This window comes from Corvus hawaiiensis, chromosome 6 (genome assembly GCF_020740725.1).
Source record: "Corvus hawaiiensis isolate bCorHaw1 chromosome 6, bCorHaw1.pri.cur, whole genome shotgun sequence".
Classification (NCBI taxonomy): Eukaryota; Metazoa; Chordata; class Aves; order Passeriformes; family Corvidae; genus Corvus; species Corvus hawaiiensis.
The window spans coordinates 45,069,010-45,141,098 of record NC_063218.1 but is presented as its reverse complement, the minus strand read 5'-3'; the positions used below and the strand labels follow the sequence as shown (position 1 = coordinate 45,141,098).

Here is a 72,089-nt window from a genome sequence, read left to right as displayed (position 1 = left end):
ACACTACATTGTTCCAGACTGATTCAGCTGTTTCATTTTGCTCAAAGTCTTGCTCAATTAAGTATTAGCTTTACTTCTAATGCAAAATCATCACTTTTTTAGAAGTGAGTCTGTAACTTTCCATTATTAGGGCTGAGCCATTGAAATTCTTTTTCCCTGATTGCTTGCAAAAACAAGACCAAAAATTTAGTAGCTTTCCAAGACCATCTCCTACTAATTGTGGGAGACGCTTGATGCACTGTTTGACAGTCCAGGTAAGATTTAAGCTGACCTTTAGACCACATAACTTTTTCTCCATTGATTGCAGCAGAAATGAAACACTGAAAATGATGAGCAGATTGGGTAAATGAGACAGTAACGTACCCTTGTGTCATGGTTTAAGCCCAGCTGGAAATTAAGCACCACCCAGCCACTCACTCAGTCCCCCTGCCCCCCACCCCCGGGTGGAATGGAGAGGAGAATCAAAAGTATGGCTTGTAGGTTGAGATAGAAATGGTTTTATAACTGAAGACAAAGTAACAAATAATAATAACAATAATAATGATAATGATGATGATGATGATGATAAAAAAATGAGTGATGCCCAATACAATTGCTCACCACCCATTTTCTGGTGGCAGACCCTGTTCCTGAACCCAAATCACCCTTCCTCCCCCGCCTTTCATTCCAGGTCACTCCCCCCGTTTACGTACTGGACATGACACTCGGTGGTGTGGAACATCCCTTTGCCCAGTTCAAGTCACCCTTCCTGGCTATGCTGCCTCCCAGTTTCTTTTCCTTTGTGTCCCTCCTCACTGGCAGAGCATGAGACACAAAACAAACAAACAAACAAACAAAGTCCTTGACTTCAGATAAACAGAACTTAGCAAAACCCAAACCATCAGTGTATTATCGACATTATTCTCATTTTTAATCCAAAATACAGCACTGTACCAGCTAATGGTAAGAAATTAACTCCATCCCAGCTGAAACCAGGACACCTTGCTGCAAAGAAGGTAATGATGTCTTGAGCTACATCAGGGAAAGTACTGCCAGCAGATCAAGTGAGGCAATCCTTCCCCTCGGCTCAGCACTGGTGAGGCCACAACTGCAGTGCTGTGTCCATAAACAAGTCCTGGCTTCATGGAAAACTACTCCCTTGTCTCAGTATTTAATACAGTGACAAATAAAGCTGAACAAATTTTTAAGCTGATACATGTTCACCCAGCCCAACAGATACAATTAAAGATGGACAGAAAATCAGCATTGATATATCAAGACCAAGGAGCAACACATTATGCATTCACTTGACAGCAAGTGATGTGAAAATAAATAAGGTAGCTTAAATTAATCTGAAGAAGAAATATAGAAATTCTAAAATCGAGCATATAAGTAGAGATTATTTTAATTTGTACTGTTTTAAATTTCAAATAGAAAGATCCTAATACTCTTTTGAGATCTGCTGTTAGAATGACTAAAGAAACATTATCTCCTGTTTAATTGGTAATATGGTCTTTCAAATTACTTCCGTTTACCATACTGAAAGCAAATATGATGCACTTTCTGCACTTGGTTAAACTCATATTTTTAACAGTGTTCTGGGAAAATGAATGTATCAGTATCACCCACAAGCATTATTTATATTAAACAAGAGTTTAGTAACTATGAGAGCTGCTTTGAAGCAGTACTGCTGCTGCTCCTGCCCTTTTGGGCAGCTGCAGTATCTTTTGACTAAAACTGAATGAAGCTTTGATTCTTCAATTTATGATTTTTGGAGCATTGATTCTTCAATTCAAGAGCCCAAATGGATGTATATATTAAAAGGGAGTTTTTCTGGGTGGCAGCCACTTCATTTGTGAGATAGAAACGTGTGTGATGGAATTGGTGCAAATATCAGATTTCCCTATAAAACCTGTTATTTTTGGCTTAAGCAAATTTTTGTGGGCTTATTTGCTGTTGTTCCTGAAATGAATATAAGAAAGGTTATCAAGGGCTTCAGTGGAAAACATACTTTCTTGGAATTTTTGAATCATTACTGACTCATGTTATTTAGAAAACTACCAGCTAAATGCAAGGACACCTTGCTGTGGAAAGACCAGGTTTGTTCCTGAGACTTTTCAAAATGATGTTTGCATTCTCGGTCACTGAAAGAATTTAATTTTGCCTAATGAAGTCTGGTAGAAATGTATGAAGATTGTCAAATTATCATTTGCATTAGTATTTATGTAGATAACATTTATAAACCCCGATCTTCTCTGACCCTGTACAAATAATTTTCTTTATTACCACAGAGGTAAATATGCACAAACCAGGAAAATTCCTGCGAGCACGTCAGTGCATCTTCAGATTTTCTCAGCAAAGTAGTCTATCTATTTAGGCTTATTTTTAAATTGGACAGCTTTGCATGTCTCCAAAGCAGTGTGGTTTAAACATGCCAATTGTTGGTCCTGGCAAAGAAGAATATTTTCAGTATTCTGTGTTACCCACTTCTTTGCTGGACTCTGTTATTATTGTCGTTCCCTTTGCGGCTGATCATGTATGAAATCTACTCCCAATGTGTGAAATTTTTTCTCACATGCTGTGAAATTATTGTCACTATGTGCACTCCCTCTCAAGCCAGTGGGGCCACATATATCAGCATAGAGCACAAAATCATTTATTTGCTCCTCTTTGAAAGTGCTGTGAAGGATTTTTGCAATACTGACCTATCCAGTTATTTCTAATTGCAGTAGAATATAAATTGCCTTCTCCAGACAACATAGTAAGAAATAGCTGATGGATAAATATTTTAACTACATCTCTACAAATGAGAAAATCCATTTTGGAGGAATGGTTTTGTTTGCATTGCAGAGATGAATATTGCCTGCCCTTTGAAGGAGAAACTATTAGGCTCAACATTAACATTTCTGAACTGATTATCACTGCTTTACTTTCCTGTTTAATCTAATAATTTCTTCCATTAAGATCTGAATATTCAGAAATGGGAACATAAATGTAAACACATATTCTTATAAACATACCATCAATTCAATTTGTAGGTCAGAATTGCAAACTTCTTTAAAATACAGAGTTCTAAGCTGAGAGATCCCTTAGAGGGATTATATCCACTTTGCTTAAAGACCTCAGGGAAATAGATATTTTATGCTCAGGTTTTTTGTTTTAAGCCAGAAGAATTGGGGAAATAATAAAATAAAAAGAAAGAATGTTGTAAGCAATGGAAAAGGAAATTCTTTAATTATGGTTCTGATCTCATGGGTGGTGGAACAGCTGCAGTCATTGCTGCTTTGGGAATACACATTTTAGTCTGCTAAGTGAGGGGAGAAATAATCTCATCACCATCAGTAACTCCCTCTCTGACCATGTATTCTGTGAAAATACAGTAAATGGGTATGCCCTGAAGTGCAGTGAGAAAATACAGTGAGGAAAAACATTGTCTTTCTAAAAAGGTATTTTGAACATGGTGATAAAAGACAGATCCAGTTTCATACTATTCAATAATATTTACAAGTGTCCCAAATCATAAAGATACACTTTTATGCATATCTCCAAAGAAAAGTGAGGGCATGCAAGAAGATTCTTTGTTTTAATTTTTACTTAATCAAGAAGATAAAAGGGCAACAGACTGGGCAGAATGTGTCTCTGAACCAACATGTTAACTCAGCTGCTTTTTTTTTCTCTTTTGACATAATTCTCCTTAATCCAATGAGTAAATCAGAATAAAAAAAGAATCGTGCCTTTGTTGAATGAGTGGAAGCTCAGGCAGGAAGTACAGTACCTTCTTGTACAAGGTGATATTATGAAAGGTAGCAAAGAGCTGTGTTTCAGAGATTCTTTAGCAGGTAAACAATTGTCTTTCTCTCTGGGAATTTTTTGTCTTGAGCACTTTTATTAGAACAACATGTGCAGTTATCAAGAGTTTCTCAGCACCAGTTAAAAACAAATGAAGCTGCCTGGAGAATGAAATAGGCACTTGATGAGCCAGGATCATGAGCCATTGATGACTGTACAGTAACACAGGAACTTGCACTCAAGAGGGAATGTGACAGAACATGTCTCTGTATCCAGTACCTGCAATACTGGGCTATCAGTCATTGCAGATATCTTGAGGATTACCCCATGCTGAAGTGAGGTTGCTTGCTGTGGAAACACCAGAGAATATGGGTAGCTCACTGCTGAACACATCTTCTATTTAAAATTTAAAAGAATTTTTCAAAGAGAACTTACATTGACTCAACCTTTAACCTAACATCCTGCCAGAGAAAAAATGGTTTAACAAGAGTTCTGTAAAACCTAACTAAAAACTGAAAAATTATGACGCACTGACTTCTTAAATTTAGGCAAGAATGTTGGGTACTTTTTGTGATGGAAGTGATGAGATTACTCTTACTTGTCACGGGGCAAGGGTGGGGAACGGGGCCTTTTAGGGAGTAGGAAGGGGAAATTCAAATATTAAAATATTGAGATGTCAGAAGTTACTTCACTGAGTTGTTAAGAAGAGTCACTGGACAAGAATGCAGATTTTAGACCTTGCACAAAAGGAAAAAAACCCACCCCAAACATGTGCTGCTGTTGTAGTTAGGATGGCTACAATGGCATTACAGATTCTAGTGAGACAGAGACAGGACCCTGAGACATGGGGACATTCTCCGTGCTTCCCACTGCACTAAACACTCAGTTTCTGACAGCAAAAACATGCAGTAATGTGGTGTTATCAAGGAAAACTTATTTTACTGTATTTTGAGTCAATGGCAGAAATAAAGAATCATTAGAATTACTTGAACTATACAGATTGGACCAAGCCACACCTAACTTCTACCAGGAGTTTAGAAAGCAAGGGGGTCTACTCTGAACCTTGTGACTCAATGAGAAGGTCTCCCTTATCCTTTTGCATCTTTTGTCCTTGTGTAAATCATTCTAAATCAATGCTAAATCAATCTTCCTTTGTGTGTTTCATCCCTGTAGTAAGCAATAGATGGAACCTTGTCATCAGGCTTTGTTAAGTCACATTTTTATAAATTTCTATTAAAACCTTTTTTGCTAATACCTTTGATAGTGGTTCTTTAAGCTACCTTAACCCACTGTTTCGTGACAAATTGGCATAGTTGGCAGGATCCTAAATGGGGATTCACAACAGATACAGAGAAATGTTCCCTTGATTTGGGTTAATGCTGGATTCTACTAAAGTCCTTCAGGATTTTCATGCATTTTTGTTCTTTCTGCTTTTCTTGTAGTTTTGCTTTTTAAATATGTGATGGGTGATTCATAATGTTTCTGGTTTTACACAAACACACAAACACATACATTAGAAAAAAATATATATACATATACAAGTATACTTGGATGACTACATGCTACTGTAGAGGCTTCAGCCTTTATTTGCATCTCAGAATGAAAATAGATATGAAAAAAACCTGGTATCACAACTGTATTTCCCCTCCCCCCCCCTTTTTTTTTTGAAGGATAATTAATGTGATTGACATTTGCAACCAAATCAGAAATTATGTTTCTGCTATAGTTTCTCTCCTATTAAAAGAAACCTCCCCACAAAAGTGAAACACCATTAATAGTTGCATAGGAATTCAAACAGCATAGCAACTGTGCTACGAGCACAGAGAAATACAGAGCAATATTTAAACCAACCAATCCTTGAATGCCAGCCTGGCCCTTTTTGTAATCTACTTGCATAGCTGAGACTCTTGTCTCCCTTAAGAGGATGCTGAGGATTTCTTCAGGTTTAAAGTAAATTGAAACTAAAAACTACCCAAATAAGCAAACAAACAAAAACCTAACTAAAGAAAAACCCTGACAAAAAACCCCAGCCTGGTGTAACACACTGTTCTGCAGCTTCTCATCTGATGTGCAATTTATTGACTGTAATTGAGAGAGTACATTGCAAAACACCTGGCATGTTATTTATGACTTTTCTTTACTCTCCATGTCCCCACATGCAGAAGAAAGAAATGATTGGACTAAGGTGGAAGTTGAGAAAAAATTGTTTGCTCCTTTGGAAACTCGAGTTTATTTATAAACCCCACACATGGCTTCTGATTCAAATTCAAAAACTTCTAAAAGTAATTAAGCAAATGTGTTTTATGCTGAATTAAAAAATGAAATTAATAAGTGAAGTTTTGTTTATCCAGAATTAGGGTGAGTAGGAAGTGGTTACATGCAAATGATTACTGATTGAGACAGCAGTCTAAACTGCTGGGTAGATGTGAGTTCTCTGTCCATATTGTGGCTTTTGTCTCCTTTCTAGAGCTTGAGATTTTCTGACTTACAGCTGAATTCTCTCCAGGCTCCCCTTTTCTCTGCTCTGCACATCTTCTCTGGTTTGCACCTCTTTCCACCTCCTAGCACTCATCAGAGATGCAAATTCGCTCGTGTCTTCGATTTAACAGAGAAGCAAACTGAGATTTATAGAAACTCTTGAGATTTTGGAACTTCTTTTCCCCTCTAAAATCTGTCAAGTTTTAGGAAATTCATAGGGAGAAAAGTCAACATAGTATTTGGCCTAGTGAAGCAGATTGGTTTACTAAACCTGATACAATTTTAAGTGTTCAGCCTTAGGCATGGGTTTCAATTCCTAAACAAAGCTAAACTTTACAACTGAAATGGGGAAAACAAGCTCCTTGATTTTAATACTTCCAGCATGGAACAGACCAAACTTCTAAGACTTTAATTTGTATCTTATTCTCCTTTTAATGTGAAGTTTGAGGTAATTGAGAGATACATCTGAGTGCCTTTTGGGTTGGTTGTAATTTTTTTGAAGATGGGCCAAACATCTGAATTCAGACTGCTTTCCACACTTGAAGACTGGCTGACAGGTAGTACCCAGATCTCAAAATGCTGAAAGGGTTCAAAGTGTCAAAAATGGTGTTTTTCATAGAAAAAAACCTATTTTTACACTGACATGGAAAAGGAATCTTTACTAAACCAAAAATTACTTTTCTACCTCTAAGAGGACAAATCTGTTTTGAAGATTTCACATTCAGGAGCCAAAGCCTAAAGATAGATAGTATCAAATTCTGGCTCATTTTGGGACTATTTAGAAATAGGGAAGGCACAGGTTGGGACAAAAAATCTGGCGAATTTGAGTCTCCGCCTATAGGAAAGAAGGGCTGAGATTATTACTGTTTTGTAAGCCTGTAGTCTATCTCAAGGAAAAGGAGCCACCATCATGTGAGCTTCTGTAACTCCCCCTTTTTCCCCCTGTTTTCTAGAACTTGTCTTGTGACTCTCAGATTTATAAAGATGCTTCAGTGTTGCATGGCTGAAACTGTTCACATGAATGAGCATTGTAAAGAGTCATCTGAAGGACATTATATAAGAACATTTTGCTTCAGATCTCTGTGTCTCTAGACTTGATATTTTCAGTGACAACATATCTCCTGACAGATCTCTTATATTTTTCCATACTCTACTACCGTATTTATAAGAGATCATTATATATTTCATGTTTCTGAGCTGCAGCTCAGAAGTGATTCACTGACCTCATTAGAATAATGCTAATCAGAAAAGAAAGTGTTCAGCCCAGTCTTTATTCCCTTGTTTCAAATCCTGTGTCCCTCTCATCTATAATTTCTTTCCCTTTGTACCGCTCCACTCTCAAGAATTTCTGAAACAAGTCAGAGCTGCACAGTTATTAATTCCAATATTCCTTTAGCACTGCCTACCATTCTAAAAAGCAAATATTATTTTCAAAGTAATAGCTCAGCATGCACTGAAGAACGTGTAATAGCACAGCAATGAGAGTGTACTTGACCTAGGAGATCACTATACGTCTCTTTATGGGAACTCTTTTGTACAAATGTTTTTCTTTAAAATGCCTGTGTCTTGAACTCTCCATTCAGTCATGCAGCAACCCACATGTTTTCTCTTGTGGCAGAAGCAATTACTGAATCTGTGAGGGAGTAGAAATTATTCTAAGATATTCTAAGAGCCTGTGAGGCTCTAACGGCACTGCAGAGCCCAGAGCCCTCTTTCTATGACAGTGGCACTGAGTGGAGTAAAGTGTAAATAAGCTAGTGTTTCCGTTGGAGTAAAAAAGTAAGAGACTATTAAAATGAATCTCATAAAATCATACTCAGACTATTCCTAATTTTTCAGCCAGTAATCTACCTACTGATAATACCCCGTCCATCAGGGATGTTAAATGGAAAGCTGAGGAATGTAAAAGTAGGATGTCTGCAAGATGGTTAATAACACAAATAGAGAACAGATGGGTTAAAATACAAATGTTCTTTCCCATAAATTAATTAACCTGTGTTTCAAGAAACAGAGAAAACTACTAGCTGAGTTTTAGTCTGAAAGGTGTGTGACTGAAAGCACCCCTTATCTGCAGCAAAGTCTCTGAGGAGTGGCAAATCCTACCATGGTGTGATTAATTCCTATTACTGGTTTCAGTGACTGTTCAGATGTTCCAAGTACAGCACTTGAGATGTGGGATCCTAAGTGAATCACAGAGTCATAGTTAAAAAGGTCTAGTAATTTCATCTATTCTTCTGCAAGGGTGAGCATGTTCTCAAAAGCTATTCCACTATGTAGCTGGTCTCACAATAGGACCTTCCTAATGTTCCGATTCATTTCTTTCCTGTCTGAATTTTACTGCATACTCCAGTTAAGCCTCAGGAGAAAGTTTTCCTAGTCTTGCTTGGCCAGACTTCCTGCTTGGCAAAGAATTTATTTGGCAAGACCAAAATCTGTTACTGAATAGGTTTTAAAATCTGTTGGCTTTAGGCTTTAAATCTGTTACTGATTTTGTCTTCAGAAAAAATCAGTACCACCAAAATCTGAAATCCTGCAGATCTTTGCCAAAGAAAAAGAGTAGGGAGGTGGGGAAAGCGCAGACAGCTCCTTTGATCTACTCTTTCTTATCTGACAGGGCACGAGCACTCTTATAGGCGACTTGTGACTAAATCCTGCAATGAGATGTGTCCTTTAGGTAAGCTCACCTCAAGGGACGAGGGACATGACTTCAGTTTACAGCAGAAGTGGGTGAAGAACTGTGCCCAGCTGGTACTTCCACAATCTGTAATTACCAGGTATGTAAAGACACGAGTTCCTGAAAGCCATAGATCACTACCAGAGTGTAGCTGGTCCTAGCTAGTTAGGCTTATCTGCAAGGCTAATTAGCTCATAAGCAATGCCAAACAAGCGAGGCTACAATGTTTTCAGCTCTGAGGCAGGCTCAGCTGACAGCAGGCTGGAGCTGCCTTTGCTATGCAGATGTGCAAATACATGCTAAGCTGCCTACTCCCTGAAGGAAGGAGGACCTCGATTCTTACACAAGAGTTTTAAATAAAGCCATCAGCCATAGGTTCACCTTCTTTCTCTGGCCTAGTACTTCTTTGTCTAAGCAACACAGAGCAACTTCAACGCAACTGCTTGAGAGACACCCAGGGGACCAATGTCCCCTTGCAGCTGTGGTTAGAATGTTTATAGCAGGTAAAGGCAGCCTCAGCCTCCTCGGGCATTCAGTAAGGGCTTCCGGTTGCTTGTGACTAGCAGTGTATGCTGCATTTTTACATATTTATTTCTCAGGTTTCTATGAGTGCTCCAGTTAGTTCTCTAAAGCTAGAAAAAGTTCGAAGTATTCTGGACTTGCTAAGTTCAGCAAGGACTAGGCCATGTGAACTGTGTTTCAGATACATCTGTCTGTAGAGAACTGTGTGATTAAGAAGAGAGGAAAAACTAGCTAGACTGGGATTGAAGACCCGAATTTGAATATGGGAGGGGAAGTTAAAAAGGAATCCTAAAATAGTTGAGATAAGCTTTAGTATCCTTATATCTGTATTTGAACTAGACTCTTGAACATTCATAGCCTATCTCACATCTGTGCCCCTTGAGATATGCCTTGTATAATTCATCTCTTAGGGAGTAATCTATTTGTAAGAGATCATGTTGATGTTGATGCAGGTCTATCCTTCCTGGGCTAGCTAATATCAAACAGTGACTCTCCTCCTGTATATGGGAAAGAGTCTTTGCAGGAATGCACTTAACACATTCCATTTTGTCTCAAGACTCTCAAAAAACTGCTAGTATGATTCTCTTTCTGTGGTAGTCTAGCAGTTCCTGCTTGCTAGGTAGTGGTGTGTGGAGTTTATTATACCACCAGATCTATCAGACTAACACAACAGTTTTTTATTCCTTCTGTTATCTCTGCCTCTTTACCCATTCCCCTAGGGAAAATTTTCATTGAATTACTGCAACAATTATGGAAGGGTTGGTTATAGAGGACAAACTGAGGGGAGTATGAACCTCATCTAAATCTTTATGAGTATAAACTTCTTTAACTTAATGTATCTTGCAAAAGACAGGAAGAGGGACCTTTTACTGATGAGACTTCAGATACAATGGACAGCAGAGAAACTACAGATTCTCTTGCTAGTTCTCATATCTATTTGTAAATCACTGAATCTGCTCTCATATCGTGTATCTTTGAAATCTCAGATGACTCAGACATAGATAATTTCTTGTAAATTCAGTGCAAGTTGGCTGAAACTTTAAGATCTGAAGGAGCCTTAATAGCTTTCCAGATCTGACTTGTTCAATAAGCTGTTCAGGCATGACCTGCTTAATTCTTCCAACACTTCAGTAAACTATCTAGACAATATAAGTAATGCTTTAGAGGTGAATAACTCATACTGTATTTATTGGCAGTTGTATTTCTGCGAACGAAATGTTTGTGAACACATGGCAAATATTTTAGACATGCACTATTCTGAAGAATCTGATGAATTCATGGACAAATGTTTTCTTTATCAATGAAGCACAAATTATTGAAAAAGGAGTATTCAAGAACCAAAAGATGATATGGAGTTGCTTAGCAATGGTGATCATGTCATACTGTGTAATTTGATGATTATTGTTTTTATATATCACCAGCATAGTGCAAATTTTGTAATGTACAATTGCATAAAACATTGAATTTCTTTTCTGTATAGAATTTCTGTCTGGCTAATATCTCTTGCTGATAGATCCTGTCAAACATCCCTCAAAAGGTAACCCAAAAGGACTGCAACTGAATGCAAGCACATTTTCTAAATCATATTGAAAGTAATAGTTTTTCTTAAATTTAGTTAGCTATTGTCACTCAATATTACTAAAGAAAAGACAAAGCAAATAAGCCAAATTTTGGCCAGTAAGAAAGGCACATTTTCAAACACAGCTGTGTTGTTCTAGGTAATTTCTCTCTAATGAAAGAAATTTAATCCATAATTGAACTTTTACCAACTATGTAATAATATCCCAAATGAGTGTTTATTTTTAGTTTCTAAAATGTTGGCTTTCATTGCTACTTAAGCCAAGCTGTTAAGTAGGCAATGGATGTGCAGTCTAGTGTGACAATTCCCAGTTCCAAGAAAAACTCATTGTCTTGTAATAGCACTCAGCTCCTCCCTTACCTATTTCTATAGCAGAAATTCAGGCACAAGGAGATGTGCAAAACCAGAGTTTCTGTCTCACTAATTTTGTGAATTCTATTTTCTGTGCCTCTGTCCCGGCCTCACACAAAACTCCTGCCTTCAGTCACCCAGAATTACCTTCTTTTGCTTGTTTACACTACAGAGAAGGGAACTTGCCTCAGAAGTGGTAGGTTTTTCTACTTGACAATTCCAACATACATTATATAGAGCTCAGAAATAAGGCTCCAAGGGGAAGAACTGGGAGGGTTTTCCTGCTTTATGCATTCTCCATCCATGGAGGGGCACTTAGTGCCACCAGGATGTGAAACATCTCCTCAGGCTCCCTGTTTTCCAGTTGAGCTGAGGGAGACAGCAGTTCTAGCTTTGTCTGGGTATACCCAGATGGAAAGGATCAAACCTCAGGAAACAAGCTGCTGCTGTTGCACCAATTTGTTGATTCCTGGCTATGTTTAACCTGCAGAACGTACAGGGTTTGGGGGGAATGCTGTTTGCTGCAGATGTCTGCACATCCAGCAAGGCAAAAGGATTGCCCATTTGAGGAAGAAGATGCTACTGCTGTAGCAATGCATTCCTTAAAAACATGTAAGAGTGGTGGTCTGCTCTGTGTGTATTTTACCCACTGAATTCAGCATTTCAAAACCTAGCACTGCTGTGCCTGTCAGCCTCCTCACCCTGTTCGTTCCATGATGTGTGCACACCTGCACCTTCCCTCCTAGAGCCATGCTGGAAACAGCTGGAACCCTTGCCTCTGAAAACAAACATGCTTATTATGGTCTAAAATTAGGATGCTTTTCCTTCCCTTCCACCTTTCAAAGGGATCATAATACTGACTAACAGGGAGACTACTGAAATTTAGTAAGTTTCTGTTTATATACAGACAGGGTCTGGTTTTAGTGCTCTTTGTAACTGAAAAAGATAGGTTTAGCTGCTCATTCCCACACTGCTATGTTTAAGACACAGTCTAAATGTGGGTATGTTGGAAGTGGCTATGGCAAGACTGGCACCAACGAATCTGGTGTGAACAGAAATTGTTCCAGCTAAAATTCGGGGTTTACTTTTGTTAGATAGGAAAATATTTTATCAGTCGCTATATATCTGATGTAACCCCTGTATCCTCTTAGATTTTATAGATAGAAAGATAGATATATACATATACAGGGGAAACACATAATGCAGTAAGCAGAATTATCATAATACACATACTGGGACTGAACTAAACACTGTTTGCAGCTGCCTTGATTCAAAATTCCTCCAAATAAGTGGAAAACCTCCCTTGACTTTGAATGGCTCTGGTCAGGTCTGTATTAGGCACAAGGGCCTCTAAGTATTTATCTATATGTAACAGTTAACAGTTTGGTTATGCAAATATGAAGTGTTTCCAGAGTTTCCTGAATGTCTGCCTTTTGTAAATCTCACCTGCTCTTCTGGGGCTTTAAATATTTGATTTAATAATTCCAATATGCTGCATGGAAGAGAGAACGTGTGAGAAAGAATGGGGGCTAAGAAAAAGGAGAGATTAGTGGAGATGACAGGGAGAAGTCAAGGTAAAAGTCATGAAGCAAAATCAAAAGGAAGAAAATGGAAAGACAGCGGGGAGAAAAGAGTACATCCAGGAAATGACTTAGTATGAGCTTGGTTCACCTATTGTATACTGCCAACAAAAGAAATGAAAGTGGGAATACAGAATGCTGAGCACAAAGAGAGCAGCTCATGCTCACCATGCTGTATACCCACTTTCTTTTGCTCGGATGTATCAGCTCCAGGGACTTCTTTCATGGTCTGTGTGCTGGGAAGGCCAGCCAGGGGAAGGAGGGGCAGAGACAGACAGAAATCACCTACAGAGAAGGTTCTCCCCTCAGGTTCCCCTGTATTCCCCACCCCCGGCCCTGCACAGCTGCTGGTGACTCAGTCGGTCACTAATGCATTCTGTGTCTCGGCTGCGGGCTGGGACAGCTGGTGGCCCTGCTGACGGGCAGGTTTCCAGCTCCATCTCCAACAACAACTTAGTTACTGAGGGGGGATAGTGGTGTTAGAGCTGTCCGTGGGGACTGGGAGCATGATTTGCTGCCTGGGCACTGCTGGCACATGAGGGTCAGCCAAGGACTACGTGCACTGCGGTGGTGCTGGGAACAAGAAAAACGCTGGGGCCACATGGTGTGACATAGAATTCCTTAAAGCCAGCTTGAGCCATTCCGGCTGTGAAGGTTTCTGCCTGTGTTGGATTAGTGAGTTGTTTAGGGATCTGGGGCAAACCAGTAAAACAGGCTGATGAATCCACACGTAGGTGCCAATCTGGGTTGCTGCCTTTTTCAGGAGTAAACAACTAGGAGCCATTGTTCATCTCCCTAACTCTCTGCAGGACACAGGCTGTAAATTACATCTAGGAACAAAAGCTTGATGGGAGTAGAACCGGGCGCTCAACTTCCCAAGGGAGTGCTTTGCCCTCCAGCCAAAAGAGCAGCTTTTCTTGCTTAAACCAGCACAGGCTCTTCTTGTGCCTTCCCATCAGCACTCTGAGCCCAAGAAAAGTGTGCAGTTCAAGATGCCACACTGGAGCGTTTACAACCGTTGCCATTACACAACCTGTTTTCGGGATTGATAATGAAAATTAAATCTACTCTGAAATTGAATCCAGTCTGAAATGCAGGAAACTAGATTGCAGTCTAGGGACATGGAGGAAATCTTATTAAAAATAGCATATTTTATTGATGTTACAGATAAGTGGGTATGAAATCCTCCCTGCTCCCCCAAATCTGATTTTCAGCCAGTCTCACAGATCACCCGTAGTCAACGCAAAATATACACAGCCATGACCAGAATTACCTAATGTCATTTGTGCTTTTTATATTCGCTAAGACCAGTTGCTGTTCAACTCCCTATAACAAGCTTGAAGTAGTCACCAAATTATGCTCAGAAAATGATTTTTTTTAATTTTTAAAAAATAGTATTCTGCTGATAAAAGAAAAAAAATTAAAATTAGGAGCTTTATTTTTTAGAAATTTCAGCCTTTCGAAGACAAATGCCAGCTATTTTCACAGAAACAAAATTCCATTCTACCCTTCTTTCAATTTCTCCCATTTGATAGTGAAATCGATCTCCACTGATACCTGTTTTTTCCATCATAAGTACAGGTTCATTCAGGTACATCCATTTTCTTGTCTGTCCACAATATAAAATCTAAATATTCATTCTCAGGAGAGGCTGCCCCACTGAGTTCAGTGGAATTTTGGTCTTTCAATTAAGCTAGACCAGAATTTCGTCCTCTATGTGAATTCTTGCCAAAACCCCATCATCTTTTTATATCACTGGTAAGCCATGCTTGTTCCTTTTCTAGGGCTCCAACATATGAATCCTGTTAGGATTTTATAAAAATTAATTAGTGCTGGCTGCAGTTCACATATGAGTTATTTTGCTGTTCCTGTACTATATTTTACCATCACAGATTCAGTATTCACTGCGTCAAAGGCATCAAAGAAAAACACTATTTTAAATGCTGGGGCTTTATCCTTTTTCAGTCTTATTGCTTCATTCTCTTTTGAAAACTTAATTCATTAATCATTTTACAAATTTTTGGTGCCGGTAATTTAGCTGCTTGTGGCCAAGGAAGTAAGCAAATTCCAAATCTCAAATATTTAACTGTACTGACAGGCTCAAAAGGGATGCTCTGCTGCATTTCTTCAGCTGAAGATTTGCTTCAGGATTTTTCTGTTCCTATGTACTAAGATTTTCCCAAACTAAAGGAGAAGCTATGTATTTCTCACAAAGAAATCCCCAAAACAAAACCAAAAACAAACCCCATACGCAACCGTTTTTTCCAGAGTTGTACATCTGCTTTGACTAAATTTTCTGGGCAGCTTTATGCCCTGCAGCCAGGGTAGATTTGGACTGCTGTGTACCTGAGACCAACATATGCTGACCGTGTTTGTGTGGGAAGGAAGGAAACATTTTTGTGTCATTTTTTCGTTGGAATGCACATGTGTGTCCTGGGCTGACAGGTAAGCAGGTGGATGGCAGGAGGAATGGCCAAACTCAGTGTCACATACAAACAGCCCATTAACTATTTTTGTCATTTATCACGTGAAAAGACATGATAATGTGATCAATTCTTTTTCTTGCATAGATCTGCCTTTTTCTTTTGCATTAGGCACCAGCACTTCCATGTACCTGGTCTATATGTGTCTAATCTTAGCCCAATTTTTTAGGGCAACAAGCAAGAGAGAGTCTTTCCAAAGTGGAATACCACCCACCCCTGCCAAACATATGCAGAAGGGCTGAAAACACTGAGATGAATAACAAGTAACATTTTGGTATCTAGAAAACAACCTACTCATAATCAGGTGTCAGAAGGGCTAGAATTAGAAATTTCAGACCATGAAGAGACTAGGAATTTCCACTCCTGGTAAAATAAGACTCTGCCTCTGTCCCTAAAATGGACATTTTTCTCCCTTTACCTGTGCCAAAGAAAACTTATGTTTGTTTTTTTTTAAATTCTGTATAACTATGAATAAAGGATATTAATGGAAAGGCAATTTATGTTCTTCAAAAATAAGACTCAAAATTTCCTGAGTTTTAATTAAATGTTTAATTATTCTGTTTCATCCATAGGATGTGAATTTTAAAAGTAATTTAACAATTGAAGAAAAATATACACAGTAAATTTAAAACATTCATTAATTGTGCACCGGCATTTTGAAATAGACTTTATTCATGTATTTTGATACCGAAACATTTATAGAGATAAATGTACAGGATTTTACAGAACTATATCTCTTTCCACTTTAGACAATAAGTTATATAGGAGATTGCTTTTTAATTGCTTTTAAAGCGGTTTCTTAAAAAAAAAAAAATAGCATATTCACTAAAGAAAATGCCTTTTATCTGTAATTTCAAAGTTTCTAGCTTCTTAATAAAAAGATTCCCTGTGTTTAAAGGAAAGATTTTAACTTTAACTTTGTCCCATCAGATATTTTAGACCTGTAGGAAAAGCCTGTTGGAACCTGTTGCTAAAAATTTGGCTGGTTGAGGAAAGGATAGCCAGCCATCTCTAAGCCAAAAGACAAACAAAAGGCAAAGTCCTGAAAACCTCTTTGTGTGACCTTCTTGTGCCTGTGGCTGGAGAGACCTATCTGTATTTTTCCATTGTTTTGTGTTAACAGAGATTAAATGAATGAGAAAATTCTTTGAAGTGGGGAAATCGACAAAATGGTAACCTGATATAGGACTATTCATTCCAGATTTGGCAAGGGAAACTGAAATCAGGGCATTTCTGGCTGTCAGTCATTGCCACATGCTGGTTGTTAAGGGTGAGATGTGCTGGCTTGGGTGACCCCTCATCCCACGGCACAGGAGCCACTGTTAAAATTCTCCAGCTCTAAAGAGAAGCCAGTGCATGGAGACACCACGGGCAAGCACTAAGGCACACAAGAGACAAGGCTTTTGCTTATCTTCAGAGGCCTTGAGGTTTTCAGCAGGGGTTTCATGAAGAGCCAAACAAAACCACACACTGCAATGAACATATGTCCCTCAGGAACTGAGACCTTGTCTGAACCTCAACGATCTCATGCCTTTTCCTCCAGTTTCTCTGCTTTCTGAATCGGGACAAGGAGGAAAAATTCCTTCCGTACCTCATGCCATTAATACAATAAAATATCAGCCTTAGTCCTCAGTATCACTGGCATTGTGCTGGCACTGGCATTATTCACTGCTCTTGCTGGAGCAGCCTGTGCAGAGAACGGACTGTGGGAAACTGAACCACCTTGACTTACCTTCTGCATGATGTTATCCTCCAGCAATGAACAAAAACATTGCAGAAAGCTTCATTGCAGAGCAGGCATTTTACTTGCTCTTAATTGAACTGCAAAAAGAGAAAATGGTGAGATAGGAATAAATAAGCAAAATATATTTTGGGAAACATCCAGGCTGTTATAGATGCTTTTACCGGGGTTCAGAAACTCTTTAGTGCTTTATGTTCACCTGGTTTGCAATAATGAAGAGATTTTAAATGCAGGAGGAAGAGCTTATAACAAACAGTGCATTTCTGAGCTGAATCAGGAGAGATTACACAAATTTTCCTACAAGCACAGTAAGTATAACTTTTGACTGGACTTGTGTAAGAAGAGAAGATTTAGTGGCTCTTTAAAACTCAATTGTGCCTGCTTAGTCAGTACTAGCTCTCCTTCTACTCCCCCTTCTTCTGCTTCTGGGTAACTTTATGGGTGTGACTTTTGATGGAGCTTCCCCCTCCCAGTTATGTCATTACTTAGTTCCTTAGAATAAAAAGTGCAGCAAACTTCAGACTCATTGACTGCAGGCTTAACAAGCGTCGGGGCTTTACTTCTTTCTGCAGCTTGCAAGGATCTTTGGATTTTGCAAAACAGTTCCAAGAAAAAAATGGCCAACTTCTCCTTATGGGCAACTTTTGGATTATGTTTGCTGAAGCTCTGTCTAACAGAAACAGGTAAGATTTTTATGAATGAAAACACTTCTGATTGTTAAGTTAATGCTTCAGACAGCAAGTGCTCTTCTGCTAGATAGCAAACAGCTTTCTTGCACCTACATACTTTTTTTATTTTAAGTGTTATCAGAGATGTTTTAGAAATGTAATCTCAGTTGTGCTGGTCTGTACAATCACAGAAAGCTGTGTATTGCTTGTAAAGGGCAATTCCAGATCTATAAAACCTGAATTGCAGAAGATTAAAGAATGAAGTTTAAACTCAGACCAGGACTCCATTAGGGAATTCAGCACGGCTCTGGTGAAGCTCAGTTCGACAATGTGACTGCTGTTACAAACGCAGTTTGCTCTCCTAGCTCCGTTTTGGACCGCAGCGAAAAGGGGGGCGGGGGGAAGGGGCTGAGCCCCCCCCAGCTTACAGCTGCATTCTGGAGTTTACACGAGCTGAACCAACAGCTGGAACATACTGCATTTGGGCACAGCCCTGCCAAACGGGAGAAAAACTGAGGGGCTCTCTGCTGTGATTTGGAGAGCTTTTATGCCAAGCACACTTGCTTCTGACTTTCTAAGGTCTCTTTGGGGCTGACTGATGAGCTTTTGGAACAAAGGGGGTTAGAAGTGACAAAATTCAGTTGTTTACCAATTGCCTTCCTGCAGTGTGGTTATCTGCTTCAAATATTTGCATTTAAAAATCTAAGGTTAATACAGAGAAAAAAAAATAAAAATTTTATGTCCAAAGTGACAAAAAGCTTTTGAAATTTCATATGGTGCAGGCTCAACCATGTTTTAGGGAAATGACCATACTTTCAACAGACTCTCACTGTGACTGCAGCTGCCTCGAGGCATTTTGTGGTTAGGGATAACAGTTGTGCTTCTATATTGTTTTTGTGCTCATCAGTTCCAGGAGTCTAACAAAATGCATTTTTCATGGCCATTGTCACCCAAGGGCTGTGTCTGTGTGTATAGTGAATATATATCTCACTTGCTTGAGCAGCATGTAATGGTTGCAGTGCTGCCAGGCTGTGAATGGGTGTGTCAGAGGGAACAAGTTCCCCGTTCATCTGTGATAGCTGAAGCAGCCTCATTGCTTTTCTTTCTAAAATTGTGTGTCCATCGTACCAAAATGCTCTTGCTAAGATCAGGTATACAGACAAAACCTTAAGAGAAAGGACAAGGCTACTGTAGGCAAATAAGGTATGTGTTTAAAGATGTGTTTAAATACTTGGCTTGGTCCAAGTCTGTGCACTATATAAATATTATAACTCCTTGATTGATTTTTAGTTCTATGAGCTGCCTGGAGTGTCCTAGAGAGCAGGGTCTGAACTGACTCTGGGATTTTTACAGTGCTTTACAGTGAGACAGAAAGTCCCATAATCGAACCTTCAGCATAGCTACAAAAAGTATGTCAAACTTCACAAATGCCCCCCAGGGAAGTTTCTTTACTGGCTTAGTAAGGTATTGCACTACAGCTACAGTATATTTGAGTTGGTATAAAATACATTCCAGCGTGACTTTGTAGTCAGTAATCATTTCAAAACAGCAGTTGATGCTGGTGTTTTCCTTTTTTTAGCCAGTGATTTTGCTGTGCATCACAGACTAATAGCTATTGCTGTTGGGAAACTCCTGAACTGGAATTTTGGTTCCTTTAGTACAGAGTTTTACAGAATTAAAGAGGACCTGGAATCACTCTTAATTGATTTCAAAAGGAAAAATGAGATACAGAGAAAGCTGAAAAACTTATTTCTGTGGTGTTGTGGCTATACTGTCACTGATATGTGAACACGGTTTACTCATGGTGTTGACATGACTTGTCTAAGCAGTCTGGATCCTGGAGAATATGGATGCTGACATCTTGGTGAATTATGTTTTTGTAGCAGATTATCTCCTGTGAGCATTATGTATTTGTAGAAATATTTGTCTCAAAGTTTTCCTTGATTAACACAAAGCGAATCCTAGAATTTTGACCTCCAAACTGGAAGAAACTGGAACAGAAGTAGTAGTGGTACAGATGAAATGGAAGGAGGGAGAGTGAGTCTGCCTGTGGGAGGAGGAAGCTTGGCTGTTAGCACAAGGTAAGGCTCTGAGACAGGGCTACTGCAGCTGCTTATCAGTCACAAAGGAAGAGACCTGCCTGCCCCTTGGTTTACATATCTATCGTGTAAATTTGTAAATAAAGCAGTTTGAAGAAGCTCTTTGTGCTAGTTTATTTTCACTCTAGTCTTTACAGTGTGTATCTTGGCTGTTTTCCCAAAGCTACAAAGTAACTAGGCTTTATTAAGCATTCACTTGAACTTTCCATCATTGTTTAGTGGAAGGGTTACGTAGCTGCCCTTGAAAGATGCGCACACACAGAGCCAACAAACCATGGCAGGGGATTGTCTTGCAGTCTTTGGAGAAATATTTGAAGATTCTTTAGGTACTGGTGTTCACCGCAATGAAGAGCCATTACCTTGAAAACAGGAAGTAAGAGAAAGGCTTAATGAGGACAGATAGCATCATACAATTGAGGATGAACTTTTTAAAGTAAATGCTTTTAAAACCACTGGTGGCTCTAGCCAAGGTTAAACAAAATCTTCATCCATGTGTGGTATATCTTTCTTTCCAGAGGAGTTCCCCAGGCTTTTACAGGCCTGACTTGAAGACAGTGTAAATATTGCAGTTATTCATCTATCACCTAAACGTGCGTGAGGTTCGACACTATCAAGAATGTGCCAGGAGTAGGAGATATCATGACACGCTGATAGACAAATAAACACCAGAGAGAATCCTGAGGTCATTACTGCTAAAATACTTGTTGAAAAGATGTGATAATATTTGATACTATGAGTTCTGAATGTAGTTGACTGGTAGTAAAATACATTTTAGAGAAGCAGAGAAAGAACAATGTAGAGTTCTTTTATAAGGAGAGGGTAAATCAGTCAAAGAACTTAAAAGTTTTTGAAATTCCAAATGCTGTAAAAAGGCTTCTCCATCTGCTATCTGGTCTTCTTGCATCACATTTTTGTTCCAGAGCTAAGGGATAAGTGTTTGAAAATACAGTCAATATGGAAGATGATAATTCTCCTCTTCACATGATATGTATTCTGTTCTTTATAAATCACTGTTTGGTTTTGGTCTCTTTTTTTTCAAGAGAATGCTGTGTGAGAGAGCAAAGGAAGGAGTTCTGCAAAACTCTCCTCTAGAATTGTTTTTTCCAGGACCAGGAATAAATGTACGTGATTGTCTGTGAAATACAACTTCACAGAGGATAACTGTGAAACAAACATGACCCACCAGAGTGATCTTACCTACTTTGAGAACAATGCAACATTGCACAGGAACAACTAATGCTGTTCAAAACACATCGTGCTTTAGCGTCAGCTGGCATCTGGGAGCGTGCTGATTCAATCTGTCAGCATTAAACTGAATTCTTACAATGGAGAAATGCAAACTTCCAAGTTGCTACAAAGTAAAACACATCCACAATCTATTTTGTTCTTTGCCTTTTCCTGTCAGGGTTTCTCTGTGACAAACCTTGTGGTTTGGACCGTTCTCTGTGTGTTATCCACGACTGTAGGCGTGAAGCCGGTTTGGTGTAGCTGCTGGTCATTTTCCAGGAGTCCATCATCTCTTAACATACAGTCATCTCTCCCTCCCAGAGAGGCAATAATACTTTCAAAGCTATCAGACACTGTAATTATCAGTGACCATTATGGGTGCTGCTAATAGTAGTGGCAGAGAGGATTGAGTCAGTGCTGTGTGTTTATCAGCTTCCTCCCCGCTCAATCACAAGCCTCCCCACAGTGCCTCAGCAGTAATATCAGTAGCAGCTGGCTGTGATTTCCCTCCCTTGCCGCGGCTGCCGGAGCTGCCCCCGCCCAAGGGACGGCACAGCAGCTCATCACATGAATGAGTTTGCATGCAGCGATGCGAAGTGGCAACTGAGAAAAAGAGGGGTTTTCCTTGGAGAATCTTTCCAGTCAGACAGAAAGTTCAGCTAATTGCAATTTAAAGTTCAAACCTCTGTGACTCTTTCCTGCCTAACGAATCCTACAGTCATTTTTTGAGTCTGTGCTTTCAATTAAGAACATAATTGAACTTTCTTTTGTAAGCAATGGCTTTGGGACTTTCCAGTTCCTCTATACGACAACACTGGCAACTTTATGTAATGCAGCAATCTTATTTTGGCACAATAACCTTCGATTCTCAGATTGTGAAACATTAGAAAAAAAACACCCAAAACAATACAAAAGGCCAAAAGAAACAAAAGGAGTTGAAGAATCATCTACAGCTTTAGCAGTTAAAAACATGAAAGCACAAGCAGGGTATGCTAATTCAAAGTAAAAATCACAGAGATGACCTGAATTTTACTTATATTTGCAGTTTGAAAAATACATTGCTTCACTTTGTTTTCTCTTTTCTCTTGATGATTGATGTAGCTTAGTAGCTGGAAGCTCTAAGAGGCTGTGTTGTGTCTTAAAAGAAAAAAACAAACCAGAAAAAAAAAGCCAGACATGCAGCAGCTGTGTTAAAACTTCCGTCTCTCTTTCTGCTAATGATACTGTTCCAAAAGCATGTGAGAGGGTTATAAAAGAGATTGCCAGGGTGCAAACTGACAATTGCCTAGGAAAAGGGCATTAGCCTGCAATCCTCAAGTTCACAATTAATGTCTGTTTTACAAAATACCTGCTTTGGTAAATAAGATGCTGCCTCTGACAGAATGTATAATAGTAAAAAAAACCTGCCATGGCATAGCTTTTGTTAATTATGTATGTCTCACAGTGACAGCATGTTAGCAAAACAGGTTCTCAGAAGTACATTTCCCTAGGGGGCTTTTTTATTGTTATTTTTGTTAATGGATAGGTGTCTGTAAAGAAGCAGGGTGTGGTGTGTGTGGGTAGCTGTAATGAATAGTTTCTTGCAGGTTTCCCATACAGAAGTGAGAGGTTAACTGAAGCTCGGTGGTTGTTCTGTGCGCACCCAGACCCCTGTGAGCAGATGTAAGCAAGTGCCCAGAAAGCAAGCAAGCTGCTGGCCAAACTGGGGTTTAAAAGTCGAGCACCAGCCTTAAGCTGGCAGCCTCTCAGAGAGAACACAGCTTGCCACCAGGGAGGCGTATCAGCAAGGGGTTGGTATCATGCGTGCCAGGGCAGCACAGCTGCGGCTGTTTGCAGGGAGCGCTCTGAGCCCTCATGCCCACTCAAAACAGACTAAAGAGGCTGGAATACGCTCTTCCTGCAGCATGTAAATGCAATAGTTCAGCAGTGCTGTAGGGGTGGTTGTGATGGGAATGATTTACCTACCCTTTGCCATCGGCCAACAAGGTGGAGTGTCCCTATCACAGAATGAGGAGACGAGGGAGTGACACCATATGCCACTGCTGAGGATAACCAGGTGTTCCCAGCTCCATCCTGGTGCTCTGGATAAAGCTTCTGCACAAGGAATATGGAATAGTTAACCAGGAATGTTCAAGGGAAAGTAGTATTTGCCAATTATAAAGAAACATGATTCATTAATAATGAAGACACTGAGGGTGCGGCCTGAACGCATCTTTCACTCACTTCCTTATTTTCCCTTCTCCTGCTTGATTAAGTGTCCTTCATTATTTACATGTCCTTTCCCTTTCCATCATTTACACAGGTGTGTAAGTGCAGAAAAAAGAGCTTCTTTCGCTAATGAGTCTTCATATTTATAAATGCAGTGTTTTGTTCTCTGTTCCTGTATATTGTTTATGCATAAATTTGACATATAGGAACACTTACGTCAAATTTATTCCATTTCACATGGAAGTGAAATAACACATATTTTGTTTAAATCAATTTGGCCAGTAGCAGTGCTATAAAAATCAGGTAAGACTTCATTGGTCTGACAGTTTTATCCTGTTTACTTGTGGGTTTGCTATCTCTATACACACTGAGGACCGGCAGCTATTTTCAGTTCAATAGCAATTGTTTCCTGTTAGACAACAGCAAATGCAAAGTAGAGCTTCCTTAAAGAGTTATTATTCCATGCTTATCTTTTATGATTGGGGATGTTTGAAGCAGTTTGCCAAGTGAGAACTGACTTACATCTTTTGCTCTACTGTCAGACTTAACGCTTCTTTAGGTTCAAGAACTTTAAAATTTATTTAATAATTAACTGAAGAATGGTGTCTTAAATTTTGTCAAGTTGCACTCCTGTTTGAACCAATACTTCCTAGTTATAAATATCAACTGTCTTCTTGAAGGTTTGGAGGTATTTGTTCGTAAAGGCTTGATGCTCTGGGAAAGGCTGTAGGGCTGGAGTGTCCGGTGACTTCGTAAAATTGTATTGACAAAATACCACTCTTCCATTGCACGAGTCAGAGTAACTTTGTCTTCTTGTGAGGAGCAAAATCTCTCCTAGCACAGAAAATAAAAGTGTCCTTCTTGAGGTTGCATATTGAGCTCTAAACTTTTAAACTCCTCTTTTCCAGAATGTAGCAAAATCATTTTATAGCCTACTGAGAAGAGATACTTGGTGGTTCCAGTTCATCACTGAGCGGGCACAGCTAAGGCTTTAGACAAGCACTTATCCCATTAACAATTCTTGTATTAAAAGTAGTAACTGCCAGACATTTTGAGCATGTGAGACACATTCCCATGGTGACTGCCTAGAGAGAAGTTTCTTTCCTGCTTTTGTGGCTTACTTCAGTAAAACCCTGGACCCATTTGCTCCCTGTTGTGGTATAAAATGCTGCAGAGCTCTTCTAAGAGTGTCTATTATGATTTTTGTGTCTTGTGACATTTCTACAAGATCAGTTCTATTAATTCCTTTTTTCTTCTTCTTCTCCTTTTACTCTTATGGCTTAATTTCCTGGCTGCTTTTTGGGTGGGAAAAGATTAGAGTAGTTTTGCTTTATTTTCTCAACATATTCTTGTCCTGCCAAGTCTCACACATTATCTAGTAGTGATATTGTTTGTGTTCACACTGAACAGAGCACAACATTAACTGTTTTTTTAAAACAGTGAAGCAGGGGCAATCTTAGAGCATCATGGAAGGGTAAGATCAGCACAGTTTTTCAGGTGATTTTTAGGGCATCTCTAGGCATACACACTAGACAGTGTTTTCTGTCTCTGTGGGTTCATGTGGACTAGAGAAAAGCCCAATTGTCCAGTTTTCCAGAAGGAGACAAATCCTGTGAGTAGGAGATTGTTAAGACCAATGACTAAATTTGAATTTTCTTTCTGATAATGCTTTGATGAGAGTTTATTTTAATCCAGGTAGTACATATAACAAGTAGTCTGTGTTTCTTTCTGGTGCTGGAGATCGTTTTTCTTCTTTTATATTTCTTAACAACTCCTATTACTTAGATGTATGCCAGTGGGGACCAGACCTATCATAAATTAGTGCAGCATAAACAATATATTGCATAAAGAACAATGCAAGACTGGTAAGATGTTGCAACAGTGCCCTTAAAGATCAGTAGAATTTCTATCCAAAATTTTGCATTCACGAATGAATAAACTCTTTAATTAATTTCTTCTGCTGAGCAAAGGAGGAAAAATTAAAAAAGCTCTCTCTGCCTGACTAGTCTGCCCTTCAAAATAAAATACAGACAATGTTATTTTCTTCAATTGCTTCTGTGTTGTCACAAACCCATTTAAAAAATATAGCGTAACCACAGCATCAAAAGTCTTGGGCCCAGCAAGGCTTGGGTCTATTAATAACCTAACTAAGTATTTATTGATAACATTTACTTGATACACATCCATGTCTTCAAAGCTCAGTGTGGGCATTCATAACAAAAACAAGTGATCTCTCCTCAGTATATCCTCCAGTACCTTAAACATTCAAACATTTCAACATCAGCACATGTCTGAGATGTATTCCTTCTGTTTGTCAGCTGCTGGATTCTTCTGACTTTTGTAGAAGAGCTTGAATTCTTGAAACAGATTTGACATCTTAGGCTTTCTCAATGTGTCACTTCAGAAATAGTTGGTGTCTCTGTTGAAATTTTGTTGGTTTTTTTTTTTTTCCTTGCATTGCGTGGAGTTCAGGTAAATATTACAACATTTAGTTAAGAGGGAGTTACCTTATGTGATGGGTTTCACCAACACATCTAGCAGACCTGGAGTCTGAGTGTATTTAAATTACCCTAGAACTTAAAATTTCAAGTCTAGATATAGTAGTATTTAAGAGATAAAGAATATTCCCAACTAGTGAGAAAGAAGTGAACTGACAACCATGCTGCCAGCAGAAAATAATGATTAGTGATTTTTATAGCCCATGGGAAGTCAGTGTTTTTATCCCCACCTCAGAGGTAGGACAACAGAGAGAAAGCAGTGTAGCTGTAAACAGAACATCTTCTCCAAAGTCCTAGCCTCTTGTCCCATCAACAAGGCCTCTTTTTCTTCAGTTTCAGAAAGCAGGTATGAGTTCACATACAGGGCTGTTTCAGCTGAAAGAAGCATTATGATTAATTGTAAGAAAAATGTTCTTGTGCAAATATTATTCTACTGGATGGGAAGTGAACAAGAGCACAGATGACCAGAGCATTCTCTGAAAACTGTAACCATAAAAACAGGAAACTCTCTTCAGTTAGTTTGGCAATCCATCACTGTGTCTGGCTGTGCAATCCTTCCTTCGGCTGAACAATCCGTGTGAGAAAATACTCCTTATGAGTAAGGGTAGGGATTTTCCTAATTTCTGAAACACCCACAGAACCAATTTTTTGCAGACCTAGACTGAATTTCTTAACAGTATCAGTCTTCTGTCTGGCTTTATTACTCATAGTGCTCAGGTCATGCCATTTTGTCAACACAGTCACAATCATATTACTGTTGACCCACAGCAATTGCAAGGCAATGTATTAACACCTTTTTTCCACCCCTGATGTGATACAAATATATCCACAGTGATAGTCATGGAAACATAACTAATTGAAACCTCTGTTTTGCTTTTTAATTTACTGGTTTGGTATCTTGAATTGATTTCTCTATTGGGAAGTAGCCCAATATTTCCCACCCTCCCAGAGAAAGTAGTTTTATGAGTCAGATGAATTAGCAGTGTGTTATAGCAAGGTGTGTCTAAGACGTGTTTTTAGACTGTTCAAGGAAGATAGTAGGATCTATGCACAATGATTGGTAGCAAATCACCTGGAAAAGTGGTTTCTCACTGCATCAGCTACTTCTGCTGTTTCTAAGAGACATCACAGAATCACAGGATGGTTTGGGCTGGGAGGGGCTTCAAAGACCATTTTGTTCCAACCCTCTGCCATGGGCAGAGATGTCACCCTCTAAATGAGGTTGCTCAGGGTTCCATCTAAACTGGTCTTGAACACGCACAGGGGTGGAGTTTCTCTGGGCAGCCTGTTCCAGTGTCTCCTACCCTCGCAGTAAAGAACTTGTTCCTAACATCTAATCTAAATCTTTTCTCTTTTAGTTTAAAACTGTCTCGCCTTGTCCTATCACTATCTGCCTGTGTAAAAAAGTCTTCCTCTTTAAAAAAAAAAAACCTTTTAAGTCCTGCAAGGCTGCAGAGAGGCCTCCTTGGTGCCTTCTCTTCTCCGGGCTGAAGAACCCCAGCTCTCTCAGCCACTCTTTGTAGGAGAGGTGCTCCAGCCCTCTAGTCATTTTCATGGCCCCCATCTGTACTTGCTCCAACAGGTCCATGTCCTTATGTTGGAGACCCCAGAGCTGGATGCAGCACTTCAGGTTGGGTCTTATGAGGGCAGAGTTGAGGGAAAGGATCGTGTCTTTGCTCTGCTGGCCATGTTGCCTTGGATGCTCAGGATGCTGTTGGCTTTCTGGGCTGGGAGCACACACAGGTGCCTCATGGCCAGCTTTTCATCCATGACAAACCCCAAGTCCTTCTCATCGAGGCTGCTCTCAATGAATTCTTCTCCCAGCCTGTACTCCTATCTCCTGGATGGATGCTTTGTCTAGTGCACTTGATAAACAACCTGATGAGTTTTGCTTCCAGTAATATCCTTGGTGTGGGAAAAAATATTCTGGTGCTTTATTAATTAGTAACTGTCTCAAATTTTGTATTTATTAAGATAGCATATTCCCAAACTACTATTTGAATTGACTCTTGCTCAGAATGAATCCAGTGTCATCAAGCTCACTGTACCTGAACTGAGGTCTGCCACTGTATCATTTACCATTCAAGCATGGATTTAGCTCTGGATCTTTTTGTAAAATCCAGCTATATCTCATTAAAACAGATTACTAGAATATATGAGCATCACAACAGAATCACTGGCTTCACAATGATTCCAACACTTTCGGGAAACAATGATGCTTTGCTATTTAAGGATGATTGCGTGCAAGCAATAGTGCATTGCCTTTACTTATCTCCACTGCCTAAATATATGTAGAATTTAATGTAGTATTTGAAAGCACAGAATATTGAGGCCACACTGCCACTGCCTCCTTCCCATTCTTCCCTTAAGCAAGAGAATATTCACTGCCTGTCATAAATTTTTAAGTTTAAATACACTTACTTTTAATAGGAAAAATATTATTATTCCCACCATATTAGTGATAGCAACAGCATTGTGTACCATACTAATGTTTATTGTAAATTCTAGTTATTAAATGTGCCTGTTTACTAAACCAGTACCAGAAGATTCATAACTGAGATTGTAAGAATTACTAAAGAAATTCAACAGCACATGTAGCTTAGTGTATGAATAACCTGTATACATCTTAGGAAAGTTACTTGCTAGTCAGCATTTTCAGTATAAATCTCAAGATTCTTGAAACCCTTTTATGGATGGATAGAGTCACACAGGGTCCAGAAAATGGAAATATTTTGCCACCAAAAATTGCAGGAGAGGTTGCCTGCTGGCCTAGCCGGTCTGGTTATAGGCTGTGGGATCCCTGCCCTTCTTGTACTAGGGAAAAAACCTAAGGGAGTGGTGGATGTGACAATATTCTCTTCCGTCATCAGAAGCTTGCGTAAGAACTTTCCCTTTGATTTCTATAGATCATATCCTACATTGTGAGGCATATTCTGAGCAGCCTTCCTCTTTCAGTATGTCTACCAGAGTAATGTTATCTTTGTTTTAACTGGCTGGCTGTCAGAGCTTTTGAAAAGATTCCTGTGGTTTCTTTTCTTTCATAGGCTAAGTGACACAGCAGGGAATAGGAATAAGGCCCTCTAGGCTCCAGGCTGGGGATCTGTCTTCTGAGCAACTCCATGCGTCAACTGCTTTTATCCCAAATAACTAAATTGATCAAACAGTGAAAATCAGTCCCCAACTGTTATTCTCCAGCTTTGTTTCGAGTGTTTCTTCACCTGGATTGCATGGAACTGATCCCAACTGATTCTCCTCACAGCTCTTGTTACTCAGCCTTTGGGGTTAGACTGCTCACTGTACAGCCTGGAGCTCTCCCCGTATCGGCAATGATGATTATGTTTTCATCATTTCGAGGGGGACATATCAGATAACTAATTGCAGACTATGATATCACTGCCTGCAATTTTTCCCCCGAGGTGCTGTGCAGCTGTACCACGTTCTACTGTAGTCTGAAAACTTTCAGCTCCCTATTGGGTGAGACTATTACAAAAAGACTAATATTAATTTCAGCAGAAAGGAGGTTTATCATTAGTGATGACACAGTATGGGCTCACTCAGGATGTTTACCAGAGCAACAGTTGCCAGGCAGATAAAGATTGGAAGATGCATTAGCCGATTCTTTTCTTCCTACAGCAGCTGCTGAGGACTGAAGCATATTTCTTGTACTTACTTGCGTTTTGAGTGACTCTGTGAATTCTTGATTTATTAATAGCACTACCCCCACACCCATTGTTTTAAAGCAGTAGCCAGGAGAGCTGTCAGTTAAGAGACTGGAGATTTTTGTCCATCAGTAAACAGATACTTTGATGATCAGTCGGCAGATTCATTAGGAACAACAATTTAGAAGAAAGTCAGCAGCTTGAGCTTTGTCCTGCATCCCATTTCCAGTGTGCATTTCCTGGAGTAATACAGAAATTCAAGGAATACTTGGTAATTTTTGTTGGAGAAAGGAGAGCCTCCTTGTGCAGTGTACCCTCTCTGGCCTCTGTGCATACCTCCAGCCACATCTCTTTTTCACTGCAGAGATCCACGTCAGCCCACTTGGACCTCAAGGTTAGCATGGCTATCTCATGACTTTTCAGGCAGTTAGCAGCACACAGGAAAGTGAGAAAGCTACACTCTTGTTTGCTTTTTCAGACTGAATTACTAGGTACCCAAATACAACTGGGTAGTAGGCACAACTTCAAAGAAAGTTCTGACTTTACACCTTTGGATCTGTGGAGAGTCATCTTCACTTTCTTGTCACCACACCCAAGTACTAAGAATAAGTTGTCTCTATTTGTAGCAGGAACTCCTTGCAAACATGCAGGTAAATCCCTTTTAAAGTTTTTTTCCTGGACGTTGCTGTCTTTAAAAAGCCAGGTGTGTGGAGAATTTTTTTCCCACTGAATATCAGCTATCTATTAGGGATATAATTGTGTGGGCTTTTTCTCTCCCATTAAAGTTTTCAAGGCTTAGAATATTTTTCTATTCCAAACTGAAATGAAAAGATAACATTTAAAAAAATTCCTGAGGGAAACTTTGGTCTGGGTTCCTTAAACCATCTGTATGTATCACAGCCATGTAAACATTTAAACCTAGCTTTCTTAAGTGATTTTATTTTATGCTATTTTATTTTATTTTGTGCAAACTAATTATTTTAATTTCAGAATTAAAGGCAGTTTCAAACTGAAAGACAAACCCCTTATTCGGCTTCATTTAAGTATCCACAAGGGATACTTTGAAAACCAAAACTATGGTTTATTGCCACTAAATCTGGAAATGTATTTCCTATAAATCATTGTAGGTTTCACAACTTGGCAATACTCCAAGGAAAGTATTTCATCGGACAGCTCCCAAGAATCTGCAAAGACTTACTTTCACTGTCACTATGTGGAAAAGCCTTGCTTATGGTGTAGGCGGTCTATTTCTAGATTTGTTTCTCTACTTTCTTTGGAGAATGGTGGTTAGCAGAACAAGAATATCATAACAGGGAGAACACAAAACCAGGCACACTTAATGATTATACATGTGGCTTGACCCTTTGCGCTTTTGTGTTGGGATGGTAAAGGACTGCTTGCTTCATTCATGTGGATCTTGCAAATTTGGCTTCTGAATTTTGATCAGTATGTAGTCATCCCAGTTTTGAGTCCTATTTTCCCAGCACAGTTTTCCTTTCCTCATCAAGCCCCGAGGGATTTGAGTATAGGTGTGTTTTAATGATGTCGACACGTGTCTATTAGTGACTGTGGCTGGGATTAATGAATCATTTTTCATGACCTAGCAAACAGCTATCCAGTGGTTTTCATCACTGACTTGGGCTTTAGTCCAACTTCTGACATAAAGGTAAAAGCCTATGTATCCTGTTACAGTGGCCTGTACTGCGAGTTGCTTTGGTGAAGTTTTTTACTAATAGACTAAAAAAAAAGGTGGAATACTCAGCAAATAATGCCTTCCAGGCCCATGTGTGTTGTAGTGTATTAGGTAATCACTGAATTGTATTTTTTTGTACACTTAAGTTCTCGCAGATGTCAAATGGCGGTAATCAGGCTAACTTAATATATACACTGACAAAATGTTTTGCATCCTGAAATGTTTCATTAATCCATTCCATATGAAATTTTGTATTCAGAGGCCATTTTCTCAAGTCAGAAGTAAAATATGCATTCTTATTTAGCCGTGAAGTAGTTTTCTTGAGAACCAAGTAAAAAAGTAGGCATAACTAGAGATAGGTCTGTACTGAGAGACAAGATCTGGACTGTCCAGACCTCTTCAGATTTTAGGACTCATATGGCCCAATTTATAGATTTGCCTGAAGAGGAATTGTAGTTGCTAGGATTTCCTTTTAAACATATTTTAATCTGTTTCCAATATGTTACTTTTTGCTACTTCATTACTAGCATGCACTTGAAGCAGATGATAATATTCAAAATGTAGGTAGCAGTGCTAAGCTGGTGGTTGTTCCTGTTCAGAAGTGTCAGTACAAGATTCAATAGTCTGTGATTGTAAGGAAACATTTACCCATGTATATCTGCCCAAAGCTAGTTTAATAAATTTGAACTAAGTTCTTACAGTAAATGTAAATCCTATATTCCATTAAAACAAAGAGAATGAAAACTATACGCACTGTGAAACCTCTAGTTCTGTCCCTGTTGTCAGCCCCAGTTTAGCACATCCTGGTGACCTGTCAATCATCTTGAACCGCAAACTGAAAGGGAAAATCCCCGCGAAAACATCCCCGTAACGTTTCCTGGTTGCCATGCAATTCAGCATGCGGTTTTACCAAGAACTCTGTTAACAACGTACAAGCTTTACACATACTCTCGTTCAAGTGGGCAGGGTGTTTGCAAATCTTCCACTTTGATGTATCTCTGCAGTTGCTGAAAGAACTGCTATTTTTTTTTTTCCTCTCAAAGACAAGACAGCATCCACCTTGAGAATGAAACCCCCAGGTGGTGTCTTGAAAACAATGAAAACAGGGAGTAGTGCATGAGACATCAGTATGGTACACCAAAAATCTTCATGGAAAATCAATTCCAATGGGAAGAGTTAGCGTGAGTCAGAGTTACTCATTATACATAAGGGTTGCAGAATCAGGGTGGAAATGGAAATTGCACCTGGTTTCTTACAGTGACAGTTTCTAACAAGCCTCTTGTATTAATTATCAGGGTGTAACTCAACTTCTCTGACAGGACAATGCTCTTTAGTCTGTGTGAGGCGATTCTATCCCACCAGTGGGCTCTAACTACCAAATTGTCTGGGGAACTGAAGTTAGAGATTTTGGTTGACAAGTATTAATTGAACTTGGTTTAGATACATGAATGGTGATAGCAGAGAAAGGTTTGCATGCAGCTGTTTGAGAGAGAGCACCAGAAATCCTGGGAAAGATGGGGAGAAATGGCCTGTGTAGAAGTTTACGTTTTCCATGCTCATAAAATTCAGCACAGACTTAGGAACGTTCCATGGCTTTGGTTTGTGTCACCCAATCTCATAGTCTGGGTGAGATTAATGATTATGACAATTCAGACATATTTTGTACTGTTTGCCTTCTTAAAGGCAATTAAACAGCTGTAGCAGATCATGTGGATGAAAGAAGAAAGGAAAGATTGTGTCCTGTCAGGCCCCAAAGCCAGACAGCTCTAAGAGGGGGAAGGAGGGAAGGTTTGCGTGCTGTTGGTGATTTCACTGTGAGTCCACTCTGAGTCAGCCCCTTCGATACTTCAGAAATGTTAAAAGGATCAGTTTAGAGTGCAATAGTTTGTTACACAGTATGAGTTTTGCATTGCCTTGTCTCTTGGAAGAGAACAAAAATCCATCTTTTGCATAACTGTGTTAAAGCCAGCTAAGTAACATCAACATAAAATTAATGGATTTGACCTTCCTGCCCTATGGGAAAAGGTGAAATATGTCTTTTGATTTAAATTTGACAGTCATGTTTCTTCCTTAACTCAAAATTACTCTATAAGCCTCAGCATGGAAAAAAAATTAAGGTATTAATTGAGTTTAGATCCCATCATTTATTTTTGATATGGTATTTATTGATGTGATCAGAATCTTTTTCATTAATTCAGTTAAGGGTCCCCATTGTGTGGGCATTAAAATACAAGACTATAAAGTAAAAATGCTCTGTTCCCTGACAGCTCTGGGTTTGTATTTTGTCATTTTTAAAATGTGGTAATTACTATCTTCAAAGAGTAGATGCTGAATTTACACAGTTTGCTTAGACTGTGAAATACCATGTGAGTTTTGGGTACTGCTTTGGTCCTTTTCCCATGCTCAGTTCTTCATGAACAGAGTGTCTCTGCTACAGCAGTGGTACACTTGGAATAGTAGGCGTAGAAGATACCATCAAAGTAAAAAACAAAGGTGCTGTCTCAGCATTACTTTAGGGCACAGTGCCAATGAATTGGATGGCCTCAAACCCAGTTTTGACAACTGGATTGCCACATTTGCCTGGGGTTTCCTGGACACCCACATGATCTCTCTCGCTGCATGAGCAAGGCTTCCTGGGAGCTTTGGCTTTGCTCCTGCGTCTGCATGCAGTGCAGTTGGGCAGCACACGTGCAGTAAGCCGGGTACCTCTCAGCAGTGTCCCGGTGGGCAGGGCATACTCAGGCTGAGCGTTTCCATGGAAAATGTACACATGTGTAGGCACGTATTCCGCATAGTTCCATTAAGCCTATTTCTGTTAGTAAGCCAACTTTTTAAACAGCAGAAGTCTAAGTAATTGACTCTCTACATGGAATTCTGACTGTGACTGAGTCTCAGAGTGGTAATGGAGCATAAATTGTGGTGTTTAAAACCAGGAATGGGCTGAGGTTTAATGGCGGCTATATGAACTCACTCTAAACAAAAGTGAACTTCACTTTATAATTCAGTGAATCTAGGATTAACTGCGATGAAATGGAACCCAAAACAAGTGTATGTGGTACGCCCTTTCACAGCAAAAGCTTTTCAGAAATCAGCCTAAAGTTATCACAAAAGATTTTGATGCTCCAAGAAAATTTAGCTCCAAATTCACTAAGCTTGTTACTTTAAAGTAATCAAATAGAATTTCATGGTCTGATCCCCATATTTAACATTAAGTCTTGGGCTTCATAGAGTATGTTTTAGGAAGAGAGGATCAAGAAGGGAAAACTAAAGAAAAGCCTTTTTCTTGTCTAGGTCATTTCAGCTTAATACAGCTACTGACTGGACAACTTCCAAGGCAATGTCAGGCTTTGAATATGAAATATTTGGAGCCAAAGTAGAAGTCACTTGCATGGCAGCTGTGAGAGCAGCTCCATCCCATAGCAGTAGTCAAGGAGTGGCAGAAGTGCCATATGTTTTTTAATAATGTATGATAATAAAAATTTTAAAAATATTAGGAACTGTAGTCAGCAAGACTGTAAAACAGGTCTGCAATACAAATTGATTTTTTTGTCAGCCAAAATACTGGGGGAAGGAAAAAGGTGGGACAAGAGGTATTTTTTCTGTTCTTTTTGTGGAAAGGCTATCCCAAATAACAATATGATTAATTCTGTTGCCTATGGTACAAGTATTCAAGATTGGCTGCACAGCTTTTGAGCTCCTTTGGACAAGCAAGAATCAATACTATTGGACTCCTACCTATGCTGTGAATAGTGGCCATCCTCTCATGCATCATACAGGCTGGGTCTAATCTGGTATTTTATCTCCTTGAGTGTTTCCTGTGAGCTATGGAAAGGAATGTTCCTTGCAGTTTACACTGAGTAGATACCCTGTACACAGAATAACATCAGTTTATCAATGGACAAAAGAAACTGAAGAAAGAGTGCATGCCTTGATTCCTATCATTTGCTTTCACATCTGTGAAATAGACTGTCAAGCAAAATAGACTGTCAAGCAAAAAATTACATTAGGAGCGTTGCTTATTATTTATATGGAATGTGTCAATGCAAATGTGCATGAATTGCATTTCGTGTCTTTTAGTAAAACAGTTATTATATGTAATTTTTTTTCAAATAGACAGTACAGACGTGCCCTTTTAGTATTGGAGAAGACTGGTCTATTTTTCCCTTTATTGCACATGGAACTTCCATTAAAATTAAGATAAAAATGAGTCATGCTCCTCTCTGCACTGGAAATAATAGCTACTCCTATGAAGTGAGCTTAGCAGTTGTCATTCTAGTCTGGAGTTGCAACTGCTTTTTTTCTCTTGAGGGAAAGGTGGGGCAGAAGCAAACTTAATTCACATTGCTTTGAAGTGTCCTGATGTTTCCCCATTTTCCTCTACACACGTGATTATTCTTATTCGTATTGACATTATTATTGTTAACTCCTTCTTCTGCACATTAGTGTTAAGGGTATGTTAAAAGTCCTAGATACCTCACAAAAGGATGTATGGCTATTTTTGGGAAGGCTGGAGATTTGGCTCATGCCTCAGCCCAAAGAGGGGAAGTATGAAGAAAGTGATTGAAAGTGGCAGTGCTTTTTTCTGAATGAATTGGTAGCTGTTACTTGTTGCTGGTTTGCTTTGAAAGCATTATACTTGAAAATAAATGATTTCCAGGTCTTCACTTAAGGTCTAAATTCTTAGGTCTAAATTTTTAACATTTTTTTTTCTTTTGCTTTGGTAACAGAATTCAATGTAAGTTGCAGATACAGAGGAGTTTTTCATGTTGAAAAAAATGGTCGCTACAGTCTCACACGATCTGAAGCAGTCAAACTCTGCAGAGCTCTCAACAGCACCTTGGCAACACTAGAGCAGCTGAAGGAAGCTCACGAGTCTGGATTTGAAACTTGCAGGTAAAGAAATTCTTGAAAACATATGACACTACTGGTGTAATAATTACATTTGACTTACTGTAGCCGTTCAGATTAGTTAAATAAGTTATATTCTGTAATGAACGAAACATCTCTGTGCATGTGTATGTTTGCTCTGGGTCTAGTAGTAAGTAAGTCCTTCATGCATATAGTTTTTTACCATTTATCTTTTAAAAAAAAATTGTAACCCCTCACAGATAAAATCTAAAGATAACAAAAGATGACAGGATAATAAACTAATTAGGAAGATGTTCAGATCATACTGTGTCACTAAACGATTGGTAAGATAAGTATGTGAAAAGTAAGGACCTAATGTGAGCATAGGCTGAGGATAGTGTATGCCATGTATGGAACTCGGTCTTGCCAAGGAACAGTAAAAAGCAGCAGGTGGTACTGTGAGGGATGAGCTTTTGACAACTCAGTGAAAAATGACCACAGTATTCGTGCATTCCTGTAATCTGTAAATGGAGATTTTTCAGAGGACAGTTACAGTAGTTATTAAAAACCTCAAAACCATGTTGTCAATTGACCTAATTACATGCTGTAATTAATGATGTATAGGACAACAAATGTGGATAATACAGACTCTTTAATTTCTCAAAAAATAACTAGCGCAAGAGCCTAGAAGTTACAGAAAACATTTAATTCAAAAAATTTGAGTGAATACTAATATAACAATCCCAATTCTCTCCGCGTTTCCTGAGCAGAGGTGCTTTGTCCCTTTCATCATCTTCATGACCCTCCTCTGGACTTGCTCCAACATGTCCATGTCCTTCTTGTGCTGGGGACCCCAGAGCTGGGCACAGTGGGGTCTCAGCAGAGCAGAGAGGGAACATCTCCCCTCTTGACCTGCTGCCCACGCTGCTTTGGATGCAGCCCAGAATGCGTTTGGCTCTCTGGGCTGCAAGCAGGCGCTGCTGGCTCATGTCCAGCCTCTCATTCAACAGTACCCCCAGGTTTTTCTGGGCAGGCTGCTCTCAGTGTGTTTATACCCCAGCAGGTGTTGATACCCTGCTTCCACTGCCTGTGCATTTCCTTCCTGTCCTTTAATCCCAGCAAAGCCATGCAGGTCTCTTGGCTTGCTTTCCTCATTTCTTAAACTGGTATCAAGAGCTCTCGCGCTCTATGGAAGGAGTCCTTGAATACCTGCCACCTCTGTTCTGCACCCTTGTCCCTCAGGGCAGTTTCTCAGGAGGGCCTATTGAAAACCTCCTTGAAGTGCTGGAAGCTTACTTCCCTAAAATTCAGGGTCTTGACTTTACTCTTCTCCTCACCCATTTCCCCCAGGACTGCAAACTCCACCAGTGCATGATCACTGCAGCCCAGGAGATGCATGTTGGCAAACCATTATGGAGTTTAAATAAATGATAGCAGATTTTCAACTTCATTGCAGTCTGACTTAGACAGGAAATAGGCAGAAATGGAATTTATCTTCTAACTTAGAAAAACGAAGTGGACATTTCTTCAAAATTTTAAGGCTTTCACTCTGGTACCATGAGAAATAGTACTGACATCCATACGGCTTGCAAATATCTCCTGTTCTGGCATGCTCACTTTCACAAGTATTGTGGTGGTGAAATACGTGAACAGAATTCTTTGAGGGTTCTTCTCTGAGAAGTGGGAATGCAATTTAAAATGGTACCACATAAAAACTAGAAACAGTTCTTTACTCTGAGGGGAAAGTCCTTTATAACAAAGTAGGCATGTTCTTTTTCTGACATTAGCGTGTTCTTTTTCTGACATTAATGTGTTCTTTTTCTGGCATTAGCACATGAATATACACAGCATTCTGAATTGCCCAGCACTACACAACATTTAGAGATCAAATCCTAAATAATGCCCATGGGTAGAGATTTCTATGCCACCAATAATGAGTATTCTAAAATATGGAAAGTATTTTCCAAAGCTAAATATAAAGGTAATTGAAAGAAGAAGAGGGAATTTTTTTTTCCCCCAGTGGTAAGCTGTAATTTTTCATTAATTTTACATTTTTCCCTAATTCAAAATTGACCAGAGGACAGATTTGGATGTGAAAGCCATGTGGATAGGATTTCTTCCTCCCTTCCTTCTGGCCAACTCTCCCACCCTATTACTTTCATTTGTTGATCCTGTGCTAGAAGTAATCCTTGTCAGTAAACTGTAGCTCTTATTAAAATAGAGTAAGAGAGGGAAAATATGCTGCATATAACCATCAAAATGCATGTGAATATGATGAATCAACAGAACATAACACAAGTAGGTCATAATGGTTTGTAAAGTGTCAGCATTGTAAGCTCAGTTGGGAGTGTGGTTAAAGTACTTTATAATTCCACCTACAAGAGAATTTCAGAATTGCAAGTATCTGCACATTAGACATGAAACTGGAATGATGTTCATAGATAAAAAACTGCAAAGCTGTGACATTAACTCCTCCCTGATAAATCATTCCTCTCGAGAAGTAAAGCAAAACCCAAACCAAACCCGTTCTTGTTTCCATTCTATCACGTCTCTAGTTAAATACATTGGAATCAATCAGGTGTTACAGGATTGCAAAATAGTAATAATGTATTGTACGTTATGTAATCACAGTCTTCACTGAATTATGTGAGCTCTGTGCACAATAATCACATTGTTCAACTGAAAGATACAGTAAGGATTTGTGGATGAATGAGTCTTGTATTTGAATATTTTAGTAGGCTGTCAGTTTTTGCAGAAAATGATGTGTGTTGCAAGCATTCTTTAAACTTGCTCAGCTACCATAAATTGAGCCCTCAGCTCTTCTGAGTGAAGTGTCATTGAGCAGTGTGTTATGTCAAAGCAATGAAAATGTGAATCCCTAAAGAATGGGAATTTAGTGTCAGGTAATACAAACTCGCACTGAACAAAAAGTGCACTCTCCTCCCTCACTTTGACTCCCTTGCTCTGATCACCCTGGGGAACTGATCAACCTAGCTTAGTAACAACCTTGGTAAGATGCTTGTTTAGTTTAAATGGGTTTAGCTCTAGAAATTAAACATAAAATGATGTTGAGTGACAGGAGACTGATGTGAGAAGGGAGCAACCAAATGAACAAGGAACAAAAAGGTAACAAAACCGTATGAATAAACTGCATGCACTTTTAAAAAATAATGGCTTCTTTGTAGCTTCTTGATGTTTGAGGTGACATCTGCTATAGTAAGTAATATGGTTTGTTTACCTCTGTTCTTCACAGGTATGGTTTTGTGGTGGGGCATATTGTTATCCCACGGATCAAACCCTATCCTCTTTGTGCAGCAAATACCACTGGCATTTACAAACTTCCAGCGAATACAACTGATCGGTACGATGCATACTGTTACAATGCGTCAGGTGAGGAGATGATTTTATGGTGTATTTTAGAAACAGATTAACTAAAAATCGCATATGTAATCTCCTATTTAAGGTACTGGAATGAGGGCTTATATAATAAACATAACCTGGTTTTTAGCTGAGAAGAAATACATTTTGCCAGTCTCTAGAAGTGTATCTATCATGTCAGCAATGACCATTTTGTTATCAGTGTGTTTTGAACTCAGTCATATTTCTGGCCTTGGGACAAACTTAGCAGCTTCAAAACAGTTCATTATAGTGGCTTAGTGAAGTGAAACACTGCAGCAGTGAATCTGAAAGACTTAACTGTTGTCAGCCATGGCATTCAGCTCTTCTGTTCATGCACACATGAGCTTTACAGCCAAGAGCAGATTTTTGTGTTCTGAGGAATACCAGGAGTGGCTGCCACCTGCAGCAGCTCCAAGGCCTGCGATGGCCATCCCAGGCCCACGGACATGGCTGCTGCTCTCCTATTTGCAGACTCATTCAGTATTTGCTCAGGCAAATCTCCATTTAGACATTAGGCTGCTGGACAGCAATCAATGCCAGTGGGTCAGGAGCAGACTGCTTTCATCTAAAGTTTTGAACTTTCTAATAATAGAAAATATTTTAGCAAATTATTAGGAAAGTGTATATAGTCCATGACAGATGCTGAGCATAATATTTGAAAATAAAATCTAAACTAGCTTTGAGTATCTTAAATTTCAGTAGGTTGTGACATTCATAGTGGAAGCAGAGAGTTCTTACAGAAAGCTATAGGGAAAGTTCATTGATGGTTTGAATGGCAGTGATATCTTTTTTGATTTTGTTCTTGGTGGTGATATAATTAAATATCTTTGCATTGGTGTAGTATCATGTGAGTTGCCATCATCTGTCATTCACAGATGACTACTGCAGTGATGTCCATCCCCTCCAAAGCTTTATAACTCCTCCCAAGTGTTAATCCCTTCCAGCAGTATGGGCAGGTAGCTCATACACCAGCCCCAAGTGGAGCACTTCAGCCCACAGGAGCCAGCAGTGCTCACTGGAGCAGGGGCACACGCTGCCTGTGCAGAGCCCTCCATCGAGAGGACGGAGTTTTGCCAGCTAAAAAGGATTAGAGTTGCCCCTGCCACTATGACAGTGAGTCTGCCTGCATTGAAACTGGGTCATAAGGCTGTTCTAACTGGCATTGATTGCAAGCATTTTCTGGAATGGTTATGGAAATGGAGAATCTCATTGTTACCTGACAGAACAATCTCGAGGTGCCCCACCTGGGAAGGTGGTTCATCAGTGAATAACATTTGTTTGGAAATTTGTTTTCAAATGTCCTCATCTGAAGCTGATGTTTTGTGATTATGTACAATTGTTGTGTGTACACATGTGATTTTTTGTCCATTTTTTCAAATTAATATTTTCTATTTTCCTTCCTTCACAGAAACAGAGGAAAAAGCATGTGAGCCAATTAAAACAATAGATACTTCTTTACTCAGTAATCAGGATGAAACAGGTACTGTACTGATTAGAAAGACATGGACTTGCTTAGTTTTTAGTAACTGGTTACCTTCTTTTTACATAAACAATCACTAGTATTTAAAAAGCCAGCCGAACATAAGAAAAGCAATTTAAGAGATGTTCAATAGAAATTAAAGAAACTAGTCACTTGTCTTCCCCTAAATCCTATGGAGCTTGCATTGTCTCAGGGTACCAAACATTTTTTATATAGGTATTTGACCTTTTTTAGCACCTCAGAGCTGTAATATCTCTGACATATAGGAATTTGCTTAAGACAGGTACCTTCCTCCACTTGATTTGAGCTGTTTGTTAGAAAAGTGGCGGGAAGCAGAAAAAAACACTCATAATAAATTATTGCTTCCAATTCTAAAATTCTGATTGACTTTCCAAATGCCGATATTTTATGTTAAAATTGAGCAGTTTGATAAAAATAAGTGATGCCATGTAGGCCCTACAAATGTGATGAATACATAAATGAGCATGTATGCATTAGACATATTCTAGTGATGTATTACCTAGGTTAGATAGGAGGGCAAAAATGGCCGAACTGCAAGTGTTACTCTTTATTACAGCTGTGTAGCTCCTTGACATGAACTGTTTAATTCCCTGTTTCCACAGTCATTGACAACGCAGATGGCTCCCGTTACAATCCAGATGGCTCACGTCATACCAGTGGGGAGTCCTCAACCTCAGGGGTGGATGAGGAAAATGCAGGTAGTGGATCCACTCATGAGACAACTCCCATGGATACCTCCATCAGGAGATCCAGCCCCTCATACTATGGAAGTCCTACTCCAGTCTCACAGCTGCCAGATCATACTTTTGGAGGAGGTGAAAAAGGAATTCCTGAAAAAGATTATGGTAAGGACAGTAGGTTGCCACTAATTTCATGAGGCCTTGCCAAATACAAATGCCATATTCTTTTCTACGTATTTTATTTAATCTTATATGTTGCTTGTGTGGCTGAAATTATCAGAAGTCTGAAAGACTCACTCCCACTGAACATTAGGGATACGGGTGCAAGTCATCCTCTAAGTACAGTAAAGTTTACTGTGTGACTACAGGCTTTTTGTCAAATCACCAGTAACTTACCAGTGAAGGATACCAGTATTTTGCATCACTATCCTCAATATATACTGAAATTAAAAAAAAAAAAGCACAAGCATTAGGCTTATAAAATTACTTTTCACTGGTGATAAACTCATGGCATGTTATGCTTGTTTTGACATGTAGCTAGCACCACGAAAGGTAAATCCTACCATTCTCTTGCTAAGGAACTAGGATCAGAAACATTCCCCACATTCCCCAAGGTGTGTGCTGTGTATTTCTGTTGATTGCCATTACAGCTGTTACCAGCTGTGCTTGCATGCATAGTCTAGATGTTTTGACTAAATCTCAGAATATATCTCAGTAGAGGGGAATACAAACAGCTTGACTCATTGCTCTAGGATCCCTGTCCTCATGGCATACAGGTACAATGAGGTATCACACGAACAGATCGTTACCAGAATGTTCATTATCACTGTAATACATTCTCCTCTTCAAATAATCTGTTTGGGTGATAGCCTTACTATGTCAGTAAGGTAAGCTTATGTGGGGTCTGTGTCTTTCTCCTCTCTTGGACCAGTACATGAAGGAATGAAGCTTGCAGGGTAGAAAAGTTGAAGTACTTGTGAGTACTGTATTGCAGCTGAGCTAATGAAATAGTAATGATTTATCCATCACCACACAGGTGATGAATTTACATCTATTTCACCTCACATCTCTTTGGGGACGGTGGCTGGTGATTTCCATGAAGAAGATGACAGACAGTATCCTGCGAGTACCAGTAAGATTTATGTTTCATAATAACTACATTACAAATAGATTATATTAACACTGCTTTCTTCTTCCAGAAGGGCATTCTGGTAAGTGATGAAGTATACAGCAGCTCAAAAATTGGAAAGACATTGAAAGACTGGTTAAGACAGAAATTAACTTCACTCTCTGAGACAAGGGGAGCAAAATAATTTACAGTATGTTTGCTTCAGTGCTTGTACCTGAGCTCGGAAAGATTGCTGTTTTGGGTTTCCCATGACTGTTTTATCACACCTATTTACTCTATGAGGCAGCACAAATTAGTACAGTCAATTATACTTGAAGTCAATTTATTTCTGAAGTAGAAAAGGATATTTTTGTAGATTCATGATGAAAGTGTCTGTTATTCTAATATATTTATGATTGTGAGTGTAGGTAATCCATGTCAAAACCATGACTTTGCTAACCAAGGCAGTGCTTCATATGGCAGTTCCAATGGCCAAGCCATTTGTGCACTGCAAAAACTAATTTCATCCTTGCTGTTGGCAATATGTGTGCGAAAAAAATTGGGGACTGTGGTGGCTCCACGGTCTTTTGAGGACCCAAAAGAACAGTATCCATTTTCTCTTCTTTGTCCTTAAGTAGCTTTACTGAGTTGGAAAAACTGCTTGTGATGTTTTTATCAAATACGTAGTGCACAGCAGCTACAATAAATAAAAAGCTTTTGAAGTTCTCTTCCATGTTTTAAAGTGGAAATAATGTACATATGTTCACACTAGTTCTTATGGTTAGAGTGATAAAGATCTTTGCCTCAGAAAATAAAGTGAACCTAAAGGGAGAACATTTTAATTATGCAGAGGAAATCTACAGAGGCATTTTGTAGTAAAGATCAAATTGATAGAACTGAAAGTTCCTTTCCACTGGCTCTTTTTTTTTCCCCACCATGGGAATCCATGAGGAATTTGCTTGATTGTCTGTTGGTTGCTGATAGCTGGTCAGATGGTCTATATGACTTGGAGAGGTGGTGCCCTCATCACTGTATTTAGAAATCACAGCATAAAGGAAGAATGATTGTATGCATTACACAGTTAGCAAATGTTTTTTGAAAGACATAAATTATTAAACCCAAGCATCTTGGTTAGTAGCACCTTATAAGTATGTAGATGGAAAAAGAAATATTAGGTTGATTTTACCCCAAACCTTGAAAAAAGAGTAGAGAATTTTCTGGTGCTTGTTTCCAGTGAAAGCTTTTGTGACAAAATATTGTCTGTAAGGAGGTCGAGGGTGGAGAAAATCCCACCTGGTAATAGTGGGGAGTTTGGTTGACTCTGATAGTGATTTTTCTTTCGTATATATTTGCTTTTGTGTGCACATGTGACTTAGTGTTTCCTTGTACAGGTGTTTCTGTACCCACTGCAAAAACCTGTGCATTGTTTCCCTATGGGAAAGCTCCCTGTTTTCCTTTTAACATTTGATTATCAAATGTGTTGATACTAAATATGTGTGTCCCTTCCTGTTGCTAGCAGTTCTCTCATGGGCATGACTGTTTTACAGAGGGACAACTAGAGGTACTTAAGATTTGCAAAGATAAACAACTGTAGTGTGATGTGATAAAATGTGTCAATACTGATAAAAGGGTATTGCAGAAGTGATAGCATTGGCATGTTTGTTTACGGGATTAGGATTGATAAACTGGTTCTCTTGCAAAAAAAAAAAAAAAAAAGAAAGATTATGAAAGTAAGGCTCCTGGGTTTTTCTGATAGCTTTGGCTATTACCCAGCAGCATCACTCTAACACCGAGGAGTTTAACTCATTTAGTTTAATTTTACTGGATTACAAATGAATCAGTAACCTAGCGCTTGTTTTAGAAAGAAGTAAAGTATAAGCTGTGCATCTCTCTGAGAAGTCATCAAATATTCAGTAGCACCAGAGAAAGTGACATGGATAACAGTCAAAAAAAGAAGATAAAGCCATGCCCCAGTATCTGTTATTTAGCTTGCCTAGCAGTGCAGGCTTATTGGAATACCCTGACCAGAATTCAATTTCCCAGAGAAAAATGCCACAGCAGGAAAGTAGAAAATTAAGAAATAAGTAAAGAAAAGTATTTGCCATATACCTTCAGATGAATGGCTGAAAATCCCTCTCTCTAATTCTATAATGTGTTAAAGTGAGAAAGAAAATGGGTGGCTCTCCATCCATCTGTAATACAATTCATTTGTAAAGTTAATTTTTTTTGAAAACATACCTAGCTTAATCTAAAGATTTCTTTGCTATGGGTTTGAAATGAGCAGTTGGCACAGGTGCTTGTTGTTCAGATGATACCCATTCATTATTTCTCTGGATTTGGACATTATTGGTGCTGTTCTCCATCAAGTTAATAGTCCAGATTAATACACTGTCAGCACTTTACCATTGACTTTCTTGCCTTGCCAGAAGAAGTTTTACTCTTTCTTATTAGCAAATTATAATTCATCTCTAGGTGTGCCATGAATCAGATGTAGGAATCTTATTGATGAAGGAGCTACCTACTTGAAAAGTAACTCTGACTGGTTTTTTTCATCCATATGTGATAGACACATTTATTTCTATTTGCATGCCAATACGTATTTGGATCCACAGTGGATGAAAAGGCTGTAGATTCCTGTAATTTTTCTAAGCAGGAAGCTCTTTCCTTTCATAAATGTATATCACAAACCTGTAGAACTTACTATTTGATATGCTGTGTTCTGAGAAAGTGTTGTGGATTGATAATGTGATAGTAAAGCTGGGCCTCTCTCCCATGCTATACTGATGCCTACTCTGAAAGGTGTTTCGGGTGTGCATTTAGCTGGCAGCATCAAGTCAAGGGGAATGCATGTGTCGTCTTTTGAGTGGAATGGCCTCAGTTCTGGGCTCATGTTCATGGCAGCATTGGCTTCATGGGGTTGTCAGTAGAAGACCAGTTTGCTTCTCTGGGTGTGCTTATTTCTGGGTGTCCTTTTTGCCTATCATGGATACTTCTTACATCTTTTGTATGTGATTGTATGTCATGTTGGTGGATGTTCCTCATTCTGAACTCTGTTTCAAAGACTATCAACTCTCTGCTGCTGACAAAGCCTGTGAGGAACTCATTAACCTTATGGAATGTGGAGGGTTGAAAAGTCCCAGAGGGCTTTTGGGGGCTGCTCTCAAGGGAGTGTGTTCTTTCCTGGGACTGCCAAAAGTGCTTGCATCTGGCTACGTGTTAGAGGAATGTAATGACACCTTGGGTTCATACATTCGCCCTGCTCTCACATCCATCTCTGGGGCATGAGTGTGCTCAAGGTGCTGATGCTGGTGGACTTGACTTTGCTGGAGGAAGAGCTGCTTCTCAAGAAATAATCACAAGATCTTGGTTAAATGAGCCATGTCCTAACAGCTCCAGGGCCTCATCATGACAACCTGGAGAAAACCACCACCCAAACTTGGTGGAATCCGTTCCCAGACCACTGGTGGTGGTCAAATCCTGGAGAGAAGACGCAAGAACCCACGCCAGCAACCAAGGGTAAAGAATGCCATGCTAAGAGGGTGCTTTGATTAGGGGCTGAATTACCAGAGACCAGGGCAGCAAGGTCCACAAACTCTAGGTGGAACAGGGGGTGAATGTGTGGCATTTGTCACTGCTGTTCATTGCCACGCGCTCCAAGTGGGGAAATCAAAGTCCTGGGCTCTCTCTCACGGACTGTGCATGTGGTAGCAATAGAGCAGTTGTCCACACTGTCCATGTTCCATGGAGGCATTCTGCCTGCCTGAAAGGGATGAGCATGGGAGTCATTATGCAAAGCATGTATTTGGGTCTTTCTTTTTTCCTGTTTGGAAGCAGTTTAGGAGCAGACTGTTCCAGTGAGAAGGACTTGTAGCAGAGAGGAAGGAAACGTTTTCAAGCCAGTATGCTCTGCTCTCCCTGCTAGCAGAGGACAGGGCATGGTTAGCGCCGTGAGCATGCAAAGGGTCCCAAAATGTATCTGAGAGCTGCAGTGGGGCAGCTTCAGCAGGGCCATGGCAGAGTGGTGAACCCCTTGTGAGTGAAAAGGCCAGAAGGAGATACGGCTCCTGGGAAGGACGGGGCTGTAAATTCTCCTCTGTGATTGTAAGGCTGTGAGTAGAGGAGACAGGAAAGCTGAACTGGTGGCAGCAGAAGGCCTTGTTGGTTAGGGCTTCATGGCAGATTTAACATCATCACAGCAGATGTGACCTCCAGTGGCAGTGATTCAGATGATGAAGACTCTTCCGAGGAGATGATGAACCCCACAGTGTTTCCAGTCAGGAGTGTGGCCAAGGACGAGACTGCTCTGAGTACGAGTAAGGAACTTCCACTGTCTTTGGATGGTTTCTTTCTGCTTTTTCCTGTCCTACGTGATGTTTCTCTTCCTTTGCTGCACATAAATTGTTTGAAAATTGGATGATCTCATCAGCTTTTTTTCAAACACATCTCCCATGCCACAAAAATATTGCCTTTTAGATCATGTGGGCTCCCTATAGCTAAAAGCACCGCCTTCTGTTGCTTCTTGAATTGTTGTCTTCATTTTCATTTGATTTGTGAACTTTCCTTGTGACTTGTTGGGTCTCAAGGACTGATTTCTCTTTGGAGGGAATTTCCAGCCTCCTGCAAGTGGCACAATTATTTCTCTTTGCCTGCCAAGTTGGCTTGCCTAGCCCAGTGGATGAAAAGGCTGTAGATTCCTGTAATTTTTCTAAGCAGAAATCTCTTTCCATCTGTAAATGCCTGGCATAAATCTATGGATCCTGCTATTTGATATACTGTGTTCTGAGAAAAGACTGTGCATTGGTAATGTGAGACAAGTTAAGCTGTACCTCTCTCTCCATGCTGTGATGATGCCTACTCTGAAAGGTGTTTCGGGTGTGCATTTAGCTGGCAGCATCAGGTCAAGGGGAGTGCATGTGTCTTCTGAGTGGAATGGCCTCAGTTCTGGGCTCATGTTCATGGCAGCATTGGCTTCATGGGGTTGTCAGTAGAAGACCAGTTTGCTTCTCTGGGTGTGCTTATTTCTGAGTGTCCTTTTTGCCTATCCTGGATACTTCTTACATCTTTTGTATGTGATTGTATGTCATGTTGGTGGATGTTCCTCATTCTGAACTCTGTTTCAAAGACTATCAACTCTCTGCTGCTGACAAAGCCTGTGAGGAACTCATTAACCTTATGGAATGTGGAGGGTTGAAAAGTCCCAGAGGGCTTTTGGGGGCTGCTCTCAAGGGAGCGTGTTCTTTCCTGGGACTGCCAAAAGTGCTTGCATCTGGCTACGTGTTAGAGGAATGTAATGACACCTTGGGTTCATACATTCGCCCTGCTCTCACATCCATCTCTGGGGCATGAGTGTGCTCAAGGTGCTGATGCTGGTGGACTTGACTTTGCTGGAGGAAGAGCTGCTTCTCAAGAAATAATCACAAGATCTTGGTTAAATGAGCCATGTCCTAACAGCTCCAGGGCCTCATCATGACAACCTGGAGAAAACCACCACCCAAACTTGGTGGAATCCGTTCCCAGACCACTGGTGGTGGTCAAATCCTGGAGAGAAGACGCAAGAACCCACGCCAGCAACCAAGGGTAAAGAATGCCATGCTAAGAGGGTGCTTTGATTAGGGGCTGAATTACCAGAGGACCAGGGCAGCAAGGTCCACAAACTCTAGGTGGAACAGGGGGTGAATGTGTGGCATTTGTCACTGCTGTTCATTGCCACGTGCTCCAAGTGGGGAAATCAAAGTCCTGGGCTCTCTCTCACGGACTGTGCATGTGGTAGCAATAGAGCAGTTGTCCACACTGTCCGTGTTCCATGGAGGCATTCTGCCTGCCTGAAAGGGATGAGCATGGGAGTCATTATGCAAAGCATGTATTTGGGTCTTTCTTTTTTCCTGTTTGGAAGCAGTTTAGGAGCAGACTGTTCCAGTGAGAAGGACTTGTAGCAGAGAGGAAGGAAACGTTTTCAAGCCAGTATGCTCTGCTCTCCCTGCTAGCAGAGGACAGGGCATGGTTAGCGCCGTGAGCATGCAAAGGGTCCCAAAATGTATCTGAGAGCTGCAGTGGGGCAGCTTCAGCAGGGCCATGGCAGAGTGGTGAACCCCTTGTGAGTGAAAAGGCCAGAAGGAGATACGGCTCCTGGGAAGGACGGGGCTGTAAATTCTCCTCTGTGATTGTAAGGCTGTGAGTAGAGGAGACAGGAAAGCTGAACTGGTGGCAGCAGAAGGCCTTGTTGGTTAGGGCTTCATGGCAGATTTAACATCATCACAGCAGATGTGACCTCCAGTGGCAGTGATTCAGATGATGAAGACTCTTCCGAGGAGATGATGAACCCCACAGTGTTTCCAGTCAGGAGTGTGGCCAAGGACGAGACTGCTCTGAGTACGAGTAAGGAACTTCCACTGTCTTTGGATGGTTTCTTTCTGCTTTTTCCTGTCCTACGTGATGTTTCTCTTCCTTTGCTGCACATAAATTGTTTGAAAATTGGATGATCTCATCAGCTTTTTTTCAAACACATCTCCCATGCCACAAAAATATTGCCTTTTAGATCATGTGGGCTCCCTATAGCTAAAAGCACCGCCTTCTGTTGCTTCTTGAATTGTTGTCTTCATTTTCATTTGATTTGTGAACTTTCCTTGTGACTTGTTGGGTCTCAAGGACTGATTTCTCTTTGGAGGGAATTTCCAGCCTCCTGCAAGTGGCACAATTATTTCTCTTTGCCTGCCAAGTTGGCTTGCCTAGCCCAGTGGATGAAAAGGCTGTAGATTCCTGTAATTTTTCTAAGCAGAAATCTCTTTCCATCTGTAAATGCCTGGCATAAATCTATGGATCCTGCTATTTGATATACTGTGTTCTGAGAAAAGACTGTGCATTGGTAATGTGAGACAAGTTAAGCTGTACCTCTCTCTCCATGCTGTGATGATGCCTACTCTGAAAGGTGTTTCGGGTGTGCATTTAGCTGGCAGCATCAGGTCAAGGGGAGTGCATGTGTCTTCTGAGTGGAATGGCCTCAGTTCTGGGCTCATGTTCATGGCAGCATTGGCTTCATGGGGTTGTCAGTAGAAGACCAGTTTGCTTCTCTGGGTGTGCTTATTTCTGAGTGTCCTTTTTGCCTATCCTGGATACTTCTTACATCTTTTGTATGTGATTGTATGTCATGTTGGTGGATGTTCCTCATTCTGAACTCTGTTTCAAAGACTATCAACTCTCTGCTGCTGACAAAGCCTGTGAGGAACTCATTAACCTTATGGAATGTGGAGGGTTGAAAAGTCCCAGAGGGCTTTTGGGGGCTGCTCTCAAGGGAGCGTGTTCTTTCCTGGGACTGCCAAAAGTGCTTGCATCTGGCTACGTGTTAGAGGAATGTAATGACACCTTGGGTTCATACATTCGCCCTGCTCTCACATCCATCTCTGGGGCATGAGTGTGCTCAAGGTGCTGATGCTGGTGGACTTGACTTTGCTGGAGGAAGAGCTGCTTCTCAAGAAATAATCACAAGATCTTGGTTAAATGAGCCATGTCCTAACAGCTCCAGGGCCTCATCATGACAACCTGGAGAAAACCACCACCCAAACTTGGTGGAATCCGTTCCCAGACCACTGGTGGTGGTCAAATCCTGGAGAGAAGACGCAAGAACCCACGCCAGCAACCAAGGGTAAAGAATGCCATGCTAAGAGGGTGCTTTGATTAGGGGCTGAATTACCAGAGGACCAGGGCAGCAAGGTCCACAAACTCTAGGTGGAACAGGGGGTGAATGTGTGGCATTTGTCACTGCTGTTCATTGCCACGTGCTCCAAGTGGGGAAATCAAAGTCCTGGGCTCTCTCTCACGGACTGTGCATGTGGTAGCAATAGAGCAGTTGTCCACACTGTCCGTGTTCCATGGAGGCATTCTGCCTGCCTGAAAGGGATGAGCATGGGAGTCATTATGCAAAGCATGTATTTGGGTCTTTCTTTTTTCCTGTTTGGAAGCAGTTTAGGAGCAGACTGTTCCAGTGAGAAGGACTTGTAGCAGAGAGGAAGGAAACGTTTTCAAGCCAGTATGCTCTGCTCTCCCTGCTAGCAGAGGACAGGGCATGGTTAGCGCCGTGAGCATGCAAAGGGTCCCAAAATGTATCTGAGAGCTGCAGTGGGGCAGCTTCAGCAGGGCCATGGCAGAGTGGTGAACCCCTTGTGAGTGAAAAGGCCAGAAGGAGATACGGCTCCTGGGAAGGACGGGGCTGTAAATTCTCCTCTGTGATTGTAAGGCTGTGAGTAGAGGAGACAGGAAAGCTGAACTGGTGGCAGCAGAAGGCCTTGTTGGTTAGGGCTTCATGGCAGATTTAACATCATCACAGCAGATGTGACCTCCAGTGGCAGTGATTCAGATGATGAAGACTCTTCCGAGCAGATGACGTACTCCACAGTGTTTCCAGGCTGGGGCAGGAGTGTGGCCAAGGATGAGACTGCTCTGAGTACGAGTAAGGAACTTCCACTGTCTTTGGATGGTTTCTTTCTGCTTTTTCCTGTCCTACTTGGTGTTCCTCCTCCTTTGCTGCACATATATTGTTTGAAAATTGGATGGCCTTCTCATCTGCTGTTCCCTTCAGAAATGTCTCTTTTGTGACTGGAAAATTATCTGAGGTCCATATGATTAAAATAATGCCTCTTCTTTTACTACTTAAAATTAGTACCTCAGTTTTATGCTTATTCAAATATTTGCATTTACTCATGATTTTCCAAGAAGAAAAAGTTTATCTTTCATTGTATCAAATTTTTTTAAGTGTTAAAATAATTCTAGTTCATGTTATATATCCTACAGCTATTCAATAGCAGACTTCCTGTCTGTGGAAGATGCTCAGGTACTATTTGGGAACACCAAACCCCAAGTACCTTTTTCATAGGGAAGTGTCCACAAAACAGTCTCATATTTGCTACCTTCTACACTCTTCCCATGCAGTCTTTTAACATCATCTCATTTGTTTTGTGACCTCAGGTGTCTAGGCATGATCCAGTTATTACATAGCCTTATTTTCCTGGTATGAATAATCCCACCGTGACCATCTGATAACTCTTTTTTAATTCAAAAGCCATCCGTACCTGAAATAATTTTGTCTGGAAACCAAAAAAAGGCCACATATGAAGGTCAAAACTAAATGCTGTGTGTCGCTGAAGTACACAGTCTGCTACTTGGCTCTATGACCAGGGAATGGCCCCAGCCCTGGGGTTTTTTTTAGCATAGATGTTGCTATGAATGACTATACTCTAATGCTCTTATTTTTACAAATATATTAATCTGATCTATTTCTGTGATTTTATTTACGTACATCTTAATATGTCTGTTGTCTGTGCTGTTATTTACTCAGCAGTCACTCTTCATGAGCATTTTATTTTTCTGAAGATAGTGCAGTATTTACGTTTTTTCAGCAGTGTTTTCCATTTTTAGTAGAAAATGCAAAATCAGCAATTCATCTTGCTTTGGCACATTTGTGACTTTTTATTTTTCTTCCTCTGCTTTGGATAGTTCTGGTGTTTATTTATCTTTAAGACTCTGCATTTGTAACTTGTCCCACAGGTGTACTGCATTCCATACCTTTGATGGCCTAGTGGTGTCTGCATGTTCCATGGGTGAAAGTGTATTCAGTCTCTGGTCGTAGACTCTTGTGGAAGTTCTGTTTTATCTTTTTAATCGTGTTATAGCTTTCTTGACTAATATTGGCTACTTGGTGGTTGTCGTTTTTTTGCTGACCATTGCTTTTTTGCTCAGTCATGGGTATTCTAACATTGTACTTCGTGGGTACTTCTTGAGTACTTAGCAAACATGTTTAACATGTATTGGGACATCTGCCATATTCCTTAGGCTCAGCATATTCTTAAAATGTGAGTTTAAGTGTCTTCAGCTGCTCTAATGGTTTTGCATTACTTCTACTATACATTATTCTTCTGATGGTTGTTTTCCCCATTTTTCTTGGGAAACTTTGCATCTGTCCAATGCAAAGAAAAGAACTGGTTTGATGTGAAGGGATTTGATAAGAAGAGTAGAGAGACTATATCTAGGCTATGCAAGAATTCCCATTTTCCGTCATCTTTATGGCACACACGGACAGTAGATTTAGAGCATAGTCAGCATTGAATCCTCCATTGTCCCAACAGCTGTGGACTCACAACACGAAACACTTCTGGAAATCACCACACAAGATCGTTGGAACCCCACCTTTGCAGACGAAGAGGAGCAGTATCCTAGCTCTGCTAGCAGGGGTAAAGCAATCAAGCATTTCAGATAATACTCAGATTTCTGATATAATTCGGTGAAGTATGACACTTGTGGTGCAGCTGGTTGTAATTCCTAACTACACTTAGTAGTTCAGTGTAATACCTTTACATTATTTGTACTAGAGCCGTCAAAGGTGGCATCTGTAACATTCACCTGTCACTCCAAGTCTATCTTATGCATCCAAAGTTAATTTCTTGCCACTTTTCCCCACATCTCTAATATTTTTAAGTTTGCCCTGCCAGTAGTGTGCAGTAAAACTGAGCAGATTTGGGCTTTCGGTGACCCACCTTGGTGACAAAAAAAATCCCTTTTCCCACTTAAAATTTCTATTGTAAAATCTGAAGACAAAAGACAAAAAAGGGAGCTAATGTTTCAAATACACAGACTGTCCTAAAAGGATAATATACTACCTCCATATGAATGTGATCATTCTGCTACCAGTGTTAGTGCCAGTAGCCAACTGAGATACCAAAACGTTGAATTCTAAAATCCTCTGTAGGCAAAGGCTTACAGAGTGCATTTTCAAGCTATTTTTGCCATGTCCTTCTGATTCTGAGATTGCTTTGAACAGCAGAAGTTTATATAATTGGCATTAGAACAGGTTCTGTAATCACACAGAAGTAGTTTTTGTAATAACTTTTTTTGGTGGTGAAGTATTGGTAGATCAGTTGTATTCATACATTGATTAATATTAACTCTTTTTTTGGTAAGATAGTATGTAAGTATTACATTTAATTTAAAAATAATGAATTACATTTGCATGAGTGCTCTCTTTATGAATATTTCCTTGCCTGAATGTGAAGATAAATATTTCTCCAGTTTTTCTCTTCTTGGGAAATAGCAAGTTTCTCTGTCTGGTGATTTATGACATATATAACAGGTCCAGCTCATTCTTTGCATTTAATCATATTCTGATTAAGGACCTCAGCTTTACTTTTAATATACCACTCTTCAAAATGTTTGATACGTAAGGCAGATGTATTTCCAGCTGAGTTCTAATGCTCATCTTAGGGTTATTGATGTGTCTTTTCCAAACCTTCATTAGAACATCTCTTATGGTGGTGGTGCTTCAGGTGATTTCTGACTGCATCTTCTGCTGTATAAACAACAGCAAGTTAGAGCGAGCAATGAATTAATTTTATTGGTAAGATCTTTAATTAATACAGAGTTCAAAATAAGTATACTTATCTACTTATATGAATGTACTTATTTCATTCATCCAATCTCAGAAGAAATTACAATTTCCTTAGAGCCAGCTTTGTAATTGTGCTATTGAGATACTAACTCAAAAGAGAAAAGTTCATCAGCTTTTTCACTTTAAAAACCCAGAATTCACAAACTCAACAGTTAAGTTAGTATTAATAAATATGAAATAGAGATGCAAGCTGTTGTTTCTATGAGCTCTTCTGCTTCTTGGATGTCTTTTATCTTCCACTGGTCACTGGGATCCTTTCTAGTGCACTTAAATCTTCTGCTGCTCCTGGTGATGCTTTTGTGTGATAAGGTTTCCAAAGGACTTTTGTTTTCTTTCATCTTTCATTTCACATCAAATGCAACAATGACAAGAAAAAGCCAAAACACAAAAGCCAAACACCCTTGTTATGTGGGCCATGATGATAAGGATAATGTGACTGATGTTGGGTATTTTGGTCATTATTGATTCAATCATCATCTTATCAGCACTAGTTACAAGTGAAAATGAAAAACGTCACGGAGCAACCCAGCATCCGCTATTTCACAGCGTTCATTCTGGAGGGATCAGTCAAGAACAAAATCCTGCAAATACCACTGGCAGTATTGAACAACATGAATTTACTACTGCAGGTGGAAGTTATTTTGGAAAGGAAACTTCTACAGGTAATATTACAGGTCACGTTTTAGTAAATTTTCAGGGTTTTCTAAAGATTTAGTTTTAGGATTTTTTACTAATGTTTTTGCATTCTGAGGCCGTAACATGGTTCTGTGAATAAACCTGAGCAATTCTGATACTAATTTTTTTTTTTAATTAGTCTATTCTTCAGACTTCTTCCTGGATGTTTCTCTTCTACTTGTTTTGTAGGTCAAGACTATTAGTAGGTTAATTCTATAACTGTCTCCTGCGTTCTGTGTTGCGTGTCATGCAAGCTTTCAACAAGATATCTATCTACCAGGGTTTTGTCTGTAGGAAACAGAGAAGGTCTAAGTGGAAAAATAATTATATGTGCTGCATTTTTCACTCCTTTGGGAACTGTGTTCACTCCCTTGTTGCAAGTCATTATTGGACCGGGGATTTTTTTTCCCAGTTTTTGTTAATGGCAGCTACATCTAAAAAAAATTACCTAAAATGTCTACTCATCCATCCTACTTTTGAACTATGGCAGGATGATACTAGTGATGAAGGAAAGAAAACAAAGCATAATGTTGAATAAGAGAGTGGCTTCTCTCTCTCATTGTTTGAATCAATTGAAGCATAAAAGATCAAATTATACTATAAATCTGGTAACTGAAAATTGACATATTTTAATTTCTGATCCTGTGAGCGTACCAAACTTATGAGTAAATGGCAGTTGTGCTGTATTAAGCACTGCCAGCAGTGAATGCACCACAGTCATCATCTGCTCTTGAGGATTATCAAGTACAGGTCTCTGACAACTTGTTATACTACACTACTGTAGCAATACATAATGGCCTAATTGCAATTAAAATTGTGACTCGCACTCAGTTGTGGCAAGTTTATTGCCTTTTTCTTTTCCCCCCCTTACTGGGTTGAAGGGGTTAAAAAGGGTTATGCTTCTTACAAGATTTGGGTACTCTTTTGCTGTGACTGTCTAATAAAAACTACAGGTTCATTGATAATGGATAGTGTTTTTCTAAATAACTGCAATATCAAATATTCTCCAGTTGAATGCTGTCTCATTTATTGTGTGCACCATTCACAAATCTGAAGCATGAGCTAACATTCCCCTTTGTCATACTTCCTTGTTTATTTTCTTGGAGATTCTGCAACTAATGAAACAGTGAAATTTTGAGGGGAAAAAATTGGATATAGTCAACACAGTCAAATTCTGCAATTAAAATACTAGTGATGGGTCATATCCTTGCAGTTACTGATGCATTTGAGGTTTTCAATCCTGCATCAGTGAATATTGGTTTGATATTCAACAATACGAAGTCAACAGCAAGGTTCAGAGAAATTCTTTTGAAAAACAGTAAGGCACCTTGATTCTGAAAAGCATATGCTCAGTTTGAGGAAGGAGTTGGCCCTACTGATGACAGTAGGTAGCTTTTCTAAATATAAACCAGGATGAGAAGCAAATCTACTTTACTTCTCTTTGCCATTAAATGTAGTAGACATTGTGAGCGAGGCCTGTCATAGAGACAAGAACCGAAGAGGAGAATAATATGAGAAATGGATCTTTGTATACTGAGTTCATAATTGCTTCACCATCATCATAACAGCTATGGTCCCCAGCCACGGGGCCAAACAGAACGACTCAGAGCAAGACCCGTTGGTGTATCCAGGCTGGGACAAGGGAAAGGATTATGCCACACAGCCTGCTATAACGGATAGAGTTATCCCTTCCACAGAGAACAATCATGAAAGAGAGTCTTCCACTACAGGTACTAGTAATAATGTCTGTTATGTGTGTTGCATCACTTCTGTCTCTCAGATGGCCTCTCCTGGAAAGATATTGCATTAACTTGTAGAGAGGAGTAATTACTGATCTCTTAAAATAATGACATAAACTGTAGAGTGATTCATTTTCTCTGTGCTCTGTCTGGATGGTGGTGAGACAGAAGATTTCAATTTTAGCTCCATATAAAACATTTGTTCTTTACTTGCCAACACCACTTCTAGGGCTTTCCCTTCCTTAGTGAAGCATAGCTGTGAAACTGCATCCAGCTTGTTACATAAGTTATATTATTTGCTGCTGCCAGACTGTCTTTATCATAAAGTGGAATTAATATTCATGTATATTTGTACATCAAGAAGTTAATCCATTTAATTTGTGAATATTCACCTGGCAAAAGAGTGTTCTTTTCATGGACTTTACCAAAATATTTATCCCTCTGGTTCATTCATAGAATAATGAGAGACAGTAATCTATAGAACTGGCATGACACAGCATGATAATGCAGTCTCATATAACACAGTATTCATAACATCAAAATAATGTTCAAAAAACATGGTATGATCTCTTCTTCTGGAGGTCTCCCCTCTCCATCTGTCACTGGGATCTGTGTATGTTGCCAACATCTTGCTCCATCATGCTGAGCGTAGATGTGGAGCTGAAGGGTCTCTCAGAAGCCAGTGACAGTGTGGAGGAAGAAGCAGAGGCCTTCATGTGTTCTTTCCTCTCTGTATTGATACCTGTAATGTAAAACACACTGTAACAGCAAGTGACAGTGTCTAGGAAGCTGAGACTCTGTAGCTAGCCTGGGATGCAGGTCAGGGAATCCTTCTGCCTGCTGCCTCTGTGTCTTTCCCTGTGTCTACTGTCCTTGGGGAGCAGTGATGATGTACAGGACACAAGGTCTCACTTCTCTGCCCTTTTTGTGAAAAGGGTAACAGTGTTTTAAGGGGAACAGGAGGCTTGGATGGGATGGTAATGGGAAGGCCATAGCAGCACACACATGGAATTCACAGCTATTAAATAATCTGTGTTTAAACCATCTGTTATTGAACCATCATAACAGCTGTTGCCTCTCCTGATGGTGCCTACCACAAAGACCCAACTCAACCACTTCTGCCTTCGGATAATGCATCAGAAAAGAGCACTGAAGGCATCACGAATCCCACAGATGCCCCCTGGGATGAAGTCCTCCACAGGACCACAGCCAGTATGACTGAAACTGGTAATGACTCTCCTCCGACGGGTACCAGTAAAAATAATGGATTGTACTCATTTCTCATGTCTGGTGTGAAATGAGACATTATTTCTTCTGAAACTGACTTCTTTCCCTGTCTTTCTCATCTTCAAAGTGTGCATTCTTGTTGTGAAATTGCAGTGCAAAGGTTTTTATGATTTTGTTGCATGTGAATATCCCAACAAGAATTCCTGTCTGTTTAAGGATATGTTTTTTCCTGTGTGCCCTGTTTCTTATGTCCCCTGACTTTTCTCAGGTTTATTTTTAACTGAGAAAGCAGTTGCTTTTTGGAAGTGGCTGGTAGTGTAAATGTTTGGTTTTCATATCTGGTCGTTCCTGGTCTTAATATTTAAACATTCTCTTAATATTGTAAAATTTGAAATAATTTACTGGAGTTTGTTCATGTAGTTCTGCAAGGTTCTAACTTAAATTTCTCAACTCGGCATGTTATCCATTTAAAATTATCCTCATTCAAAATACTGCTTTTTTATTTAGCAAAATAAGATGTATTTTTATGACACTGTAGTTGTTTGGAAATTCTTGTATCTTTTCTTCCTGCATTTTCTAAAGAAGAAATTTTAAGGAAAAATTAGCAGTTATCCTTCAGCTTTTTTCCTTCAAAATCCATTTTCATCTGGATTATTTAATCCTCAACATTTAGGATTCACCAGAGAGCTGTGAAAAGTATAGATTGTGTGGATTATAAATACAGTTTGTGGATTAAAATATAGTTGTATTCTCTATCACCTACTCATGTTTTCTAAATATGAAAGAGATTCTGTAAAGTTTCCCAGTTCACTGATTTCAAACTTTATGAGGTTTGACAGATCAGCTGCAAATATGAAAACCCAAGCATAATTTAGCAATTTGTTCAAATGTTTTAAATTAAGTAATTCTAATCTAATTCCTGTGTAACAACAGGAATTCTTATACTTATTCTGAAAATAATATTGCTGTTTTCTCCCTTCTAAACAGTTTTTACTAGGTATTTTCAAAACTAATATTTTAGGCTGCATTGTGAGTATTAGTGAAGGAACAGACAACCCAAAAAGAGTCTGTCATATATGGAGGATATTCTTTGCTTGTGGCTTTGTTTTGGTTTTTTTTCTTCTCACTGCATACTCTACATGGGCTATTAAATAAAAAGGTAGAGATTACTAAAATAAAGAAGGAGTAATATGTAAGGTGCATTTAAAAAATATTTTTGAAGTTAACTTAGCCATCATCACAACAGTCACAGCCTCCACTGATGTTCTGGCACCAGAAGACATAACTCAGGAAGCATGGGCACCTCACCTTGTGGTAACAGTTGCTTCCTCTCCTGATGGTGCCCACCACAAAGAGCCAACTCAAACACCTCTGCCTTCGGATGATGAGCCAGGACAGGGCACTGAAGGCACCACGAATCCCACGGATACGCCCAGAGATGAAGTCCTCCACAGGACCACAGCCAGTATGACCAAAACTGGTAATGACTCTCCTCTGATGGGTACCAGTAAGAATAATGGATCATACTCATTTCTCATGTCTGGTGTGAAATGAGACATTATTTCTTCTGAAAACTACTTCTTCCACTATCTTTCTCATCCTGGGGATCTTTATTCTTAGTGTGGACTTGCAGTGAAAAATCTGCCGTAGAATCTGTGGACAAGGCATAAGGGACTCCTTGCTGGTGCACTTGGTGGTTTCTGTCCTTTGCTGAAGCATGTTTTCACATGATCTCCTAAATGTTCTGCGAGACATGCACTTTGGTGATTCTGAACCTCCAGCCTGGTCTTCCTTTCTTGTGCATCAGTGGGATCAGGCTGGATATGCTTTGGTCCCATGGCTGGTGTGGTGGAGGTGCTCTGCTAGTTCATCAGATGACTTGCTCCTGTGACTCAGCAGCAGCGTCGTCGCTGCGGAGTGGTGTCCCAGTGGTGAGGGCAGGGCATTCATAGAAGAATTACATCCCTTAAATTCTGCCATCAGTTTCTTACTTCTCCTTCCCTGTGTATTGCGAGGCAAGACTGACACAGGTGAGGCTGCTCACTCCTGAGTTACAGGGTCAGGTTGTTGCTGCTACAGTCTCTTCTTCTAAAGGTCTCCTCTTTCCATCTGTCAGTGGGATCTGTATATGTTGCCAACATCTTGCTCCAACATGCTGAGCATAGATGTGGAGCTGAAGGGTCTCTCAGAAGCCAGTGACAGTGTGGAAGAAGGAGAGGCTTTCATGTCTTCTCTCCTTCTGTGCTTTGCATGAGGAAGGTGGAGGTGCTTTCTGGCTTGCTGTGGCCCAGGAAATGATGTGGGTGGTGGTTTTGTGAGTGCTCCCTCATCATGCCACCATCATGACAGTCGTAGAGTCCGTGGATGGTGTTGACCAAGAGAAAGCAACCAAGGAGCCACTGGCACCTGGCACTACACCTGGAAGGGAAGGTGAAGAAGCAAACACCACAGGTGGTTCCCATGTCCATGGGATACCTGGAGTTTTTTCAGACATTGAAGACCGTTTTATTCCCTTGCAGACTCCTCTTACTACCAGTAAGAACAATGAATTATAACCATTTTTATTGGTTGTAATTTAATATGTTATTGTGGACAATGGCTATTGTCCAAAAATGGGTACTAAGCATAATTGTAAATGGTTGTCATATTAGGATTTTCTTTTTGGGTTTTGTTATTGGTTTTAACCTGCTGGTAAGATGTCATGAAGGGTTATCTCTTTCTGGTAAAAGCATTAGCTAAAAGGCCAAAAAGAGTGTTTTGCAAATAAGCTTTTCTTATATTCTGTTATCAGCACATGGTAACACAACTATTGAGGTGAAGAAGTGTAAACTTCCTGCTCATGTTCATACATTTGTGATAGCATTTTGTCTTTTTTTGCTGGGCACATATGACAGCCATGTAGCCCCAAACTATCTGTCGCTTTTTCCCCATCTGTAACCTCTCTACTTTAGCTGAATACGTACAAAAGAAAGGTTATTCTCTGTGACACCATTTTTTCACCAGGTGTATATCCTGTTGGTGTCTTGCCAGTGATTAATTGTAGCTGTTACAGGGCTGTAACTGAGATTTCATTTGTGAACAGCTTTGTTTTTCAAAGGGTTATTCTTCTGATGAAGTTAGTGCAGTTAACAGTGTTTGCTTATTATCCTACATAAAGCCTTTGGTATTTTTTTATGTACGGTCACATGCTAATAATACGGGAAATGAAGGGACTTTTCCTTATTCCCAAATGTAGTTTACATACAAATAACCATCCTAACAGTAAGGGATTTTTTCCAAATTCAGCTAATCCAAACACTGTTTTCATGCACTTTCTTGGAAGTTAGTGGAACCACCCCATAGCAGAATTTGGCCAGTGCTCTGTGGACATTCTTTGTACATAAACAAGATTTTGTACCTATATTTTTACAGCATTATACAGAAAACACTTGAAAGCTAATCCCCTTAATAATTCATTCATATTAATTCATATATTGTGAGGTAGAACTTGGGCTAATTGTTTTTTCAAGAATTTTGTATAAACCAGTATATTCAACTCTTAACAAAATTGCCTGGTTATAGTATTTTGACATAGGCATAGCACTATAAATGAAAAATATCTATTTGACAGAATTTTATTGGAAAGCTAAATTTGTTTTTAATAATGTCTTCCTACCAAAACTCATTTCTTGCATTTCACAGGCCCTATTCACTTAATTAATCTAAGCTGCCTTCTTAATTTTATGTGCAGACATTACACACTATGAAAAAATGTTTTCTACCTTTCTGTTTTGAGCACATAAAACCTGTAAGAACTGGTTTCAGTCTTTTTCAGTGTGAATATCTGCATTGAATCTTTGCATTGTCAGTGCCCTGGCAAAAGGCTCAGAAGGCCATTTTCTCAAAACTCTCCCTTTTTTCATTTACCTTCTCTTGTGCTTTTTAAGAACACAGTATATGGGAATCACTAAGACACTGCCACTGTCGTCAAAAAGTTTATTTATTGAAGGGTTCATTCCTTTGTAATGTTGCCCCATATATGTGAAATGGAATGGAAAAGATTCATTAATGTATTGTTAAGGGCCTTCTCTGATCAAATGAATGGTTTGATGTACTGTACCATTTTGTTTCACTTGCTTTTTGTCTACAGCAATGTTTAAGCTGTGGTCAGACAACACACTAAGGGTCCAAGTCTCCATAGAATAACAAGTCAGTCCTCTGAAGGAGCACAAAAAATAACTGTCCATAAAGAGAAAAAAATCTAGTATGTTACCAAAATGAAATGTAGAGAGCTTTTGAGGATCCCTCCCTGCCACTTGAAAGCACCTCCCCAGAGCCAGAACAGCAGGGAATGTGGCTGAACCTTGCTTCTTCTTCTTAGTGCTCAGGGGAAGAGCAAATGTAGCAGGTTTCCAAGCACACAAATTTTAATAAACGTCTGAATGCCTTTCTAAGGGGTTTTGTGGAGGAGAAGCTCTGGCATTTTTCAAAGATGATATAAAGCACTTAAAAAAAAAATAATCTGCTGAGATGTAGTGTAGACAAGTTAGTAGGCCTCTCTTGGTCAGCTTTCTTTGGCTCTAGATCCAGACTCTTCATTGCTGAATTTGTGCTCTGTCCTTTGTTGTGAGATAGCACCAAACAACACTCCAGTCAGTAAGTTTCTTGTTAATAAAAATAATAAAAACATCTGGAAAATTCATTAACTGCTTGCTGGCTATGCTTCACCGAGGGGATAAAACTTACTTCTCAGTTATGCATCTGCTAGCTGTTACTAGGAAATGAGATCAGAAATGCTGGACAGAAATGAGTTGTAATGTGTATTAAAGAAAAAGAACTTTACAGCTGATTAGAGTTAGTGTTTAATTTCTTAGAGTCTGGAAGAACTCAGAGAGGTGGAGATCTGTAATATATTTTTTAATAGCGATAATGAAGCAGTAGTCCCAAATGAAATTACTGTACCTATAGTCTGCTGATAATTTTAGTCTCGGGATACCCTTATGGTAATAGTGTGGGCCACAAATGTGATTGCATAAAAGTTTAAGCAGTATGGCCAGCATAGAAAATACAAGAGACTGAATTAAGGTCTAATACCACCTTAGAACCAAATTACACAACTTATTAAAAAGGACAAGAGGATCCACATCTAAGTTTGCAGAGAACTGCTAGGAAAAAAATATTTTGAGTTTTTAGAGTCCCACTCTATAGGCTGTCAAAGTCACAACCATTCAGAGAACTATTGTTCTATTTTATGACAGCATTAGAGTTTTAGGTGTTCAGTTTTTTCTTGTGTCGAATAGAATTGAAACATATGAGGGAGACAAGAGGGGAAAGCCACGGGTTTTGCTTCTCAAAATACTAAAGCTAGTCATAGTTCAGATAAATATGGTGCTTTCAGTCTATGTAAAGTTTTCAGTATAAACACTCATTAATTGCTTCAGCATGAACTTTCTAGAGTACAATTTTTAAATGCTGAAAGTCACAGCCTTCGTACCTTGCTGTTAAATATTCATCAAGCATATTTGGCCTATTTTTGTTCTTTAGGCTCTACCTCTAGTGTATATGTTAGCCAAGGACCACACAAGGGACATTATGAATCCACTACTTCCCTTGAAGAGACCGCCACAACACAAATAGCTTCACAGCCAAGGTCAGCCCATGTACCAGGTAGGTTTTTGAAGTCAAATGTTTTAAAAATCTAAGTACAGAATTGTGTTCATATGAACTGAAGTAAGAGATGAAAATGAAGGTGAAATACATTTGTTCAGGCGTTGTTCTGAATCAGATAATATTCAGCATTTCACTAGTAGTCTGAAAAATGGAGCATATCGTAACTCATATAATTTTTTGCCAATATTGAGGGAAGCCATGCATTTGGAGAATGGGATTAAGATTCAATTTACTTTTATGAATTGAAATGAAATCAGGCAAAACTCAGTAAAGTTATATGCATAGTATCATATCCATGAGAATGTTCAGTGAAAATAATAGGTGAGACAAGCTCTCCAGAATAGAGCTTGCGGATTAAAACAGAATAAAAAGAAGCCAACACCATGATACAGCTGCAAAAGAATGCAAATATATTCTGGGACTTATTAGTGGTACAGTCATTTTTAAAACAGAGAAAGTAATTATCCCATTCTACTTAGGCCTAGCAAGTCCAGAGCTGAAGCTTTGTGTTCAGTTCAAGGCATTGCATTGGTCACATGGGAAAAAAGGGAGAAGAGCACACAGAAAATTTTGGGAAGGTGACCTTTGAAGCACCTTTTGAAAAACTCATAATTTTCAGGGAAAACTGAAGGGAGATATAAGAAGAGCATGCTATGAAAAGAATGCCTGTCAGTTTTTCACCATGGAGTACTAATAATTAACTAATCAGAAGAAGTAATTTGTTTCAAATGAAAGGCACAGGTCTATTTAAACAAGGAAGAGTTGTTTCAAACGAACAAGATACAGGACATAGCTCCTGGGAGAGGACCCCCAGCTCTAATGGTAGTAGAGCCATAATGGTAGTAGAGAGTAGGCTACTGAGAAGGTTGTGAAACCTGCTTTACTAAAAATGTGCTAAAAGTCATCCTGTTTCTGTGCCAGGGACTGTAGGTGTGTCGTGCTAAGCCTTTTCTTTTGCTGTTGGAGTAACTCAGTGATACAGCTCCTCTCCACCTATGCCCTCTGAAGTGCAGTGCTTACAGGTGACAGCAGGGATGGGGTATTTTATCTGAGCTGGCCTGTGTGTAGCTGAATGATGAACATGTGTTTGATTTGCACAGAAAGACTTTGTGAACCAACCAAACATTCATGGAAGCTAGGAAAAGAGTGTGACAGCTGAAAGAAAGTAGAGGAGATTGTGTTCTAGCAGTTCTGTGAAATGGCAAAACCACATGAGATACATTCACACTCTCTCTTCCCCTCCCTCATCTCTCCCTACAGACTGGCTGATCATAGTTGTAGCTCTCGTGGTGCTTGCGTTGATCCTTGCAGTGTGCATTGCTGTTAACAGTCGCAGGAGGTAAGGCCACACCTTTACATTTCCAAAGCACTCTGCCTTACTGTTTCCTTCCTTGAGAGGCTCCACAGCTTTGTCAAAGAGCGGAGTAGCAAAACACAAGGAAGAGCATCCTCTGCAAAGCTTAGAGTGGCTTGGGGTGTGGGGACACAGGTCACTGACACTGAACCGTGCCGTAAATCCTCCTGATGGGAGAGAATTTTCTAAAAGTCCTTGCAAGGAGTTTCAAAGATAAGCTGAGACTTTTCCTTCAGTTTCAATGCTTCCAGATAGTTTTTTATTAAGTCTTATCAGAGGAACAGAGCCACCAGCATGACCCAGGTACAGCACAGAGCACAGAAAGCAGGAGTGAGGCCTCTCTATCAAGATTTACACAGCCTTTTAAAGATATTTTAACCAATAGTTACTAAAAACGTACATTATTTTCACTTTCCTACCAATTATTCAGTAACATGACTAGGAACTGCGGAATTTTCTATCCAATCAATCCAAACTACTTTTACTGCAGAACATGGAGTAGTAGAAGAAGGAGAAGAAGGTTTAGAGAACAACAACAATCCTCCATTTTGATATTTTTTACTCTTATCTATGTACTACAAAGAGAAGCCCAAAACCTCTAAATTTTTCACCCTGTGACAATGTTACAGAATAGTCTATCACCTAATTCACACCACTGTATTTTCTAGTTCTTACCTGACTGTTGGTAATTTTTTCCAAGGTTGGAGGCTAAAACAGTGTTGTTCAGGGGGGTAAGAACCCTTAAAAACACGCAGAGAAATATTCTCGGCACTCTGGGTTCCTACAGGTCACCATGTCCTGTACAGGTCACACATCAGCCTTCACACTCACCTGGAACCACTCACATGAAGTCAGCAGCTATATGAACCATTTGGTCTTGTAAATGGAAACTAGCTGTATCTAGATCACAGAAAAGCAATTATTCTCTATCTATTAGTTATTAATGGGAAAATCCTGTTCACAGAGAGTGAAAGTTGTGAGATGAATGTAGACAGTAACAACCCCAGGATGAGCCAGGAATAATCCTCCACCATCAACAGCGTTCTCTGTGTACAGTGTGAAGTGTCTTAGACAACCCCAGCGATTCTGTGATAATCTGTTAATCTGTTCCTTCCAAACAAGAGGCTCTGTCACAGCTGGCAGTCACAAGCATGTATGCTAACACTGCTCTCAGAGCTCTCAATGGCTTTATGTACACCATTTTACAGATGAAGAAGCTGAGGAATGAAAAGTAATGCAGTGAGCTGTGCAAAGTTAGCCAGGAAATTTGAAAAAACCCTAGCCTAGGGTTTAGGCTATAATGTTCTTACCTCTTTCTGTTCTCTGGGGGCTGTTTTCCCAATTGTCTTCAACAGCTTTTTTCTACTTGAATGTTAAAATTGAGCTTTTTAACTGAGTAACTATTTGCTACTTGAATTTTAACTCTTTTTTATCGGAATGACCATATAATATGTGGAGATTTTTGTTCAGGAAGCAGTGAGCACATTTTTTCCTAGTCTCTTGGTTGTAGAGCACTCTGAGCTGCTCTTTTAAGAGGCTGTGGAGCTCCACAGCTCCTTGCTGGCGTCTTTTGGCATTTTATGGCTGCAGAGCAGGAAATCATTCCCAAGGGTGTATGTAACATTAGCACAGTGAGCTGAGCTACTTCAGATAAAATAACCCTCATCCATGAGTCAGTAGGCATGAAAAAATAGTATTTCAGAAGCATAATAGTATAATTGAACAGCCAAATTAGTCATTCAGGCAAAATATGCTTCATTTAAGAAGAAAGCCCTTAAAAGTCCAACTCCACAGACATGCTGTCCCTCTTAGGCATGCTGGGCTCTGCATATTCAGTTTACACAAGGCTGTTTGAGGACAAATAGGATGTCCAGCACTGTGTAGCCAGGGAGCCATCTTAGCAGCAAATCTGACAGCTGTGTAAGTAGTACTTTTTTACTACGCTGAAAGATACCCAGCCCACGATAAACAGTGTGCATCAGCTTTGGGCTGGTGACTCTTTAAAGACTGTGTGTATGTGTGTGTGTTTTAATTCAGAGTAACATATAAAGTTTATTGGGCGGCCCTGCAGTGAGTGTAACTCTAAAAACACAGTACCTTTTCCTGCCTGAACATGCCAAGGAGCTGTGCTGCAGACAGCAGCAAGAGTAGTTCTCCATATTTCCTTACTGCTGGTTGGCTTCTTGGCTTGACATGCTAACACAAAGGAAAAAACAGTTGCCTGGTTTAATGAGGTGAGAGCTCGATCCAGAATTTTTGCATTTCCAAAGCTGTGATCCCAAGCCTGGATTTAGAAGGTGTCCTCATAGTGGGATATTTACAAAGTTCATAAATGTGAATATATTCAAATGACAGAAAAAAAATTCTAGCATTCAGTAATGAATGTTATTGCTATATGTAGTAACAGTAGATATAAATTGGATAAGTGAGCTCCTGACAAATTTTTATTCATTTAATGGTGGAGGATGCTTTCAGAAATAAAATAGGCAATATGGAGAGCTTTACAATTTACAATTTGTATGGCATAAGTCTGTGCTGGCAGACACAAGTTTAATTTCCAATCACCTTTTCCTAAATACTAACCTTCAATTTTTAAATTATTTTTGTTAGTCTCCACTTACACTATTTTATTTTTATTTCTTTCTAGATGTGGGCAGAAGAAAAAGCTAGTGATTAACAATGGCAAAGGGGCAGTGGAAGACAGGAAGACAAGTGAATTAAATGGAGATGTCAGCAAATCACAAGAAATGGTGCACTTGGTTCATAAAGAGCAGTCAAATGACCGAACACAAGCATGTGACGAATTCCTGACTGTTAATGAAACACAAAACCATCACGAGTTTGACATGAAGACTGGAGTGTAATGGTACCACGCTGCCAAGCAGATCAGGGCTGGGGAAACCAAAATCACGTGGAACTTGAACAGGAATTCACAGATGCACTGTGCTACTGATGTCTTTTGAACATAAACATAAGTTCTATTTCTTTTTAATCACTTCGCAAAAAAATTGACATGTGCTTTCTGAAATAACACCCCCAAGAGCTGCATAATGCTTTCAGTTCCCAGTCCCTACACAGAGGACTCTCACTGTGTCCTGGATGTTAGGAGACATAATACGAGTGTACATCATTATTCCCCAGATGGAAGGTCTTCGCTGTGGGGGGCTAAAGAAGTATCCAGTCACTCCATCTTACAGATATTTAAGGTATTAAACATGCCATGGTACAGAAGTAAGTGAGGAAAAATGTCAAGAGTAAATAAATCAAGTTTAAACCCAAAAGGCATCTTCTACAATGTCTGCGACATCAGAATCCCTCAGAAATGCCTTCCAGCCAGGAAGAGCAGTGGGTACATTCAGAATCTGCCAGTATAAACAAAAAGTGACATTTTATAATTATGTATGGCTTGGTCTGCAACAGGGGAAACCCAGAAGGACAAAATTTATTTATCTCGATTTTTAAATATCTATGGGCATACAGCAAGTCTTCTTGGGAGGGGTAATAAAGGTATGAAAACATGAGCTGATGCATAATAAACTTCTATACTTTATTATCCTAGCAACCTGTACAATTATCCTTGAGTTTTTGAGATGTTCATTGCTCTCCTCTCCCCCTCATTCTTTGGTCCAAGTTTGTGCATGTTTTTAATGAGTCTGTTAGTTAAGATAACAAATGAAACAAAACGACCCCAGCTCTATCACATATGCACAAATCAAGCAATTGAAATCACTAGGGAAGCTGACAGTATTTTGTTCCTGAAAACAGGTCTCTATATTCTGCTCCATTTTACTTAGGAAATGCTGAGCCTATTAAATTTTTTTTCCCTATAACTATGATATTATACCAGATTGCTGATATTTTAAAAGTTGATTTTCTGTGATCTCACTCATTTCCTCTGAATTCTATTTCATCTACATTTTTTCCATCTGCTTTTTAAAAACACCAAAAGAAACATTGCTTTCTTATTGGTACCAGAAGTTTAAATTCTACAGAAAAGATCAAAGCAAACAAAAGGAAACTCTCCCAGCCATGTAATATAGTAGAGTAGCTGAGCTGCATTGTTACATGCTTTTGTTATGTCCTTTTGTGTCTGTTGTGTAAAGTATTTGTATTAAGCTATGATGCTGTGCATTATATTGATATGAATTGTCAGGAAAAGAACTATTTACCACCAGTGGTCTGTGCTGTTTTTAAGAAAGCTTATTGGAATGGAGGGAGAATGGTAACTTCTAATTGGAGTGCCCCCAGGAAATGCAAGTAAAACCATTGGTCTGTGTCAGCTGTGGGATGGGGATGGTCTGTAGCAGGGCTATTCAAAGGTTTTGTTCACTGACCATAGCCCCTGTTCTGCTGAAGTATGTTACTTAATGCTCTCCATCTGAAGCAGTTTGGAGGATGAATATTCAGCTGGCTAAATATTGACTTTAGCTAGCACTGATCTTTACTGGAACATAAAGCACAAGACTGTTGATTATATTTCTGAGTCACAGCCCTCCAGCAGCTTCCCATGTGCTTCATGGGAATGCTCAAGTGCCCTGGTATCTGCTGGCAGATCTCCTTAGGGTAATTTACACCTGGGCAAAAAGTCCCAAGACAAGGTGATGTTTTAAAATACACGTAGGATGTTTTCTGACTATATGTAGGTCAGATATTTCATCTGTGAACAGTGCATTGATTTTTGTTTAATGTTTTTAAGCAAGCTTTTCTATTTGTCATTAGAAATCAAAATGATCTGTTGAAGGCTGTGTTTAAACTGGTGTCAGGTACTCATTCCACTAAGTATGGAGATCCAGAGTAAGAACTACTCCTGTCTTTAAATCCTAGCTGAATATAGGTCTCAGTGAAAAGGACTTATTTCATTGTCTTGGAGGCTAAATTTCTCTCTTAAAAAACAAAAAAAATCTGTGGCATGTTATTTATCTCCCTATTCAGATGTTGAATGAAGAAATCCACAAACTCCTTCCTAATTTATCTTACATTCAGTAGCTACAGAAGCACAGACAACACTGGTTGGGTTCTTTATATATTTTTAAATGGGATATGCTCAAGAGGCAATGCCATTATTTTATATATGCTGATTCTTTTTAGATTATGTCCTGTGACTTATGTGTAATTGTTTCATTATAGTTTCAAAACTAGATGGCCATTTCATATGTGTAATATAGTACATATTTTTATTAATCTTGCTTTTATTATGAGGGGTTGTTTGTTGTGTGTATGTATTTTTATATAGAGCACTTGATATATTTGCATATTTATTTAACAGATTAATTAGAATGAAAGAAAATATCATCTCTAAATTGTAACTAGAAATAGTATTGCTAAAAACACATAGGACTTTAAAATAAGCTTCCAAAATAAACCTGATTCCACACTGAGGATAAAATGTAAGTCCAGCTATTGGTGGCAGAGAAGTATTCAGCAGGATTGTCGTGTTGAGTACTGTGGCCATTTTTTCTGCTTGCAAATGCCAAGCCAGGCTGAGGTGAATGCTGGGTGACCTTGTCTGCTCTGCCAGCCTCCCAGAGTTAGTGACAAACTCAGCTTTCCCCCAGAAGTGGACAACAGCTACAACAACTTGGTTCAATTTAAGATCAACCCAGTAAGGTCTTGATGACCATTCCCGGCTCACTGAACCACCAGCATTTGGAGAGTGCAGCACCCATCAAGGTCCTGCCCTTCCTTCAGGGTGCTGATAGACAAACTGTGTCTAGGTGCCTAGGAAGAATGAGGATTTCTCCTAAAACTGCTAAGGAGGTCAGACCCTGCAATCAGCTTGTGTTATTCCTTTGTCTTGAAAAGTTCCAAATGTGATCCAGACCAGTGGATATGCTGTCTAAAGCAGCAAGAATATTTAAGAGAGAGACTGTATGTTTTGTGGGAATGTAATATTTTCATGAAGCAATGCAGGCTGGTTGTTTCATCTGTATTTTCTTGAAGATCTGAAAAGGAATGTTTGATTAAAGCAGAAAAAGGATGTGCAGCTCTCGTCTACCTTTGCGGATGTTAAACCCTTTCCACAACATCAGTTCCAAAATTGTACTTTTGCAGTTTTTCACACGATAGGGATGTTTTTTGTGTGTCCCATGTCAACAACAACAGCCTCTGTGCTAATTAGTTTGAAGCATGTTGCCTGGAATATTTTTAGGAGACAATTACCAAGCGTCTCTTTAGCACATACCATTCTGGTTAGGGTTGGTCCTAATTATTCTTTCTGTAGATGAAGGAAATAAATCCTCTGACAAGTGTGTTCTGCCTCAGCATACACAGACACCAGGGTATTTTGTAAGTCAGCAGTTAATGCGTTTATTTTAAGCAATATTAGGCCATTAGACAATAATTACTTCTTAGTCTTTATTAAACAATTCAAGGGTCTGACTCCTCTGAGTCTCTGCAAGAGCTCTGATTAGTCAAACACCAGCCCTTTTGGTAACCACAGGTTCTGACTAGCTCTTCTCTGTGGAGCAGAAGAGGACAAAAGGTGACAGGAAAAGGGCTGCTCCTTGAGGTGCTGTTCCAGCTGTGTGGGAGTGGGTGACACAATTCCTTCTCCTTAAGGGTGGAAAGAATTGTGCAAAGGTGTTTTGGGGGTGGAGCTCTGGGGGATCAGGGATGGAGGGAGAACACAATTTCTGGGAAAGGACGTAAAGGGAGAGTGAAATTTCTGTACTATTAATGGGAAAGTACCTTCAACACCCCCAGGACTCTGGCACTCGAATGTTTCACAACTCTGAGAAGGAAAAAGAGCCTTTTCCTGTGAGCCTCCCCCGCCTCCAAGTCATCCTCTATATCCACCACCTCATTTGCAAACTGATTTTGAATTTTCCCCTGGTAGCTTATTTCTCATTATTGCTATGCCTTGCTGCATGTGGCATCCGCCAACACCATGCTGCAGGCAAGCAGCTGTGGCAATGAGGAGTGAGAGGCAAATTTAGCCAAGATGAGTAACAGTGTCTTTTGTACAGCACAGAGACTTCACTTTTTGTCTTCTCTTTCTCACCCATTCGGAGTAAGGTTAGTAAAGGTAAGATTTTGAAAACATTTCTGAGAGGGACCAATTTGATTTTTATTTGTGCCTCAACATATGTTATACATGAGGTGAAAAATTACTACAGGGGCTGTAGGTGTGCTGAAAGCCCTGATATGTGCAGGTGTTAAGGATGCCCAGGAAAAAATGTCCAGGAAATCGGGCTGTGGGAGGAGCCTTAGCACATACAAACAGTTACTCTCTCCATCTCTCTTTCCCCCTC

General features: G+C 39.7%; 1 protein-coding gene across 19 annotated transcripts; it reads left to right on the top strand.

Moving 5' to 3' along the window:
- The first annotated feature begins 17,672 nt into the window (after positions 1–17,672).
- On the top strand, positions 17,673–70,822 carry CD44 (CD44 molecule (Indian blood group)). 19 transcript variants are annotated; one of them, XM_048307040.1, is made up of 21 exons: positions 17,679–17,859; positions 35,956–36,121; positions 39,330–39,466; positions 40,884–40,955; positions 41,579–41,821; positions 42,693–42,788; positions 46,155–46,280; positions 46,964–47,077; positions 48,216–48,341; positions 49,023–49,139; positions 50,278–50,403; positions 51,085–51,207; positions 52,880–52,984; positions 54,666–54,857; positions 56,439–56,600; positions 57,678–57,836; positions 59,083–59,343; positions 60,186–60,371; positions 63,360–63,482; positions 64,746–64,824; positions 67,487–70,822. In XM_048307040.1, the coding sequence occupies exons 1-21, from the start codon at positions 17,793–17,795 to the stop codon at positions 67,701–67,703; spliced, it is 2,997 nt and encodes a 998-aa protein (XP_048162997.1). In that variant the 5' UTR covers positions 17,679–17,792; the 3' UTR covers positions 67,704–70,822. The 19 variants fall into 19 exon arrangements, with proteins under 19 accessions (XP_048163012.1, XP_048162997.1, XP_048162996.1 ...); XM_048307039.1 differs by having other exon boundaries at positions 46,961–47,077; positions 49,026–49,139; XM_048307042.1 differs by having other exon boundaries at positions 46,961–47,077; positions 51,088–51,207.
- Positions 70,823–72,089: the final 1,267 nt, after the last annotated feature.

What these genes read in the sequence shown, in the direction of transcription:
- CD44 (XM_048307038.1), top strand. Translation starts at nt 17,793, where the DNA reads ATGGCCAACTTCTCCTTATGGGCAACTTTTGGATTATGTTTGCTGAAG. An exon ending in TCCTAGCTCTGCTAGCAGGG is followed by an intron (nt 52,985 to 54,665) that starts GTAAAGCAATCA and finishes TTATTGATTCAA; the next exon opens with TCATCATCTTATCAGCACTA. An exon ending in AAGGTCAGCCCATGTACCAG is followed by an intron (nt 63,483 to 64,745) that starts GTAGGTTTTTGA and finishes CTCTCCCTACAG; the next exon opens with ACTGGCTGATCATAGTTGTA.